General features: G+C 39.4%; 1 protein-coding gene across 1 annotated transcript; it reads left to right on the plus strand.

Moving 5' to 3' along the window:
- The first annotated feature begins 10,156 nt into the window (after window positions 1-10,156).
- RGS13 (regulator of G protein signaling 13) lies at window positions 10,157-34,069 on the plus strand. Its single transcript, XM_008268732.5, has 4 exons — window positions 10,157-10,221; window positions 14,745-14,806; window positions 32,445-32,611; window positions 33,887-34,069. Exons 1-4 carry the CDS (start codon window positions 10,157-10,159, stop codon window positions 34,067-34,069), a joined length of 477 nt encoding a protein of 158 aa, XP_008266954.1.
- The last annotated feature ends 38,020 nt before the right edge of the window (window positions 34,070-72,089 follow it).

The raw sequence follows: 72,089 nt of genomic DNA on the forward strand, positions 1-72,089 counted from the left end.
TGCATTCATTCCTCAAACATTTATCGAGTGTCTAGTACACCAGTCTCTGTGCAATGGCCACATACACGGTGGAAGCCTGTAGGAGGCTCTTTAAGGAAAAAAAGGAAGAAGCCTGGCAAATTAATCACAGTGGCTGTACTACTTTATGTTTCACCTGCCCACTCATGGAGGTACTTATTTCTCCTCAAACTACCCCTGTGCCTGCGTCACTATGGAAAATCTGCTTCCCTGAGTCACTGGCCATCACCCAGGCTCCATGAATGGGTAGGATAGGGGCATTCACCACCATTCACCATTGCCCTCAGGACAGATCTCTTTCAAGATGAATTCAACAAGATTTTCAGGAGTTATTTGCAGAAAAGCTATTTTTATCTCTGATAGAAAAAAAAAAAAAAAAAAAAAAAAAACAGGAGATGTGGCACAAGTTTGTTCTGCCATTCCATAGCAGAAAATTCATACACTTTTCACCTGGCTTATATACAGAATAGGAACAGCAAGTATATTTGGTAATCAGAAATCAGGCCTCAGCTTTGCAACTACATAATAGTGTGCCTTGTATGCTCAAGGCATTCCTCACGTAAAGAAGCAAATAATGGTTCTTTCCCTCCGTGATAACAAGGAAGGACGAAGTTCCAGTGTCTTTGATATGTCATGTATAAATGAAAATATGGAATTGATATATCTTGAAAAATCTTCTCTGTATCAGACACTTACAAATGCTGGAAAAAAAATATTCCCATTTTAATACATAATTAAGCTTGGAAAAAAGTAAGAGAAATTCTCAAGGGAAAAAACAGAGGCAAACCTTACCCAGAGTAATAAACTAGCACTAAAGCACATCTGTATTCAGCATTTTCTAACTTCATTACCTGGAATCTGAATCTTCTACAACCCAGAAAACTAGATAGAAGGCTGAGCCAATACATCTTCAGAGACTATGTGTACAGGACAAACCAGTCACCAGCAAAGATTGGTGACACAGAAATATGTTTACTTTGGCATAATAGCAGGCTTGTGCTTTCCTGAGTTTATCATTTAAACTTTCGCTACCTGTGTGGTCCAAGGAGCCCAAGCCAAGAAGATAACAGCAGCCCTTGGTGGAAGCATCTGGCCAACTGAGAGAACATGATGCAAACCTGATTCAAAGGTATGCAACATCAGGCTAGTTCTCAGAGGTTACACAGTCTCAGTGTACAGAAACCTAACAGGCCTCTCTGTCTAGATTAGACAAATGGACAGCAGTCCCTTTTTTTTTTTTTTTTCAAGGAAAAGAACAACTTGCCTAGCTTTGATAGTGTTGCCTTATATACATCAGAGAAAACAGTAAGATTCTAATTGGTGTCCTGAAATCTAGTCAGGAAAGACAGAATGATGCATGAGGTGCTCAGGAAAAAAACAGAAACTAAATAGGATCACTCTCGCTTCTCAGTTACAAGCTGGAGACCCAGAACTGAGAGCATCTCCGACTTCCCGGGGGACCAAGAAAACAGATTTAGAGCAGCTGCCAAGAGGAAGCTAAGACTATGGGCAGGTAGTGACTAAACTTTACTGAATGGCAGGAGCATGATCATAATGAAAGGCATCTTTAAAGCAAGTCATTTGAATAAATGCAGACAAAATTGGTACCTATTTAAATGCATTTTGTGCTGGCAACAGTGCCTGGTGCTCAGTTTTGTGTTTCTCACCTGTATTGCCATTATGTCTGGCATTCATAGAAATCAGAAGCCAAAGGTAGATTTTTTTTCTAGTGGACAGCAATCCAGAAGGAACAAAACCAGGAACTCTGGGCTACAGAGTCCAAAACTTGCCCTAGAAGACTTGCCGAAGGAACTAGGGAAGTGTAGCTGGAGAAGTGACTATTTTGAGTCTTCAGTTGTTCCACACTCACTGTGACGATTCCAAACAGTTCACTTTTAATAATTCTCAACAGTTTGGTAGCAAGTACTTATAGTGGTGGCCTACTTACTTGCATTCAGTCTTACCTTGTAAAAAAGGATTTTAAACCAGGCTATACATTTTCTAAAACTAGAAAAGCCAAATTATTCTGAAAAAAAAAAAAAAAAACTGTTATAATGAAGTTTTCAAGAAGCTATGGTTTCTGCTCATCTGATCACTTCAGAGGGTCTGATAATGTTAGATAAAACCTCCTATCAGCAATGCACTGCTCTCCTACAGTACTACTTTCCATATTCAACTAAACCTCTCTTTGCATAGATATGTGTATGTAAAAACAGAACATTCATATCAAGACCAGAGTTCCACAGAAGTTAATCACAGGTAAAGTCCTTGCATATCTGGAAAAAGAAAATGGTGGATGTCTTATGAAACTTTAGAATCTTGGTTTCAAAGGGATCATCACAAAGAGAAAATAAAATATAGCATTGTGGACCACGCAATGTGATGTATTTGTAAGTATGGGCTTCCGTAAAATAGTTGATAAATATGTGTTGGCTTGATGTAAGCAACTTGTGGGTGGTATTTTTTTTTTAACAACAGGACTGCTAGGAGTGTTGGCAGGGTATCTTCTAAGGAAAAGACAACTGGTAAGCCCATATTCTTTCCCTAGCCTAGGCTTTCTATACCTGAAACTTAAAATCACCTTGTAAATAAATGTTTTCTATGTTGGGCAGCAGAGAAAATATTTCAGTTTTTGAGTAAGGTATGGGCTTTCATGTTATGTGGGTCTTTTTTTTGTGTGTGGGTATGTGTGTATATATTTAAAGATATATTATAAAATCAGACATTTCAGAATTGCTTCAAAAATCGTGGATTATTAAATGATTAGTTCCATCCATTTATTATTTCTACTAATTCCTCATGTAGATTGTTGTAAGGTTTATCTGAAGTAACATTAATCTTGATTTTACGAAAATTTCTTCATCCCTTCATATTATACCTAATATATCAGTTGCTTGCTTTTGAAAGGGCACAAATTTAGCATGCTATGGCAAACAAAATCTTATCAAAATGTAAATTTCTCCATATTTTTCTACATTTTGTCTAATTTGGATATCATAAAATAATGAAACATTTAAATGTAGATATTATATATAAACAGAAAGAATTTAGTGATTGCCTATAAAAGTATGTGAATATGTTAAAAGGTCTGATTTAAGAAAAATTATTTATTTTAATATCAATTTAAGATTTTATTTAAATGTTAGAAGAAGCTTGAATCTACTTCTGGCTTAACATATATTCAATTCATTACTAACTCTCTATTTATAAGTACTCTAAGTCCATCAATGAAAAGTATTCTTTCTTTTAAATGACTATCAAGAGAAAACATCAGAGCCAAAATCATTACAAAGAAATAAACATGTTTGAAATACTCTATGTTTAAGTGGTGAAAGTGTATGCCAGTTTTTACTAAGAGGGTATTGAAAAAGATTAGCAAATTAATGTGTAATGTTAAGAAAATATAATTTCTTAAAAGCAACAGAAAGTACAAATAAGATAATATAGGAATTTTATAACAGTCTCATGAAATTCATAAAATCTAGACAAGGAGGATAATAAGTCAAAGTAGGGATAACCATATCCAGCACTTATGAATTGGAAAAATTATTCACTTAAAAGTTAAGGCAGGGTATTTATAGAAATTCTTGCCAAATATGCATTCTCTAGGAAGCACATAAAAATCATTTTTTTGGTTTTGTTATTATTTTATTCTTAGCTCAAAGGAATGTTTCCACATCTCAAACCACTAACATGAGAAAAAAAATGGAGATTGTTCATCTGAAGCTTGGCGGGTTTATCCACAACATAATGAAAGCCACAACTGATGATATTCATGAGTTTAGGTCATTCTTTCACTGGGAACTCTTTCTTTTTGCCAATATACAATTGTAGTTCTATGGACTATTTGAGGTTAGTTTTTATTTGTATCAGTAATTGAATAAACCAAAATTGTCTTTAGTTGGATTCAAGTAACAAATTTTATCAACAACATGTTTTCATCAAGTCCTTATCCCTAAAGAATTGTACTTTTTTAAAAGATCTATTTATTTTGAAAGGCAGAGTGACAGAGAAAGACAGACAGAAAGATACAACATACACAGATGTCTTTCATCTGCTGGCTAACTCCCCAGATGGCCTCAACAGCCAGGGTAGGGTCAGGCCAAAGCCAGAATCCAGGAACTCCAACTTGGTTTTCCAAATGGATGGCAGAGGCACAAGTACTTGGAGCATCTTTTGTTGCCGTCCCAGGTACATTAATAGGAAGCTGGAAAGGGAGCAGAGTAGACTGGATTTGAACCAGCACTCTGATATGGAACACCAGTATTACAAGAGGCAGCTTAATGTGCTGCACCACAATGCCATAGTTCTCAAATGTGAGATGGTGAGACGTTTCACTTTGCCACTCTATATTCTGGTATAAAAATTGGAAATGGAGTTGAATTGTTTAATCTTATCATTAAATGATTTATTTAATGATAAATTTAATAACTTATTTAATAATATCCATCCACTCCCGAATACAGGATTGCAAACATTTAATTTTAAAGCACTAGTTACTTTGGAAATTATGTCTTCAGATTACAAATGATGTTTTCTTCATTTTTTTCAGATGAAATTACAAAGGCTATCTTTTCTCTGCCATTTTAGAGATAAGAAAATTTTGATTTCATATGCTTTCCATATTCCAAAGTTATTTATAAATATTGGGTCCTTTTCTTTCTCCTTGTTTAACCCTTTTCCTACTTCATGCCTAAACCTTGCATATTCCTTTCCTATAGTTTTGCTAGTGTTATGGTTGGAAGAGATGTTAAACTCAGGAAGTCAATATGACCTTTTTAACAAAAGCTGGGCTAAATATTTGTGAATTTATCTCTGTTTCAGTATAGAAGACGGTATGGAGACACAAGGAGTATTCTGTGATGTTCCAGCAAAGTGGTGACCCATGTGATGTGAAGCCAGCAGTAACTACATAGGAAGGCAGGTATGTGGGCAGAAATTAAGGCTAAGCAATCTCAGGAGACAGGGGGCAGGGTATTGGGCACTGGGCAGTGGCCTGGAAGCAGGACGCCAGTTCCTGGGACAGTATCCAACAAGTCCTATATTTTAAAGGACTGGAAAACCAGATAATTTCAAAAACACAACTCTTATAGTCTATTTATTCTATACGCGGTACACCTTTACATACTTCCATCACTAAATATTTTGTGTAATTGTTGTTACCTTTATTATAGTATATTCTATTTGTGCCTCATTACTTAATAAATTTGTGAATGGTGACTTAGAATACTAAGCAACTACTTTTTTGGGTTTATGAAATAACATTTGAATATAGCATTTCAGGCAACTTTATACCCTTACAGGATTAGATAGATCAGGAAAGATTAATAACATTATTTTTTTTGGTTTTGTAGTTATTTTCTTTTTAAAAAAAACTTTTATTTAGTAGATGTAATTTCCAAAGTACAGTTTATGGATTATAATGGCTTTTCCTCCCCCATAACTTCCCTCCCACCCACAACCCTCCCATCTCCCACTACCTCTCCCCTTCCATTCACATCAAGATTTATTTTCAATTATCTTTATATACAGAAGATCGATTTAGTATATATTAAGTAAAGATTTCATCAGTTTGCACCCACACAGAACATAAAGTGTAAAATACTATTTCAGTACTAGTTATAGCATTAATTCACATTGGACAATACATTAAGGACAGAGATCCCACATGAGAAGTAAGTACACAGTGACTCCTGTTGTTGACTTAGCAAATTGACACTCTTGCATCAATCTCCCTAGGCTCTAGTCATCAGTTTCCAAGGCTATGGAAGCCTCTTGAGTTCGTTGACTTCCATCTTATTTAGATAAGGTCATAGTCAAAGTGGAAGTTCTCTCCTCCCTTCAGAGAAAGGTACCTCCTTCTTTGATGGCCCGTTCTTTCTACTGGGATCTTACTCAGAGATCTTTCATTTAGGTTTGTGTTTGTTTGTTTGTTTGTTTTGCCAGAGTGTCTTGGCTTTCCATGCCTGAAATACTCTCATGGGCTCTTTAGCCAGATCCAAATGCCTTAAGGGCTGATTCTGAGGCCAGAGTGCTATTTAGGACATCTGCCATTCTATGAGTCTGCTGTGTATCCCACTTCCCATGTTGGATCATTCTCTCCCTTTTTTATTCTATCAGTTAGTATTTTCAGACACTAGTCTTGTTTGTGTGATCCCTTTGACTCGCCCAGATGTGTCTGAAGCCCTGTAGCAGACTCAGCTAATTATGAAACCCAATCACTAATGTAACACATGAACAACAAAAAACATAGAAGCTGTACTGAAATTTAAAAAGAGGAAAGAATGTGTGGCAGAAAGTATTTTCTATATCTATAAAAAAGTTTGGGAAATATTTCCTTAGTGAAAGACTGCAAGAAGTTGAAGGAAGATCAGATAAACTGTAAGTTTTGGCATGTACACATTTTTCTAATCTTAACAGTTCCATTTCAGAGAAAAGACAAGTGGGAATCAGAGTTGAGTTAATATGCCACAGATCACACAGTGAGCAAGAGACTAAACTCAAAAGCCTAAGTCTGTCTGTCTTCAGAGCCCAGAACCATTTGTGTATACTCCATTAGCTTTCACAGTGCTGGGACTCCTCTGAACTCAGTGCATCTGAAAATGACCTTCTCAGTGCTTCTGACTCCCACAAGTGCTGCACCCTGAGGCTGTTCTGCTTTTGCCAAACAACTCTTTTTAAAATTAAAACTATAATAACCTATAGATAGGCCGGCGCTGCGGCTCACTAGGCTAATCCTCCACCTTGCGGTGCCGGCACACCGGGTTCTAGTCCCGGTCGGGGTGCCGGATTCTGTCCTGGTTGCCCCTCTTCCAGTCCAGCTCTCTGCTGTGGCCAGGGAGTGCAGTGGAGGATGACCCAAGTTCTTGGGCCCTGCACCCCATGGGAGGCCAGGAGAAGTACCTGGCTCCTGCCATCGGATCAGCGCGGTGCACTGGCCGCAGCGGCCATTGGAGGGTGAACCAACGGCAAAAGGAAGACCTTTCTCTCTGTCTCTCTCTCACTGTCCACTCTGCCTGTCAAAAAAAAAAAATAACCTATAGATAGACATACATCTGAGTCACACAAAATCTGCACTCCTGGTCCCAGTAGATGAAGTGAGGAGAAAGTAGGATACAAAAACTATTGCTTAAAGCAGAGAGTAGGGAGAAATCAAGTGGCAGAAGACAGGGATGACTAATTACACTGATAATGTGAGATGAAGGAAAGAAGTTCTTTGTCACCCTCCTACTTACAATCTAAGCAGAGAGCCTTTCTGATCACACAGAAGATAATACTGAAACTTCAACTCCATTAAATGTACTTCAGGACCCAACTACATACAGGATCAGTTATAGACTGCCAGTCAGTGTCATGGTTTTCTTAGTCTCAATTATTTCAGTGTTAATCACCTTCAGTCAGATTTATCTTTCTAGAAACAGGGTTTTATTTTCATCATATTGCTATGGAAAGACTTCAGTGAACTACTACTGTCGACAAAATGGAGTCCAATACCTTTAGCCTTACATTTAAAGTAATTAAAATCTAACTGCACACTCAAACATAACTCTACAGTAAGCTCTTTTCCTTTTGCTGAAGCTACTTTGAATCTACACTTTCGATCAAAAGAATCCACTCCTCTTCCACTTGGTTCCTTCCTGTGGACATGAGTACATTTAAATTCCTTCTCCTGTCTACAGCCATACCATCCTGAACGTGCCCGATCTCATCTAAATTCCTTCTCCTTGGTCATCTTCCCGTACAGGGGAGATCTACACAGAAAGTGAAATCCATCAGATCACACCTCCCGTAATTTTTTTTCTTCAGATCTACAAATGTGCTTGAATTGATGCCTATGCTTTCACCACCTCTTCCAACAACAAAAGAACAGTAACTTCTGTATTCCCATTTCTCCAAAACGGCAGCACCACATTCTGGATTCTAGCCCCTCCTTCTTTCTCAGGAACCTGATTATTCTTGCTTTCTCCTGTGTCTTCAACCTCTGTCCAGGATTATCGTTGGCTAACTTCAGAATATGTCGCCCACACTGCAGGCTTTATTGTAATGATGCCCTCTAGAAATATGCAGGCCAGAAGGGCTAAATGGCAGAGTCTTGTCTCTGTCTCTAGTGTATCTGTCAGCAGCTTTCACAAGGCAAGAAAAAGTTGAAGGATGGACAGAGGAAGAAGGAGAGGGAGGGAGTGGGGAGAGACAGATGACAAGTAGCTCTCCACAAGTAGCCTCACTTTTTCCTGGGTGCCACTTCTACTTGTTTTCTTCTCTTCCTTGTTTCTGTCCTCCCTGCCCCACTAAAACTCTCACCAAGGTCATTAATGACTTTTGGTTAAAAACTCTAACAGCACTTTTCAATCTTTGGGTCTCTTAACCTCCCTAGCTTTTTAACACTGAATTATCCACTCTGTTGTTTTTTATAAACACATTCCCACTCCTGTGATTTCCTTGATGCAAACTCCTCTTTCACAGCCTGTGTGTCCTCAATGGTTGTATCCTTCAATCTCTCCTCTGGGGCTATATTCTTTCCTTAGTTCACACTCTCTGGAACTCTCTGGAACTTTTTAGCTTCTCTGTGAATTCTGTGAAAACTTCCCCCCACCTCATCTTCCTTGCAATCAAATCACTTAACTCACTTTATTTCTCTCACCTTCCAGAACCAGTGCATAACAGTTCCGATAGTTCTTCTTCCAAAATCCCTAACATCTACCACCTTCCCTCCAACTCTATGATCACCCTCCAACAATCCCTCACCTGGACTCCTCTGGTCTCCCTGATTCCACTGTCAAGCACACTACAATCCATTACACTCACAAAACCAGTTTCAGACATCAACATGGCTATTCACAATTTTTAAATCTTCAGTGGTTTTCCAACTTCTAACCACAAAATCCAAAGCCTACATTGTTTAATATGCTTGGTTTCTAGCTATTCTAACAATTTCACCTCCCAACACTTTCTCTTTACAATGAATATTTATGAACATAATCATTGATCCAGTCTTACCTCTCTAGCCTTTTCTCTGAGTGCTCTCACTCTCGCTTGTTCCCGTACTCTCTTTGTCATGCTCCAGATTCATGTAATAACTAAACTCCTGTCCTTTCTTCCATAAGGACACGACCCATTGCCTTTTAACCTTTGCCCAAGTTGCCCTTGTTTCATTCAACACGTTCCTGCACATCTTGTTTATTCCAACTCAGACAGTGCTTTACCACATCCCTTTATGTCTGGCTAGTTTCTCCTCCTGTGTGTACTCACAGCCTCCATACTTCCTGTATCAAAGTCGCCACCTCATGTATTTTATTGTCAGTGATGATGTGAATAGGAGAGACAAGATCTATGTGGATCAATGGCAGACAGAACTTGGCACAGAAAAGCAGATGCTTTTAATGAGTCAGTAAAAGCTGATATAAAAATCATTGTTTATCCCTAATTCATTGTCTATAAGTGGAGTATATGTTTAGCAAACTATCACACATTCATTCTAATATGTGGATTGAATTATTCTTAAATTTTTAAGCTATTTTCTCACAGTCTAGAGTTTAAAAATCTTTATGAAATCTGTTTTTATGCAGAAGTGCCTGAGCTGGGTAAATTCTATCTGAATTTAAAAGTCAAGGGTACATTGCCCAAAACGCATGAACCTAGATAAGCAATTCCCCTCTCGTAATTCACCCCTAAGGAGGTTTATTTTTTATTTTGCTATTTACACATTTTATCAGGCTAATTACAAAGAGAAAAATTCCTATTCAATACATCAACAGAGCTTTCTAAAAATCAGAATTGGCCAAAAAAGCAAGCACTGGGAGTTGGTGAAATCATTGACAGTGGGTTTTAAATGAAAATATCCTTTTCAGAGGTCTGTTCATTTTTAAATCCCACTATTTGATGCATAGGAGGGTCAAATGAGTTCCAAATTCACTTACAAATTCAAGTACCTATGTTTCTATGAAATATTTATAGGAGATGGGTCATTTTATTCCCCTTTCTCTTCCCTAACCCCACCAGTGATTGCATTCTGTTAACTTCAAGAGCCCATCCTTATTTTCTCATGATGTATAATTTGTATGTTCTTTAAAAATGTAACTCTGACATAATTATTTTAAATGACTAAACTATAAAAATACATATTTTATTTTTTAGGAAAATGAATAGGAGAAATTGTTGGATTTGTAAGTTGTGCAAAGACAAATCTAAGAGGCCCCTTTCAAAGTAAGTGACATTTAAATTCTATGAGTATTTTTTCACATGATAAATAGGCATGTTGTTACTCAACTATCACCCTAAGACATTTTGTTGAGAAAACTTTGCATTTATACAAGAATAATTCCACCAGAATAATCATTTATGACACTAAAGTTCCATTTTCATTTTTATTGTAATTTACACTTGATAATCCAGCAAGTTCAATGTTTTTAGAGCATCTATCATGAATATTTTAAGTTTTATATTGCTTATGCTAAAGTGATATTTTTTGATAGAAATATTTTTACAACTTAAACCTATCATATATAAAATGCAAGAAACCTTCATCTTGAGATTGAGGAAGCAAGATTAGAAAGATAATTAACTGCTTACCAACCTCCCAAGTTTTCCATGTTTTGCCATTATTAAAAATATAGCCCTTTGAATGGGAACAATGGTCAATTAAAATGAAAAATATAATGCCTGAGAAAGGCAACAAGCTCTTCAACTGGATCTGTTAACTTCAAAGAATTCACAGATCAAAGATCCCTGTGAGGTTAACCATTAGTGCTTATCTTAGTCCATGCCAATACCTCAATTCTGGCCACAATATCCAGTATGCTAATGGCTCCTGGCATGCCTGCTCCTCCACTGAAGTACCAAATTGTCCAAACATGCTTGCAAGCTACCATGGGGTGGGGAGGAGGGGGTTGCAGTGGTGAATAAGAGAATAAGAGAATAAGCTAAAACTGCTGAGTTACACAGGCATATCCAAAAAGAGAAGGAACAGACTAATTTGGAAACAGCTTCTTTTTTTTTTTCTCCTGATGAATGCCACAGAATGTCACTGTCAGAGCTTGTTCTTACAACCTGGCCTGTATACCCACTAGAGAGGAAGAAGACAGCCAAGTAGAGAGCATAATTCACATTCATGAAAGGCTGCCAGATAATATTCATTTGATAGGCACTGTGCATTCATTATCTAAATTAACTTCTATAATTTTATGAGACACATACTATTATCTTCATTTTATAGATAACAAAATGGGAATTTAAGTTCAGTAATACCAAAACTATTAAACAAAGCACTGAGATTAGAACCTAAGACCGTCAGGCTGTACGCTTTCCTCCTCCATTGGCAATGTCATGATGGCGCAACACGTTCCTGTATCTGTTTGGTATCCACTGCCTAGCTTTCCAAAAGGAAGGAGAGGACATAAAATTGGAGAATTTGTATCAGTAAATCCAGGTATAAAAGGAATCTTAGAATAATCCTGCTATGGGTACCTGGATGGCCACGGGCTAGAATGAAACTTGTGAGATACAAAAAAAATTGTAAGAAAGTTTCATTTCACTACTTTACCCCAAACCATAATTACTCTAATCAGAATCTATCTCCACATAATCTCATGAATCTTATAGGCCAAGGAATTCTCTTACCAACAATTACCAACACTTAATTTTAAACTAACCCAACACAGTGATGGCATTTTTGCTGGTGATGTAGATTTTATTTTTTCCTATTTAAAGGACACGATCAAGGCAGAAAGGCCTGCAATGATTCTTGCCTAGCAGTTTGTATTTCATTAGATTTTAAAAAAATATGTTATTTGTTTATTTTCACTTTACTTGAAAAGCAGAGAGAGGTCTTGCAGCTGCTGGTTCACCTCCCAAATGCCAAAGCCCGAAGCTCAGAACTCAATCTGAGTCTTGGATGGCAGGGACGTAACTCCTTAGTCATAGCCTGCTCCCTCACAAGGTGCACATTAGCAGGAAGCTGGATAGGAAACAGAACTGCTAGGACTCAAATGAGGCACTTTGATATGGGATGTGGCCATCCCAATCAGAGGCTTATCTGCTGCACTGAACACCTGCACCTTCATTGGATTTAAGAGGTTATTTTAGCTTACTCTTTCTCAAGTTCCAACAAGAGGAAAGAATAATGAGTCAGATATAATTTCATGGAAATATTTTTTTGAAAGCAATCTTAACACAACATACTGTTAAGCCTCAGTACTGATGCAAACAGTCCATCCAAAGCTGGCAATATCTACCTGAATTTTCAAAAAATATAAGATATTTGATCTCTTGAAGACTACCAATATTTTTCCATGGTCCAGGTCATTTTTAACCTCTTTAACTAATCTGCTTTAATTGTGTTAAGAACCTGTTAATACTGATGGCTGCTCCTTTAGCACTAATTATTCACCCCTGCAGCTTCCACCTCTCCACTCCACAGAAGCTGTACCAAGTACAGCCACTGGACAGCTCTTCTTTGTATTTACAACAGTCTTCAATTTCTGCAGATACCAGAAAAATCAAAACTTAACCATAAACTGAATGGCAATAAACACATTAACTATTTTAAAGCAGAGAAAATTAAATTACATGTATGTGAAACTACACAGTCACCTCATGAAGCAAGCTCACCAAAATAAAGAGGAGGGCAGGGTAGAAAGTATCATTATGCTCTTAAAGCTGTATATATAAAGTACATGAAGTTTATTCCCTTTTTATAAATGAAAAAAGTTTAAAAAAAAAAAAAAGAAAGGAAGCTTCAATGCCAGCATCTTTCACAAAAATTTCTAAATGGCAAATGGCTTTATTTATACTATTTAGGCAAAATGCAACTTGACATCTATTATAACAAAACTTAGAGCCCTCAAAATGCCAAAAAAATTATTGCAAGTAACAGCTCAAGAAAAGAACAGGTATATAATTTTAATCCAAGAGCAAATGTAGGGGCCAACGTTGTGGCATACTGGGTAAAGCCTCAGCCTGTGACGTCGGCATCCCATATTGGTGCTAGTTCAAGTACCAGCTGCTCCACTTCTGATACAGTTCCCTGCTAATGGCCCAGATGGCCCAAGTTTTTGGGCCCCTGCAGACCTGAAAGAATCTCCTGGCTCCTGGCTTTGGCCTGGCCCAGCCCTGTCCATCTGAGAAGTGAACCAGCAGATGAAAGACTCTCTCTCTGTCTCTCCCTCTGTCTCTGTAACTCTGTATTTCAAATAAATAAATAAACTTTAAAAAAAGAAGAGTAAATGTAAATAGGTTTTGTGGATAAACTCTAAAGCTCTAATAGATTGTTGGTTGCAGAAGCACAGAATGCAAATATACATCGTTGGTTATTTGTACCAAGAATCTTAAAAACATGCACCCTTTTTACTCCCTTCAATTCTACTTCTACTAACTTCTTAATGAATGACCCTAACAATATGACCACCTGGACTATATTTGGCTTTTAAAGGTAAAACAATTAGAAATATTCAGAGAAGAAAATAGGCTAGTGATTAAGACACCACTTGGGATGCCTGCATCCCACATTGGAACGCCTGAGTTTTAGTCCAGCTCCTCGCCCAATTCCAGCTTCCTGCTAATATGCAACCAGGGAGAAATCAGGTAATGAATGGCTCAATTACTTGGGTCTCTGTCACCCATGTGAGAGACATGAATTGAGCTCCCAGCTCCTGATTTTGGCCTGGCCAACTCCAGCTTTTGCAGGTATTTGAGGAGTGAACCAGTGGAAACAGGATTGATCTCTCTCTCTTCCTCCCCCATCCCCCCTTCTCCCTCCCCTCCCCCTCTCCCTCTCCCTCTCTCTGTTTGAAATGATCAAAATGCTTTTTGAGAATAACTGCATAAACTATGTAATGCCCCCTTGTAGAATATGCCATAGTCACTAAAATGATATGACTATCAATGATTGTAACTATGAATTATAACACGATGTGGTTAAGACAATTGTGATGGCATATACATCACTTATTAAAAGAGTACACACACATATGAAGTATGCACACACATACATAGAACCTGATTATTTCTTGGTTAAAAAAAGACACCAATACACACATAACAAAAAAATTTTTAAAGTTATCAAAATACTAATACTAGTAATTTGGAAATAGGAGTTATTGGGGTTACAGCTCTTTATCTTTTTATTTTTTTATTTATTTATCTATTTTTTGACAGGCAGAGTGGACAGTGAGAGAGAGAGAGCCAGAGAGAAAGGTCTTCCTTTGCCATTGGTTCACCCTCCAATGGCCGCCACGGCCGGTGTGCTGCGGCCAGCGCACCACGCTGATCCGAAGACAGGAGCCAGGTACTTATCCTGGTCTCCCATATGGGTGCAGGGCCCAAGGACTTGGGCCATCCTCCACTGTACTCCCGGGCCACAGCAGAGAGCTGGCCTGGAAGAGGGGCAACCGGGACAGAATCTGGTGCCCCGACCGGGACTAGAACCCGGTGTGCCAGCGCTGCAAGGCGGAGGATTAGCCTATTGAGCCGTGGCGCCGGCCTACAGCTCTTTATCTTTTTAAAATTTATTTTATCATAATTTCAAGTATATACTACTTTTTTAATTTTTTAAAATTTAGATAGTAAAAGTAAAAATTTAAGAGATCATAGGAAGGTAAACTTCCATTCCAAACCACACAAAAATGGAGCATAATTCTATTTTGGTGCTGTTTTTCAGATAATATAGTTCAGTTCAGCAAACCTTGAGAATATTTTAGCCTTATCAGCACTTTTTGTTTCTTTTTTTAAAGCCTTACTTTGGAGGAAGTGTTACAATGGGCCCAGTCTTTTGAAAATTTGATGGCTACAAAATGTGAGTATTATGCACACATCACTTCTGAATACCCAGCCAGTTTTCTTCTTAGGAGAAATGTATGCCTTTTCTCCTCACAGCCTTCTAAATGACAACTGACATAGCTAAAAAAAGAAAACCTGAAAATAGTTTATCGTGTCAACCACTATTATTTTCTTTGGTGTTAATTAAAACAAGATTAGTCACTGTGACTATTTATTCTTCACAAGTATATGTGTAAAATCCCTTGGAAAATATGCTTAAATAGTAACACACTCAGAAATATACTGCCTTACCATGACCTTCCAAAGTTAGTACTTAAGAAAATTAAAAATCTGCTGTTATTAGTGCCTTTAAAAGCAAGAATAAATTTAAGTTTTTATGTTCTAAAAGACTTCCTCAAAGTTTGTTTCTAACCTTATCAGTGTCTGATTAATAAGACTCTAGATGGGTTCTGGATAGTTGTATGTAAGTATCAAGAGCTAGATGGTATAAATGAAATAACAATGGATGTGAGGCAAATAAAATCACAGGTGCCAGGCAGGAACCATGAAGAATAATGTGCATTCTGGTGAACAGACAACTGTGCTGGTGTGGAAGATATGGAAAATGATGAAAACAGAAGATATCAAAAAAAATATAGTATGTACTTAGAGAAATTAATTTGTTGAACTTGGCTTTTATTTTTTAAATGAAATTAGTCACTCTCAATTTTTTTTTTAATTTTTGCCTATTGACCTACCTTTTTGCATATAGACCTATCTTTTTATTTTAAGATCCCTTTTTTGGCTCTTTGCAAATCTTTAACCTTTTTAAAGGTAGTGACTGTGGAGGAGAGTTAGCTGTGCTACTTAGATGTTTCAATAGGGGGTGCTGGTTACTCCAGACAAGATACCTCCTATTCCTCTGGAGTTTGGCCATGCTCCAGGGGCAAAATATACTCTCCCTCACTCAAGGGACCCTCTTTATGGACACAGCTAGCTCTGCCTAGCCCAGAGAGCAATGATGGTAGGTGTGGAGCCCTGGTTCAATTCTCCTCCAGAGACACCTGAATCAGTCATTCTGGAACTTACTTTATGGTCCCTCCCCTAGTGCTAGGATCTATATACCTCCAGGCTTGGGTTACCACTTGAGCTCCCACTTTTTGTAGATGTTTCCCATGAGCAGTTGTGGCTATAGCTTTTTGGATGTAATCATAAACTATTTCTCTCACTTTTTAGGTATTCCACACTGTTTGTGATCCAGTTTGCAGCATAATTGTGAATTTTTAAAAATCTATCTTTTAAGTCAATTTGAGGACATTGAAATGGGAGTAAGAGACAAATATATATGCTTAGTGGGTTATAATAATTTATCCTCTGCTAATAGTTTGATTTTTAGTCTCAACCTTCTATAATCCATGTTTTGCAAATTTGCCAAATTAATCTCTGTCTTGGAGTTTCTTATACTTCATCTATAAAGTAAGAATAATATCAACTACCTGTTCAGCATTATTGTGCATGTTAGAGATAAAACACCCTGCTCAATGTCTTACACAGATTAGGCACACAGTATTTGGTAGTTACTTTTATTAATAATAAACTATATGTCTCTGAATATCATCCATTTTTCTCTGTTCCATATGAAAAAGCTAAAATTTTGGTATTCAAAACTCCCTAACATAACACATTTTTTTATTTAATGAATGCATTTTTACATAGAAACAACTTTAGGAATACAGTGGTTCTTTTCCCCAAGCCCTCCACCCTGCTCCCATCCCACCTCCCATTCCCTCTCCCATCTCCTTCTTCATTATGGATCATTTTTAGTATGACTTTATATACAAAGGACCAACTCTATGCTAATCATAGACTTAAACAATTTGCCCCCATGCCCACACACAACATATAGAGAACAGTTTGGGGAGAGAATTTGCAGTTGATTCTCATATTGCAATTCAATAGGGACAGAGGTCCTACCTGGGGAGCAGGTGCACAGTGACTACTGTTGCTTTAACAATTAACACTCCTTTTTTGTGACATCAGTGATCATCCGAGGCTGCCAGGGCTATGGAGGCCTTTTGTGACCATAGACTCCGTCAGTATTTGGACACGGCCATAAGCAAAGAGGATGTTCTCCTCTCCCTTCAGAGAAGAGTGTCTCCTTTTATGACCCTTCCTTTCCTCTGAGGTCTCACAGAGATCTTCTGATAACAGATTTTTTAAATTTATCTCTCACTATGTTCCTTCACTTAACAGACCTTGCACCAATGTGACCGTCATTATTTTAACTTTTATTTAATAAATACAAATTTCGAAAGTACAACTTTTGGACTATAGCAGCTTTTCCCCCCATAACTTCCCTCCCACCCGCAACCATCCCATCTCCCACTCTCTGTCCCATCCCATTCTTCATCAAAATTCATTTTCAATTATCTTTATATACAGAAGATCAACTTGGTATATACTAAGTAAAGATTTCAACAGTCTGCACCCACACAGATATCAATGAGACCATCATTCTGTTTTCCATATGTCCATCCATGCCTCTCCTGCCCCCAGACTTCTGTCCAAAGACCTTTCCATTTCCTCTATATACTCTGCTTATCTTTGATAGTAAAATTAAAGTTCTATCTCTTCCATGAAACCTCTTGTAAATATTTTTCTAATATTTTGCCCCTAATTGTAGCTGATTTGCATATTAGGGTTTTTCCACATATGCATTCTCAACCGTGTAAACTCCTTCAGATCACATATTGCCTATCATCTACATTTCATCCTTCAGAGAGACTAAAAACATGTTTTGTATCTAATGGATATGAAATAAGTGTTCATTGAATAAATACAAGGCAAATATTAGTAAGAAAAGTTCAAAACAGCTGTATCGTGTAAGCTTCTGTAATTATTTGTCAAAGATCTTAAGTAAGTTCCCATCTAGCTAGAATCATCAATTTACAGATCTAGTGTCAGGAAAAGAAGCAAAGTCTACAGAAAAGATTAAGACAGAAAGACAAAGCACTGTTTATAAAGGCAGTAAAAACCTTGCCATAAACTGAATTATTATGAAATTCATGTGAAAATTCAACAATCACATAATAAAATAGTGCTAAAATAAATCATTATGTGATGCACTCAGCAAGAAAGATAAAACTAAGAATGCAAATTAAACATGCCAGAAAATAAAAGTGTTTACATCAACCAAGGACAACAATAAAATACATCCTCACACAGATTAAAACATTGTTTCTAAGATCATGTAGTTCAAAAATTTACACGGGGGAAAAAATACGTTAGGCTGTTCAATAAATGAACAGAAACTGGTTTAAGAGATATTCATTGGAGAGAAATCAATTAATGCCACAGTCAGCAAAATACCATTACATCCAATGTCTTAATCAGAAAAAGGGGATCCCAAAGAGCCAGAACCTCTGGAACGGAACACAGAAAACTTCAGACGTTAGTTAGAACTCAGGAATGAATGTTAGTACCCTAGACACATTCTAGGTGCTATCTGATGACACACTCTTGACTAACACTTTTTTAAATACTGAAGATTTTTTAAAAAGACAAAAACAATTGTGCCTTTGATCAGTGTTCATTCAATAGACCTGTATTAAGCACTTATGTGTAATGTGCTTAGAAAGAAAAATCCTATTTGGCACAAAAAGTAACAGAAAAAAAAAGAAAGAAGGACTGTTTAAAAACTGAAAATCCCCTAGAAGTAAATAAGGAAGCCTGCCATTCATGGCACATTGGAGCAAAGTAGAAAACAATAATTAAAGCAAATTCTAGTAACTCTCAAAATGAAATTCCAATGGCAAAACAAACACATACACTTAAAAAATAATGGCCTTCACTGTGCACTTACTCCTCATGTAGGATCTCTGTCCTTAATGTGCTGTACATTGAGATTTAATGCTATAACTAGTACTCAAACAGTATTTTTCACTTTATGTTTCTGTGTGGGAGCAAACTGTTGAAATCTTTACTTAATGTATGCTAAACTGATCTTCTGTATATAAAGAGAATTGAAAATGAATCTTGATGTGAATGGAAGGGGAGAGGGAGTGGGAAAGGGGAGGGTTGCGGGTGGGAGGGACGTTATGGGGGGAAGCCATTGTAATCCATAAGGTGTACTTTGGAAATTTATATTCACTAAATAAAAGTTAAAAAAATAATAATGGCCTTTAACGAAAAATTTTATCGAATGCCACATAAGGGGATGACAGGCAGTAGTTTAAAGATAGGAAACTAATTTAGAAGTAAGCTCAGTGGAGATAAATAGGTGTATCTTTGAATGAAGAAATGTAGTATATAGTATTCCTCAGTGAAAATAATATCATTTAAAACAAACAAACAAACAAACCCTCTGAGGCCAGTGCTGTGGCTGAGCTGGTAAAGCAGCTGCCTGCAGTGCCAGCAAACCACATGGATGCTGGTTCAGGTCCCAGCTGCTCCACTTCCAATCCAGCTCTCTGCTTATGGCCTGAGAAGGCAGTGGAAGATAGCCCAAGTACTTTAGGCCCCTGCACTGGTGTGGGAGGCCCAGAGAAAGCTCCAGGCTCCTAGCTTCAGACTGGACCAGCTCTGGCCGTTGTGACCATTTGCGGAGTGAACCAGTGGATCGAAGACCCTCTCTCTCTCCCTCCCTCCCTCCCTCTTTCTCTCCCTCTCTCTCTCTGTAACTCTCCCTTTCAAATAAATAAATAAATCTTAAAATAAAAACCTCCACAGTGAATAAACAGAAAATATACAGCAAAATTTCCAAGCCTAGAGATGACACAAAGTTCTTCAAGTTACAAAGCACCAAGTTTTCAAGAAATAACTAAATTACTTCCAGGCAGAAATAAAATAGTGATTTTTTTAACATATCAAGAAAAATTTGTCAGAGCTATTCCTCATCTTCCTATGGAAATATACGAGAATCATCTAAGATTTTAAATTGAATAATGAACCAAAATACAGCATTGCAATCAACACTGTCATCAGAAATGTCTGGCATCACCAAGATGTACACTGAAAACAAAACCGATGGGTATTTCTGATGATTAACCCTGAAGAGAGATAATAGAATTCTCTAGGTAGAACTAGAAAAGATACAAAAGTGCACGTGAAATGACAAGGGGCCAAGAATCACCTAAAACTCAAGGAATCTGAAAGCAGAAAAGGTCAAGAAATAAAAGAAATCAAAAGCTGTAATGCCAGAAGCTAATGGAGGCTCATACCTAGATTTAGTAACTTAATCTCAGTCAATGAAGATAAGGATTTCCCATTGATATTTGAATAAATTATATTCTGTGGAAATGAAAAGATGTTTAATCAAACCACTACTCACTCTGTTACAGGATCCATTCATTTTATCAAGTATTTGCAGGTGGCCCCAGAACTGAGAAACAGGGGTAGAAGAAGCAAACAAGGCTACATGTGCTCCCATAAAGGAAGGACACAGATGAATAAATGGATAATTCCACAAACCAGTTACATGCTTTAAAAAAATTGAACAAGTGTTTTGACAAAGAAAGTCAGACACAGACTCTGCTTGGGGAGTAAACCAGCAGATGGGAGATACCTTTCTCTCTGTTCTGCCTTTCAAATAAATATTCAATAATAACAATAAAAGATCTCCCAATTCTCTTCCAAAGAATACAAAAAAATGCTGTGAAAAACCCACGTTATCTTTTAATTTGAAGAAGCTTAGAGATTAGTTAGAAAAAAGTGGCTATAAACCAGGTAGGACTAGAACTCAGTAAAAGAGATAAAGCTGGATGCCACTAGCATACAGATACTAATAAAGGCCACAGTGTGGCGAGAACAGGTATATGGTGCAATGGTTAAACCACCTCGGATGCCTACATCCCATATTGGAGTGCCTGTATTCTAGTCAGAGTTCCACTCCTGATTACAGTTTCCTGCTAATGTACAACCTGGGAGTCAGCAGGTGATGGTTAAAGTATACGAGTCCCTTCACCCACGTGGAAGACCTGTATTAAGTTCTTGCCTCCTGGCTTTAGCCCAGCACAGCCATGACTATTGTGGGCAGTTGGGAAGTGAACCAGTGGATGGAAGATCCTTCTCTCCGTCTCTCTTTCAAATATGTTCATGTGTGTGTGTGCGCGCACGCACACACACACACATATATATAGACATAGACAAAATTTTAAAAAGTGATGAGGCTAGAGAACACTCAGGAAACCCTGCAAGACTTTGGTGAAGGCAAAGAGTTCTTGGAAAAGACCCCACAGGCACAATCAAAGCCAAAATTAACAAATCAGATTACATCAAATTGAGAAGTTTCTGTATGGAAAAAGAAACAGGAAAGTGAAGAGGCAACCAACAGAATGGGAGAAATTCTTTGCAAACTATGCAAATGATAAAGGATTAATAACCAGAATCTACAGAGATCAAGGATCTCCACAACAACAAAGCAAACAACCCAGTTAAGAGATGGGCCAAGTACTTAAACAGGCATTCTTCAAAAGAGGAAATCCAAATGGCCAAAAAACACATGAAAAAATGTTCAGGATCACTAGCTGTCAGGGAAATGCAAATCAAAACCACAATGAGATTTCACTTCACCCTAGTTAGAATGGCTTTCATATAGAAATCAACAACAAATGCTGGCAAGGATGTGAGGAAAAAGGTACCCTAATCCACTGTTGGTGGGAATGTAACTGGTAATGCCACTTTGAAACACAGTATGGAGAGACCTCAGAAATCTGAATATAGACCTACCATATGACCCAGCCATCCCACTCCAAAGAAGTTACCCAAGGGAAATGATATCAGTAAACAAAAGAGTTACCTGCACCTCCATGTTTATTGCAGCTCAATTCACAATAGCTAAGACATGGAATCAACATAAATTGTCATCAACCAAAGACTGGATAAAGAAATTATGGGATTGTACACTACGGAGTACTACACAGTAGTAAAAAAAAATGAAATCTGGTCATCTGCAACAAAATGGATGAATCTAGAAAACATTATACTTAGTGAAATAAGCCAGGCTCAAAGGGACTGATACTATACGTTCTCCCTGATCTGTGAAAACTAATGGAGCACCTAAAACAAAATCTATGGAAGTGAAACTAACACTTTGAGAAGGGATAATGTGAGCTTCCCTTGTCTTGACTCAAGGAACAGTTTCATTTTCTTTGTTTTTTTTTTTTTTTTTGTCTTTTTTTTCTTCATATTATTTGTTGAACTCTTTACTTAACATATAATTAATTATATGTGTATGAAGTCAATTGAAAATAGATCTCAGTAAAAAATAAGAGAGGAGGAAGTTAGTAATTGTAAAGCTGTATAGTTCTGCATACATTCTTACAGACTTACTTTAAAAAAAAAATGATTTATTTATTTATTTATTTAAAAGAGTTACAAAGAGAGGTAGAGACAGAGAGAGAAAGATCTTCCATCTGCTGGTTCATTCCCCAGATGGTCGCAATGGCCGGAGCTGAGCCGATCCGAAGCCAGGAGCCAGGAGTTTCTTCAGGGTCTCACACGTGGGCACAGAGGCCCAAGAACTTGGGCCATCTTCTACTGCTTTTCCAGGCCATAGCAGAGAGCTGGAACAGGAGAGGAGCAGCCAGGACTAGAACCGGCACCCATATGGGATGCTGGCACTTCAGGCCAGGGCTTTAACCCACTGTGCCACAGCACCGGCACCCCTACAGACTTACTTTTAAGGGTACAGTTAAAAAACTTGTCATGGGACTCCAAATCCCATTAAACTTGTTGGTAAAAATGCCATCTTAACTGTTAACGTGATCATATTAAGTGTTAAAGTTAACATATAGATAGGATTGTTAAAGAGATCATATAAATAGGATCAAGTGCCTGGTAATAACAGAATTAAAAAGGAGAGAATGTTTATCATGGGAAGCAGTCCACACAGCAGAATCATAGAATGACAATCACTTTAAGTAACACTTTGGCCTCAGAATCAGCCCTTAAGACTTTCTGGTCTGGCTGAAAAGACTGTGAGAACATTTCAGGCATGGAAAGCCAAGACACTCTGGCAAAAAAATGTTCTACCTGAAGGATCTCTGTGAGTGAGACCCCAGTGGAAAGAAGTGGCCATCTAAGAAGGATTTAGTTTTCTCTGAAGGAAGGAAAGAACTTCCATTTTGCTTATGGCCTTGTCTAAATATTGACAAGCATTTGTGGATTCAAAGGCTTTCATAGCCTAGGCAGCTCATGTCAAGAGCCTCGGGTGGTCACTGACATCATACATAAGAATATTAATTGTAGAGTTAACAACAGGAGTCACTGTGCACTAACTCCCCATGAGGGACCTCTGTCCTCAATGAGTTGTAGTAAGAGTTAACTATAAAACCAGTTCTCAGTGTGGGTGTGTGCACACGCACAGATGTGCACAAATTGTTGAAATCTTCACTTAGTATAGAGTTGGTCTTCTGTGTACAAAGTTAATTGAAAATGAATCATAATGGAGAATAGGATTGGCAAGGGGAGAGGGAGGAGGAGGAGAGGGGTAGGAGTGTGGGTGGGAGGGCTGATATGGTGGGAAGAATCACTGTGTTCCTAAAACTGTACTTAAGAAATTTGTATTCCTAAAAAATAAATTAGAAAGAGTCATGAGGCTGAGATCACTCAGAAGGAGAGAGCAGAGATCCAGAGAGGAGGCTTAGGTGTGTACTAATATTTCCAAATCCAGGGAAGACTTGTGATCAGTGAAGGAGATGGAAAGGGAGCATCAGGGGCCCAGCATTGTGGCATAGCAGGTAAAGCCACCACCTGAGATGCTGGCATCCCATAAAGGCAATAGCTATTGTCCTAGATGCTCCACTTTGAAGCCAACTTCCTGACAATGGCCTAGGAAAGCAGTGGAAGATGGCCCAATTGGTTAGGCCCCTGTCACCCATGTGGGAGATCGAGAAGAAGTTCTGGGCCTGGCTTCAGCCTGGCCCAGCCTGCCCAATGTGGCCATTTGGACAGTGAACCAGTGGATGGAACAGAAAGGGAGCATTGGGTAAGTAATTTTCATAGAAGTCAAAAGAGAGTATTCAGGAAGGGCGCTCTTTTTTTAAAATTTTTTAAGATTTTTATTTATTTATTTGAGAAGTAGTTACAGACAGTGAGAGGGAGAGACAGAGAAAGGTCCTCCCTCCACTGGTGCACTCCCCAAATGACCGAAATGGCCAGAGCTTCACAGATCCAAAGCCAGGAGCCAGGTGGTTCTTCCCAATCTCCCATGCAGGTGCAGGAGCCCAAGCACTTGGGACATCATCTACTGCTTTCTCAGGCCACAGCAGAGAGCTGGATTGGAAGAGGAGCAGCTGGGACTCAAACCAGCGCCCACATGGGATGCTGGCACTGCAGGCAGGGGTTAACCTACTGTGCCACGACATCGGCCCCCAAGGAAGGGAGCTCTTAAGTTTATCAGACACTGCAGAGAAGTCAAGCAAGATGAGCAAAGAACACCAACCACTGGACATGGCACAATGTGGAAGTCAGTAATGCATGGATGTAAGCAGTTCCTGGCATTATGGAGATGAGTAGGCATAGACAAGACAAATAATATAGGGAATATCTCACATTGGTTTTTATGTGGTGATCAGCAAAGAAAAGAACAGAGACTAGAAGGCAACTATTATGTAACCATCATAGCTGTTATTGGTTTTATTTAGAAAGTACAGCAACATATCTGCATGCTAATGGCAACCACTAGTGAGGAAGAAAGAGAGTGATGACACAGAAGAGAGTAGAGATAATTGTAAGAACAAAAGAGAAATGCAAAGCAACACAGAAGGCAAAAGTAGTGGGAAGTGAGAAACAAAGTATAGGCAGCCCATTGAGGAATAAATACACCACCCTCCAGGAGGGAAGTTAGAACAGACAAGTACAGATAGAGTTAGGTTGCTGGATTTGGTGGAAAGAAGGCAGATAATCTCCATCTGAGTAAGTCTGTGTTCTCAGTAAGGTCCCAAAAAAAGTGGAACTCTGTGTTAAAAAGGGAAAAGGCATAAAATAGTTTCTGGAGATTTCAAAAGCCATGATATTAAAGAAAGGTCATTAGAAAAGTGGGCAATGTTGAGCGCTCATTTAAAATGTTCAGTAATAATTTCCTGTAAGAAACCATCATTGTGCATTTTCCCTGGCTTACTCAAATGGCTCCAGCACAGATGTAGAGCAGACACATAGTTAAGCCATTACGGGTAGTCAACTGCCCAATTTGTATCAATCTTTAAACTTGGCTGAAATCAATCCTTAAATCCTTTTTAGATTATCACAATTGAAATCACACAGCCTTGGGAATGCTGGGATAAACACCATAGGCTTACCAACTTGCTAAAGGCAATGCAGACTGCTCCGTATTCAGGAACCATTTACCCTAGTTGGTGCCTCTTCATCTGCATCACGGCACAAAGCAGACATCAGAAGTTATGGACGGATACCGCTGCTCCCTCGCATGTCTCTGGATCCCAGAGGCAAAGCCTGTGTCTCAGCTCCCGTCGTCTTCGCAGGATTCTCTGCTGCTGCTCATTGTGGACTGGAAGGTTCCCGTACTATCCTTTATTCTAATCTCTGCTAACCTGTGCTGTTGCCATGGTTACCTCCACACTGCCTTGCCTCAGCTCTACATGTAAGACTTCTTGTTTTCTTTAACTTCTCTTGAAATTATTCACCTTGTAGGAGGTGAAAAATCCTGGCCTTTTGTAGACATCACTGTTTAGTTAGAACATTTCTTTTACTCACTCTTAGAAAACCAAAAAGTGGGGCCAGCACTGTGGCATAGTAGTTTAAGCATCCACATGTGGTGCTGTCATCCCATAAGGGTGCCGGTTTGAGTCCCGGCTGCTCCACTTCCAACCCAGCTCCCTGCTAATGACCTGGGAAAGCAGTAGAAGACAGCCCAAGTGCTTGTGCCTCCCTGCACCCTGTAGGAGACCCAGAAGAAGCTCCTGGTTCTTGGCTTCAGATAGCTCAGCACTGGCTGTTGCGGCCACTTGGAGAGTGAACCAGTAGATGGAAAAACCTCTCTGTCTCTCCCTCTGTCTGTAACTCTGCCTCTCAAGGAAATAAATAAATTTTTTAAAAAAGGAAAAGAAAACCAAAAAGTATTATCAGATATAGTCCTCACGTCTTTAGTGCTTCTTGGATGCTGCATAATTTGGGTGTCCTTCTTTAGTTTTCGAGAACTATAGCATCAATTTAAATGCAAAAATGTAACAGACCTAAAAGCCGCGATCAACAAATATCTGTTCTGTAGTTTATATTCTGTATCAGCTATGTATCAGGAAGTGTGCAGGCTCTGCATATATGATGATGAATTAGCTGCAGTCCTAATATACAAAGGATTCTCATGTGAGTGGACATACAATGAAAGTAAACAGTGGCCAGCACCGCAGCTCACTTGGCTAATCCTCCACCTGTGGCACCGGCACCCCGGGTTCTAGACCCGGTTGGGGTGCCGGATTCTGTCCTGGTTGCTCCTCTTCCAGTCCAGCTCTCTGCTGTGGCCCGGGAGTGCAGTGGAGGATGGCCCAAGTGCTTGGGCCCAACACCCTCAGGGAGACCAGGAAGAAGCACCTGGCTCCTGGCTTCAGATTGGCACAGCGCTGGCCATAGCGGTCATTTGGGGAGTGAATCACCGGAAGGAAGACCTTTCTCTCTGTCTCTCTCACTGTCTAACTCTGCCTGTCAAAAAATAAGTAAACAGTAAATATAACGCACTTGACATATATATGTTTATATATGCCTATACATATAAATGTATATGTATATGTATATATCTACATACATATGTATAATATATACTTATATATGTATATATATATATTTTATATATATATATATAGAGAGAGAGAGAGAGAGAGAGAGAGAGAACTGTAATGTTTTTGAAGCCTCACTTATTTGAGAGGCACACCAGAAAGTCTGGCTTAGTCCCCACCTTTCAGTGGGGAACACTGAAAGGGCATAAAATAGGAAGTCACAGACAGGCTTCTGTCTTAGATCTTCCTCTAAAACTGTAAAAGAGCAGTGAAGTTGGAAAGTATAATCAGAGAGATGAACTCAAGTTGTTTTCAGAGTATACGGTTTCTAAATATACCTAAAAATCATAACCAAAAATATTTAAAAGTACAAAAAATAGTACAATAAATATAACAGAAATAGTGTCCATATATAAACAGATCTGGAAAAGGCAAAAAAAAAAAAACCACTAATACAAAGGGAAAATGGAAAAAAGATTTGAAATTCATGGAAAGAAATGAAATGATCAGTTAAAAAAGGAAATGATGTTTAAGCATTAATATGTTAACACACACATTCAAACAATTACAAGTCACTGGCTTCACTTCATTGGAACTGAAAAAGGAGGAGTGAGTAGACAGTGACATTGTTGTTAGGAATGAAAAACAATAAAATCTTGCTGGAAGCAATTTTACAATATGTCTCAAGAGTCTCAAAAAATATTACATCTTCATTTCAGGAATTTCACTCCTTTAAATGATTCTAAGAAAAGAAAGATGGAAGAATTTATACATCAAAGTGCTCAATATAGGATAATTTACAACCCAAGAAACAGGAAACAATCTAAATGTTCACTAATACTATGGAGCTAAATATACAATCAGCCCTCTAAATAAACAGTTTCTGTATCCATGGGTTCAGTAAACCATGGATGGAAAATATTGCATCTACAGTAAATATGTACAGACTTTGTTTCTTATCATAATTCCTAAAGAATGCAGTATAACACCTATTTACATAGCATTTATACTGAATTGGGTTGTATGTGTATTCTAGAAATGTGTTAGTATAATAGAGGAGATGTGTGTAGGTTAAAGGCAAACACTATACCATTTTATATAATGGACTTGAGCAACCTTAGATTTTGATTTCCATACATGGCCTGCATCCAGTGCTCTGTAAATACTAAGAGACAACTATATACAGCCTAGCCCTTCAATAAACTATTATACAGTCATTAAAAAATAAAAATCAAGGTGGGCATTTGTCTAGCAGTTAAGACACTGGCTAAGATGCCTGCATCCCATACCAGAGAGCCTGGGTTAGAGCTCTGGCTCTGTTATCAATTCCAGCTCACTGCTAATATGCAGCCTAAAAGACAGGGGTAATAGCTCGAGTAGTTGGATTTCTGCCTCCTGTGTGAGAGTCCCAGATTGACTTCCAGGCTCCTAACTTTAGCCAAGCCCAGCCCCAGCCATTGGGAGTATTCGGGAAGTGAACCAGGAAATGAGCGCTTTCGCTCTCTCTCGCTCTCTTGCTCTCTCCCTCCCTTTCTCCTCCTTCTCACTCTCCCCCCTCACCATGTGTATGTGTGTATGTTTGTGTCTTACTCTCTGTTCTCTCAGTTTATCTGCTTCTCAAAGAAAAATTTTAAGTAAAAAAGGAGAAAGTGTTAACTATATGATATTAAGCATGAAAGAGTGATACTGATACAAAATTGCTTTCATACTACAATGCCAATAAGGTAATTTGGGTGTCATTCTGTAAATGTGTGAATCAATGAATGGTAGCTAGACAGGCTATTATACATGAACAAAATATTGACAGAATAAAAAGAAATATATCAAATATTTTATCAATGGTTGTTACTTTTTGTTAAATGTTTTCTGCTTTAAAAACAGCATATACCACTTTAAGCTATGTTTATAACAACGCTAATAAAGGAAAGTTATGAAAAAATCAGAAATGATTAATATCATGGAAGCCAAACCAGAGAATTTAATAAAACGGAAGGCTTAGTATAAAACTTCATACAGATCCTGGTAGAATTATGGAACTCATTATCCCTAGTGATACAGACTGGAAATAAAAGGGATTAAAATTAATTTAGACACACTCCTAAAGAATACTGCAACATTGCTCACCTTTATTGTATGAATGGTTTAAGACATGCTTCCTTGCATAGAGCACAGTCCTAGAAGAGATGGGCCATGGCTCTAACTCAGGCAAGAGAAATCCCACATTTCCCTTCTGCATCAAGAATGTTGCCATGTGTCATCTCGTGTGTCATAGAAATGCTGATTTCAGTGCTAAGTTTTAAAAGAGCAAGCAAGGCAGCCCCAAATGTACTACCCTCATTCTTCCAGGAAGAAGCACACATGACATAAACCTGTTTCTTCTATTTCTCCCAATTTCAATGTATCTCATCACTTACTCACTTCTCCAGTAAAGTCTCATTCTCTTGAGTATAACATTCAGGAATGAGTCATTTAAAACTTCATAATGAACAACACTGGGTTACACTTCCTGATTTGGAAAAGGCTTTTCCATATTGTAATAAACTTGTATGAGTCAATAGAAATTCTAAATTGAACATTCCAGTTCTGACTTTAATAATTATACTATGATTCCTGGAATACTTTATAACAATGCATTTTGGGTAACTTGCAGCAAGCTCAGAATAAAATTAGCCTAATGTAGACAAAATTCTGTAAATACCAAGTCTACTTCCTCTATACATCAGAATCATAGCTGAAATTTCAGACAGGTTCAAGCAGTCCAGGTCAGATTTTGGTAGGATATGATACAGTAATTAATGGCATTAAAATCCCAATGATTTACATAAGAAAGGTTCCTTTCTCAAGCAGAATATATTACAACTGAAGTTAGCTCCAGTTCTGGTCAATGTCTTCATTCTGGCCTTCAGGCTAAAGGAATAGCTCTTTTCTAGAATGTACTTTGTAATGTTGGGAGTGTGCAGAACCACATAAGGATTCTTAAACCTTCTTCTTGGACCAGTACATGGCACTTTCGTATGTGTTTCATTAGTTAATACATGTCCAATTGCCAATGGTGAAATAAATGGGACATGGAAGTATAAGCCGCCAATAAGGAGAGGAGGGAGGAGCTAGCATTTTGGCACAGCAAGTCAAGCCACCACCTATGATGCTAGCATCCCATATGAGTGCCGATTCATATCCCAGATGTTCCATTTCTGATCCCAGTTCCCTGCTAATGGTCTGGGAAAGTAGCAGAAGATGGCCCAAGTACTTGGGCTCCTTCCGCTCATGTGAGAGATGAAGCTCAGATGAAGCTCCAAGCTGCTGGCTTCAATCTGGCTCAGCCTTGGTCATTGGAGCCATTCAATGAACCAGCAAATGGAAGTGTCTTTCTCCCTCTCCCTCCTCCCTCCTCCCTCTCTCTCTGTAACTCTTTCAAATAAATAAATAAATCTGTTTGAAAAATTCTTTTTGAGAAAATCCTGTGCTTTGGGGGGTGATGGGTATGTTTATGACAATGACTAGGGTAACAGTCTCATGAATGGTCTCCGAATTCCTCAAGTCAAATACATGAAATTATGTATGCTTTTTATACAACTTATTTATTTATTTGAAATGCACAGTGATAGAGAGAGTGGGAAAAAAGATCTTCCACTTCACATCCACAATAGACTAGGCTGCTCCAGCCTGAAGCCAGGAATCCCAAACTCCATCCAGATCTCCCACATGAGTGGCCGGGGCCTAAATATTTGGGCCACCTTTGGCTGCTTTCCCAGGCAGGTTAGCAGGCAGCTGGATCAGAAGCAGAAAAGCCAGGACTCAGGGGCCGGTGCCATGGCTCACTTGGTTAATCCTCCGCCTGCGGCACCAGCATCCCATATGGGCACCAGGTTCTAGTCCCGGTTGCTCCTCTTCCAGTCCAGCTCTCTGCTATGGCCCAGGAAGGCAGTGGAGGATGGCCCAAGTGCTTGGGCGCCTGAACCCACGTGGGAGACCAGGAGGAAGCACCTAGCTCCTGGTTTCGGATCGTCCTAGCTCCGGTCGTGGCGGCCATTTGGGGGGTGAACCAACGGAAGGAAGACCTTTCTCTCTGTCTCTCTCTCTCTCTCACTGTGTAAATCTGTCAAATAACAAAAAAAGAAAAGCCAGGACTCAAACTTGTACTCTAATTTGGCATGCTGGTAATGCAAGCACTGGCCTAACCCACTGGACCACACCACTGGCCCCTATGCAAACAGCTTTTATTTTTAAAAAATCTATTTTAAGTCTATCTTTAAGTGGTCACATATTCAGCATGCCTACTCACAGATTTCTGTTTACATCAATTGAAAGTCACATTGTCATTTTATCATTTAGCAATTCAGCTTCTCAGATGTGACAAAAGACACCCCAGTCACCAAAAAATGTTACTATTGGGGCTGGCACTGTGGCGTAGTAGGCTGACACATGTAGTGTCAGCATCCCATACCGGCACCACTTAGTGTCCCGGCTGCTACTCTTCCAACCAAGCACTCTGCTATGGCCTGAGAAAGCAGCAGAAGATGGCCCAAGTCCTTGGGCCCCTGTACCCATGTATGAGACCCAGAAGAAGCTCCTGGCTCCTGGCTTCAGATCAGCCTAGGTCCAGTCATCGCTGCCATTTGGGGAGTGAACTAGTGGATGGAAGAACTTTTCTGTCTCTCCCTCTCTGTATGTAACCCTACCTTTCAGATAAATAACTCTTTACAAATGAAAATGTTTACTATCCATCTCAAAGTATTCATCTTGAACTGGAGGAATACTTGGCCCTCTAAGGATTCTGATTCATGTGCTAGATTTGTGGGAGATCACCTAGCCCTCTACTTCAAATGCTGGCACCTACAAAATAGTATCTCAGACAGAAAAGCTCATTTCACTCTCTTTATCTACACATTCTAGAAAGTCATATGAAGAGCAGAGCCAGACTTAACCACCTCTGGCATCAAGAGTCATTTGATGGTCATGCTGAGCATACCACTGCCCTGTATAAAATTCTGAAATAGCTTCCAGCATCCTAAATGAACTGCATGCCTTGCCTAGCTCCTTACTTCTGGTTGGAACCATAAACCATGAATATAAAGCTCAAGTTTTCATCTACCCATATTTTCCTGCTCTGATTGGACACTGAGAAACACCTGATAATAGCATCACTCCTGGGACTGGCGCCATGGCGCAGTAGGTTAATCCTCCGCCTGTGGCGCCAGCATCCCATGTGGGCGCCGGTTCTAGTTCTGGCTGCTCCTCTTCCAATCCAGCTCTCTGCTATGGCCTGGGAAAGTAGTGGAAGATGGCCCAAGTCCTTGGGCCCCTGAACCCTCATGGGAGACCCAGAAGAAGCTCCTGGCTCCTGGCTCCTGGCTTCGGATCAGCGCAGCTCCGGTCGTTGCAACCATTTGGGGAGTGAACCAACAGAGGGAAGACCTTTCTCTCTGTCTCTCCCTCACTGTCTGTAATTCTACCTCTCAAATAAATAAATAAAATCTTAAAAAAAAAAAAAAAGAGCATTACTCCTATATGACTTGGGTAGTTTCTTCCAATCTTGATCTGCCTATTTAGATTCTAAACCCTGATCTTATCCTCCATTTCAATGTGAGCTCTTCTATTTTCCATGCAGTTTATAATCAGAGCTCTGTCTACCTGTCCAGCTGAAGTTCCTTCTCTGTCCTGGGACATTTCCTGTCCTATCTGCCCTACACCCATCCACAGGTGAACATTTTTCTTTGAGTTTCAAAATATAGATGACCTTACACATGACTGACACTGTCAAAACATGCTTCAGATCCATGGATCTAAGTGTGTGATAGGCACATATACACCTAAAAAATATTTGCTTGTTAATAATTTGGGAGCTTTTGTTTGGACTTTTGTTTTTAATTGCATTAAATACTGCTTAGATTTTTTTGATTATTTTGACCCAAGAAAATAAACTCTTACCTCTACTACTTCTAGATGGTCCAGTAGTCTATTCAGCATACCTAAAAATGGAGCACAGTGATGAGAACATTGAATTCTGGATGGCATGTGAAACGTACAAGAAAATAAACTCACGAGTAAGAAGGATTTCTAGGACAAAGAAGCTCTACAGGATTTACATCCAACCAGACTCACCCAGAGAGGTAACCACTCAACAATGATAGGAAAGGAAAATCTGTATATCACTGGGGGGTGGGCACTAACATCTGTCAATCATCCTACATGGCAGGTGTTGTACACCAAGTCTCTCCTAAAATGATGTAAATTCAGCATTGCCAAACTTACTTGATAGACAGAAACCTAAGAATCTGAGAAGTTAACTAATTTGCCCAGTGTCACACTACATGAAGTGGTAACATGAAGATTCAATGTTAGGCCATCTAGCTCCAAAGTCTCTCTCCATTAACTTTCCATAATTCCCAAACATTAAAAAGAAAAAAAAGAAGTCTTTGTAAGAAAAACCAGCCTTACCAGCAAAGAGTTACAAATACCATAAATAGGCTGTGGGCATCCCCCACAGTGTGGGCAGTGTATGCCACCACAGCTGTGCCACCAAACCATAATTCATTTGGATTGAAACAAGCAGGCCCAGAAGACACTCACATCGGTATTACTGCAGGTCACATCCAGTCACCTGAAGAAAACAAAGTCCCAAGAGAAAGAGACACTGAGACTGCTCTTGGTGGGCAGAGAATGAGCAATGAAAATTGCTGTTCACAGCTCCGGCCATTGCGGCCAATCAGGGAGGGAACCAGCAGATGGAAGACCTCCCTCTCTCTGCCTCTACTTCTCTCTCTGTGTAACTCTGACTTTCAAATAAATAAATAAATCTTAAAAAAAAAAAAGGAGAAATAAAGAAAACTGCCATTACGAGGATAAGTAGAACAGCTTATGCAATTTCTATTACTCAGGACAGCTCTACATTTTTTATTAATTCCCCAAAAGTCTTGTCTGAAAATTACTTGGTTTACTGAAATGACCACATCTCCCCTCTATTCTCCACTGCTACTATCTTCCCATTTTAGGACATATTCAGTTAAACCAACACTTATGACTATTAAGGAAGCTATTTTTAAAAGCACTAACTTCCGTATTCCTTTGAAAGAAACCTCCATCTCCTAAATTCCTTGCCTGGAGACTGCCGCTGACAAACCACCTGCATCCTCCAACTAAGCAACGGCTTCTGAGACCTCCCTGGTCTTGGACCTTATGGTTTTTTCATCCCTTTGGGATATGGCGATAGACATTTACACTTAAAAAGCCAGAGGTTTATCTCTCATTTTAAGATACAAAAATCTGCAAACAAAATTATTTTATTCCTCTGAAAAGAAAGAGGGAGAAATAAATAAAACCTTTCATAATATATGCCTATCCTCAATTATGTTTACTTACGCTCTGCCTGTAATTTCACCTTTCAGATCAACATTGACAGTTCAACTAGAGAAACTATCATCAGGAACATTCAAGAACCCACTCAGACATGTTTTGAAGAGGCTCAAAAAATAGTGTATATGCATATGGTAATGGATTCCTATCCCAGATTTCTAAAGTCAGAAATGTACCAGGAACTTTTGAAAACTACTCAATCCAATAATTCTTGACTACCACTAAAAAAAGTTTAAACTGAAGATAGCACACTGAAAGCAATGACACTGATCTTTTAAGTTAGAAAAACATAAACTAGAAATAAAATCAGAATGAAACAGAAATCAAACTATCAGTTGAATTCTTATTCTTGAAGAAAAACAAGTCCCAAAGGAACGGACTCCAGAAGCATTACAACACACTTACGGCATCATCTACACAGCTCAGAGAATACATAAGAAAAAGGAAGATTTTTCTTCATGATATCAACATGAACAAATTAATGGATTGTTTTCTTGTTAATCAAATTTTGGTGTCATAGTACAGATTAGTTCTTTAAAAATCATAGCTTTGTGAACTGTCTCTGACTTGAATGGATTCTACAGATAGAGTACTCTAAAGTACTCTTAAGTAGACAAATTAGTCGAAAAACTTGGTACATTACATACAATTACATCAAGAGCAATATCAGAAAGAGATATTCTTGAGAGATATTTTTCTGTCAAAATTTTTTACCACTGGGACCAGCGCTATGGTGCAGCAGGTTAATGCCCTGGCCTGAAGTACCGGCATCCCATATGGGTGTCAGTTCAAGTCCCAGCTGCTCCACTTCCAATCAAGCTCTCTGCTATGGCCTGAGAAAGCAGTAGAAGATGGCCCAAATCCTTGGGCCCTGCACCCATGTGGGAGACCCAGAAAAAGCTGCTGGCTCCTGGCTTCAGATCGGCGCAGTGGGGAGTGAACCAGCCGACAGAAGACCTCTCTGTCTCTACCTCTCTCTGTAATTCTGACTTTCAAATAAATAAATAAATCTTTAAAAAAATGTATTACCACTATATTTGTAATAAATTTACATCTCATGTATCTGCTACATGTGAAAAATTCATGATGATTCTACAGTATTAAAATGTATTAATTTCTTTATTTTTACACTAACATTGTTATAAGGGAAAAAAATCTGGTTCCTAACTTTTTGGAATTTTTCCCCACAATGTGGACTCATCATGATCCTAGAAACCAGGTGCTTGGTACAGTGGTTAGGACATTGCTTTGGGGGCCAGCGCCGTGGCTCACTTGGCTAATCCTCTGCCTGTGGCACCAGCATCCCATATGGGCACCAAGTTCTAGTCCCAGTTGCTCCTCTTCCAGTCCAGCTCTCTGCTGCAGCCCAGGAAAGCAGTGGAGGATGGCCCAAGTGCTTGGGCTCCTGCACCCACACGGGAGACTGGGAGGAAGCACAAGGCTCCTGGCTTCAGATCAGTGCAGTTCCCATTTGGGGGTGAACCAATGGAAGGAAGACCTTTCTCTTTCTCTCTCACTGTCTATAACTCTGTCAAACTAAAAAAAAAAAAAAAAAAAAAAAAAGACACTGCTTTGGATGCCTACATCCCATGTCAAGCTGGGTCTGCTTCCCAGCTCTGCTTCCCGTTCTGGCTTCCTGCTAATGGACAACCTGGAAGGCTGTAGATGATGGCTCAAGTAGTTGGATACCTGACACCCACTTGGGAGACTAGGCTTGAGAATTAAAAATTTTTTTTCAAAAAATTTTCCAGTACAAATTTCTAGATGTCTTAAGTTGGCAACATAGTGATAATATATAATATTTTACTTTCCAGAAGAGTTTACATGGAAAATGTAAGCAATTAAACATATACCAGATCTTCTGTGTATGAAGTTAATCAAAAATGGATATTGTGGAGATTAGGACTGGGAATGGGAGAGGGAGGAAAAAGAGGGGTGAGAGAGTGGGTGGGAGGGCAAGTATGGTGGACAGAATCACTATATTCCTAGAGTTGTACTTATGAAATGCATGAAGTCTGTATTCCTTAAGTAAAAGATTTCTTTGGGAGAAAATAAATTTTAAAAAAATATACCAGCAATAACATTACATTTTATATTATCCATCATTTTAAAACAGCATTAAACAAATCCAGACTTAACATGTAGATTCAGAAGCTCAACATAATATTTACAAGTATAAAAGTCAATCCAGGTGTCAGCGCGTAGCATAGTGGGTAAAGCCGCTGCCTGCAGTGCCAGCATCCCACATGGTTGTCGGTTCAAGTCCCAGCTGTACCACTTCCAATCCAACTCTCTGCTATGGCCTGGGAACATAGCAGAAGATGGCCCAAGTTCCTGGGCCCCTGTACCCACATGGAAGACAAGGAAGAAGCTCCTGGCTCCTGGCTTCGGATCAGCGCAGCTCCAGCCATTGCGGCCAATGGGGGAGTGAACCATCGGATGGAAGACACCTCTCTCTCTCTCTCTCTCTCTCTCTCTCTGCTTCTCCTCTCTCTATATAACTCTGATTTTCAAATAAATCTTTTTTAAAAAAGAAAAGTAGCTTAAATATATTTGAACCTTCTATTAAAACAAAATTTTCCCTTTCTTCTTCGTGATGTGCTCATTCACATATATTGCATTCTTTAACCCAAGAGCCATCGCATTTTATTGGAACCTAGGAGAATAAATTTTGTCACAGGCAGACATCCTGTGGTGCACAAGGTCACAAACATTTTGTCTGCAGTACTTTTCACATCTAAGGGCGCAGATTGGGTAACACAGAGTCAATCATAAAAGGCATCGGCAATGAGAAGGGCTAGGTCACTGAACCACCCCTGCTTCCAGCTCTGAAACTATGAAGTTCAGCAAAAACAAACAAATAAGCAGAGGCATCACTGATGTAATTTTTAACAATTCCGATTCCATGCAAAGCAAAGAATGAGGAATTCTTTGTTAAGAAACTTGGGTTTCCATGAGAGTTTCTCAGGCATGGAAAGCCAAGACACTGTGGCAAAAAAACAACCTAAATGAAAGATCTCTGTGAGTGAGATCCCAGCGGAAAGAACAGGCCATCAAAGAAGGAGGTACCTTTCTCTGAAGGGAGGAGAGAACTTCCATTTCGACTATGGCCTTGTCTAAATAAGGTCAGAGTTGGCAAACTCGAGAGGCTTCCATAGCCTTGGCAGCCCATGACAAGAGCCTCAGGTGATTACTGATGTCATAAATAAGAGTGTCAATTGTTAAATCAACAGGAGTCACTGTGCACTTACTCCCCATGTAGGATCTCTGTCCTTGATGTGTTGTACTATGTGAATTAACGGTAAAACTACTACTCAAACAGTACTCTATACTTTGTGTGTCTGTGTGGGTGCAAACTGTTGAAATCTTTACTTAGTACATACTAAGTACATATCTTCTGTATATAAAGATAATTGAAAATGAATCTTAATGAAGAATGGGATGGGAGAGAGAGTAGGAGTTGGGATGGGAGAGGGAATAGGAGATGGAATGGTTTACAAGTGGGAGGGTGGTTATAGGGGGAAAAACTGCTATAATCCAAAAGATGTACTTTTGAAATTCATATTTATTAAATAAAAGGTTTTCTAAAAAAAAAAAAAACAAACTTGGGTTTCTTTTCCAAGTTTAGCTGTGTAAATACATTCAGTTGTGAGTAAAGTATAGAAAGTTATACAAATCATTTATTATCTTTCCTCCTCAGCTTCCTTATCTTTAAAATGAGGTAATACAATACACACCCTAGTTCCTCTGCAGCATGAAAATTCTAATTATCTTCATTAGTTTAATGTTACTAAGTTCTTTAACTTCTGATTTTTGTACATTTAATAGTATCACATACATTCACAACTGAACTCTGCTACAAATGTACTCCTCTAACTTCATGCATGCCACCCCATACGCCTGCCCCAGGGTTTCCCATATCAATCACTGCTAAAATTTGTGTTCCAACTTCAAGAAAAGCACTCCTGGATTGTGGAAAACAGCAAAGAAATCTCTTAAAATATTAAAAATAGAATTCCTGTATAACCCAGCACTCTCCTTTATGGAGATATGAAGCCAGGCAAACATCTTTCTGCTGATGAGTGGATAAAGGAAATGTGACATTGTGTGTGTGTGTGTGTGTGTGTGTATACGCACTCAAATATACACAATGGAATACAAGATGGGTATCCCTTATCTGAAATGCTTGGAACCAGAAGTGTTTCAGATTTCAGATTTTATGTGGGGGTGGGGTGGTAGATTTTGCAATATTTGCATAATAATTATATAATAAGACATCTTAGGGATGGAATCTAAATGTAAACAATAAATTCATTTGTTTGACATGTACTTTATATACATAGCCTGGATATATTCTACATATTTTTAGTGTGCCAGCATTTTGGATGCAACTTATCATAGGAAGTCAGACTCAGAATCTCCCAGTGGTTATCAAAAAGTTTTAGATGGGGCCGGCGCTGTGGCGCAGCAGCACAGTAGATTAATGCCCTGGTCTGAAGCACCAGCATCTCATATGGGCGCCAGTTCCAGACCCAGCTGCTCCACTTCCGATCCAGCTCTCTGCTATGGCCTTAGAGAGCAGTGGAGGATGGCCCAAGTCGTTGGGCCCCTGCACCTGTGTGGGAGTCCAGAAGAGGCTCCTGGCTCCTGGCTTTGGATTGGCGCAGCTCCAGCCATTGTGGCCAATTGGGGAGTGAACCATCGGATGGAAGACCTCTCTCTATATATATCTCTGCCTCTCCTCTCTCTGTGTAACTCTTTCAAATAAATAAATAAATCTTTATTTATTTTAGATTTTAGAGCATTTTGGATTTTAAATTTTCAAATTAAGGATTCCTTAAAATATAAGGAAACTCTGTCATTTGTATCTAATATATGGAGATGAAAGGCATTATACTGAGCCAAATAAGGTAGAAAAAGAAAAATACTACATGATGTCATTCATGTGCACAATCTAAAATAACCAAGTCCACAGAAACAGAGAATAGATTGTGGTTGCCAGGAGGTAGGGAGAAAGGGGGAGGCTTAGTCAAAGGGTACAAAATTTCAAATGAATAAGTTCTGGAGATGTCACATACAGAATGGTGGTAACAGTTAATAATATAGGCTTCTGTTGTATACTTGAAATTTACTAGTAGAACAGCTCTTAAATATTGTCACACACACACACACAAGCACACAAACATGCACATAAAAATGGCAACTATATGTGTGTGTGATAGATATATGACAGATAAGTTAATCAACTTGATTGTGGTCATTATTTTACAATGTAAACATACATTAAAACATCAAATTGTAAACCTTAAATATATGTTTTAAATATTAATGACATCTTAATAAAGCTGTTTTTAAAAGCTGATGGATTTGGAAATTTATATTCATTAAATAAAAGATAAAAAAAAAGCTGATGGATTGACTTTTCTATCAAGTTATAAGAGAAATTTCAGGAAATAAAATAGTTATTTTCTTCACAGTATATACTACATCTAAGTGTTTGGTGGTGATATGTATAAAATATTAGAAATTACATGATTTACATTGGATGGAAGAAATCAGTACATTGCTAAGATCCTTACTTAGTATTGCTTATTGCTGTGAAGGTAACAAAACAAATTTTAGGGGGCTGGAGTTATATATTACCTACATAGAGACAAAGTATGAACAAAAAAACCCCAGATGAGTGAGTGAATTAGTAAATAAATGAATCAGACAATTCAGTCACCAATGAGAAATGAATATATCAAGTGGCAGGTATCCTTTACACCTTCACTTAGCACATTTTTGACATTGTATTTGTTTTATTTTTAGCACTCTGAGCTTCATAAGTTAAAAAAATAGACCTACAGGCCCTGCAACCATGCCTTGCTCCAGTGTCAGATGCACCACTCGTTTGCCCATTTCTAGGGGCTACCTGTTTCTGGTGGTCCTGAGGGCTTGCGGGCCAGGACAGCCAGGAAGAGTGGGAGGTGGGTGGGGGGCATGTCTGCCTTGCTAAGTGTCCAGAATCAGGAGACGGGGGAGACACAAGGATGGGCCCGGGAGTACTGAAGTCCAAAGAGGAACAAGAAGTCTAGAAAAAAGAATCTCAATGTGGAAAGTGCCAATCAGAAAAATGAGGTGAAATATGAAACAGAACAAGATGCTAATAAAAGGAAGCCCCGAACCCTCCCTCTGGAAACTGACGAATACTTCACGCTTAGAAGAACTTGCTGGCGCTTCTGCACTACAGAGCCTGCCCTGCACTATGGATGGGGCATGACACATAGCCTTGGAGAGCCACAGGCAGGGATGAGAGAAGAAAATATAAAAATATCTGGGGAGGAGTTGAGACTGATGATGCAGAATCTCACAGAAAAACAGCCGAGTCACAGCCTGTGGGCAGTTAGCACTGATGCCCCTCCACAAGACTATCACGAGTTCTGCCTGGTACCCTGAATCCTGATGTTTTCATAGGGAGGCCCCTACACGTCTGTATTCATGTCAATCTATGTATTGTTTAAAACCTTCTGATGTGACATGTTTCTCATGCTTCTCCTATTACCAGCTTCTAAATGAATATTGTGGTTTTGACCCATTGTGTAAGTTTCTGTCAGCTGGGGAGTTTTACATAATGTATAGGAAGATGTTCATAATGTATTGTGAAGTTGTTAATAAAGCAGTTTTATACATTTATGTAGTAAAGCAAAATTGATAAACCAAAAAAGTTAATAAAGTTACTGAAAGCTAATAAAGCAAAAAAAGGACTTCTGAGATTAAAACCTGAATAAATTTGATGTTTCTATTTATATATATATATATATATTAAAATTCTGGAAACATGTGATAGTATTATAAGCCTTCATTGTGTGCATAAAAATAAAATCTTATCTTCTTCAAACAAAGAGCAGTAAGGACATGTACAAATAGGATTCCAGCATTCTGGCATAAACACCTCCCTATTTATAATTCATCATTCTCACTAGAGTTTCATCAACTGCACAGACCTTTTTGCCAAGTTTTGAAGAACCACTATAAATAAGAGATACATGACACTTTCTTCAAAAAAACATAAGAGGTTATAATTTGAGGGAAATAATAATATCCCACAATCCATATCTAGAATCTGAAATTCCTACCACTGGTCATAGTTGAAAAGTACTTATCTAAATTCACACTGCAAGTGAAGAGTGAATCAATAGTGCTAGCACTTTAACTGTTGCCTAGCAGAAAACAAAATTTAGGAAAACAGGATGCAAGAATATAAGGTGGCACAGGAAAATATCTAGATTGGAAGAACAAGCACATTAGGATGACCAGAAGTCACTAGGTACTAAACAGGCCTTGGGTAAATAGGCGAACAAATGGAAAGGTATTATTTATCAATATCTTCCTTTGTTGTACTCAGAAAACCAAAATAGAGGGTACTTAGATTTAAAATCAGGTATTCTGAATTGATAATTATACATGTGAGTTTAAAAAAAGTAATATCCCTATAAAAATAAAACAGCAAGAATTAAATTCCTCAATAATATTTATAGACGCATTTTTAATAAAAGTTTACCCAGCTCCTACTGAGTACAGATATTATACATAAAAACATCAGTTAGGTGAGGTTGCTGTTCTCAAGGTCATGTGAGCTAATAATTAAAACACAACATAATAAGGGCCAAGGCAGACATGTGTAAAAACTGCCACAGAACCACAGAAGAAGCATCCACCTCTATCCAGTGGAATCTGGAACAATTCCAAGAGATGAAGTTGGAGAAAATTCTTTAAGAATAATTAAGAGAACACTTGGAGAAAAGGGGAAGACAGTGTGTGTTGGAACAAGGGCAGGAGAATGCAGAATCTGGCAATTAGGAAGATTTAGAAGATGTTGAAGGGTCTGCGATCAGACAGCTCTAAGTTCAAATCCTGGCTTCAACATTCAGCAGCTGCAAGAACTTCAGAAAACTGCTTTTTCTCACTGAACTTCCTTTTTGTCTTCATCTGTAAAATCATACCAGTGCATTAGCATCTGCCCATTAGGCTACTGTATAGATGAAGGACACACAAAGTCCTGATACTTTGTTCAATAAAATTTAGCAATGTTATTACTACCATAAAAGCCCAAGTAAGAGACCACAATAGTCTGAACTAATCAAATGAGGACAAGAAAAATATTTCCAAGGGAGAAGCTGTGAACCAATCAGATATGGACCATAAGGGTGAGTCAAAATTATGGGCAGAACACCTTCAAAAATCAATGAAGTCTTCAAAGTTCATGAAGAAACTGAAATATACTGTTTTACTTGACCCTCAAAGCAATCTGGCTAAGACTGCGTTTTGAACCCTGATGCATACAGAAGTTACGTACTGAAACTCAATAAGCAGGACTGACTCTTGATTCCACATGGGCCATTGATTCAATGGTGAGATTCAAGCACACAAACAAAAACTGTTTGCACAGGTGATGCATGAATTAAGAGAGTTGGTAAATGTGGATATCCAGACCACAGTGCCTGGCAGATAACTGTGATACTAAAAAAACAGTTATTAGAAGAGACCATGGGCCAGCGCCACGGCTCACTAGGCTAATCCTCCGCCTTGCGGCGCCGGCACACCGGGTTCTAGTCCCGGTCGGGGCGCCAGATCCTGTCCCGGTTGCCCCTCCTCCAGGCCAGCCCTCTGCTATGGCCCGGGAGTACAGTGGAGGATGCCCAAGTGCTTGGGCCCTGCACCCGCATGGGAGACCAGGAGAAGCCCCTGGCTCCTGGCTTCGGATCAGCGTGAAGCGCCAGCCGCGGCGGCCATTGCGGGGTGAACCAACAGCAAAAAGGAAGATCTTTCTCTCTGTCTCTCTCTCTCACTGTCCACTCTGCCTGTCAAAAAATAAATAAATAAACAAACAAACAAACAAACAAATAAAAGAGAATATATGAGTCTGGCATTGTACCATAGCAGGTAAAGCTGCTATCTGCAACGCTGGCATCCCATATGGGCTCCGGTTCCTGTCCTGGCTGCTCCGCTTCAGATCCAGCTCCCTGCTATGGCCTGGGAAAGGCAGCAGAAGACGGCACAAGTGCTTGGGCCCCTGCCACCCATGTGGGAGACATGAAGTTCCAAGCTCCTAGCTTCAGCCTGGCTCAGCCCTAGCTATTGCAGCCACTTGGGGAGTGAACCAGTGGGTGGAAATCAATCTCCTCCTCTCCCTCACCCTTCATCCCTCTCCCTCTCCCTTTCTCTGTCTTTTCCTCTTTCTCTCTGTACTTCTTTTAAGTAAATAAATAAATCTTAAAAACAAAATAAAAGAGAACACATGGTTTTAGAAAGTGAGAATCAAAATGGATGAGAGCAGCAGCTCAGTTCCAAGAGAAAAACAAAAATGACAGGATTTCAAAAAGTACACAGAAAATTGAAGAAAAAGTCTATTTTGTTGCCAAAAATGTCGAAATACATGCATAATTTTTCATAACATGCATTTCCTATGAACTTTTTTTAAGATTTACTTATTTGAAGGGCAGAGTTATAGAGAGACAGGGAATGAAACAGAGAGAGATCTGCTGGTTCACTCCCAAAATGGCCACAACTACCAGGGCTGGTCCACACTAAAACCAGGAGCCTGGAACTTCCTCTGGTCTTCCATGTGCCAGTGCTTGAGCCATCTTCCACTGCTTCCCCAGGTGCGTTAGTGGGGAGCTGGCTCAGGTCTCCAACCAGCACTCATATGGGATGCTGGCATGGCAAGTTGCAGCTTAACCTGCTTTACCACAATGCCAGCCCCTTCCTGTGAACTTTGTAAAGAACCCCCCATATTTAAGAGAAACAAGGAATACAGAAGGGAGTAGTAACCCCAGATTCAAACAGTAATTCACAGACTTCACTCTATTAAGCTCAAATGCATCCATCACGGCATCAACATTTCATTAACTATCTAACACATGTGTGATACTGGGCTTGCTGCAGATAAGATGCAGGAGGTAGGACAAACTTAACTTCCAATGTGCTTAACATCAGAAGGGAGGAAAGATTTAAGTTAATAAATAAGCACAGTGTGTATGGTAAATAAGCAATGCTTCTAACAATAAACGCTCTTCATTAGAGAGTTTCCAATCCTAATAAGGAACTTTTCAGTACAGTGAAGAAATTAACTAGGTGTATAAACATATTTAGTTTCAAACTTATACTTTAAAAGGAATAGTATACGAAAAGAGGCTGGAAAATCCACTGGACAATTTGACTTCTTGACAGAATTACAATTCATCTTGCTGTCTCTAATTAATAATGAATTTCGCCTTATTATTAGACACTTAGATGTGTTTCTGTGGCAGTACTTGTAACTGAGTTCTTTCTCACTAGAGTCTGGCAGTGAGAATAATAATAAAAGACAGTTAAGGTAAATACAGTCTATTTTACACTAACAACACCCCAGTGTCTCAGTGATTCATACCCAAGTCACACCCCTGCAACAAAATCTAAAATCAGAGTGTGTGTGCTACCACAGTTTTTATGTCTCAGTTTGGCAGTTTGTATGCAAAGCTGCACAAATGAATGCTATTATTAACTTAAAGCCTCAGTAAAACGTGTCATAAATGGTTGTTTTTTAAAGAAGAGAAAATAAAGTAAGACTCTGAAACTCTGATTCCAGGAAAAGAAACTTGGAAGTTTCTATGTGCCAAGCACTACAAATGCTCATTTTGCTTTTCTTATTTCATTTGTAACTCAGTAAATATGTACAGAAGTTATCAGTAACCACATTTTAACTTTGAGAAAACTGAGGTCCAGAAATTTAAAATTTGTACACAGACACTCAATGAAGTAAGAAACCAAGTCAAGATTACATCTAAAGATGTTTCGCTCCAAATACATCCTTCCCATGAATCTAATGAGATTTTTCTTATTATAGATCAAAATTAAAACTTTTCTTCAGTCATTTGCAGAGACTCAGACACTGAGGTGACACTTAAGCAGTTAATGACTGACTTTCTTTTTTAAAAGATTTACTTATTTACTTGAAAGGCAGAATTATAGAGAGAAAGGAAGAGACAGAGACAGAGACATTATACCACAACACCAGCCAAGGCCTACTTTCACAAGATGTTACTGTAGTCACCCAAAGGCAGGGAAATCACTCTGACAACACACTGACCTGAATAAACAATCATTCAGGCCAAAAGAAGAGTTTCTAAAGTAACCAGGGTAGTTCTTGCTCACCAGACTTTCCGAAGTAGTCTCTCACCTCCTGGTCCATCATCAATATGTAAAGCATTACCATCACTCATTCTCAGAAACCCTGCAGGCTGGGTGACCCGAATCCTATTTTCAGATGACACCATTTCTCCTTGCTGAATTAGTAAACCTGAGAGTGATGGAGCCAGGAAGCAATTTAAGCTCAGGCTAGTTCTTGTTCCTCCTTGCATCACTGCCCCGTTGTAATCCTACAGCTTGCTTGATGGTTTTTTTTTTTTTTTTTTTTTTAACAGGCAGAGTGGACAGAGAGAGAGAGACAGAGAGAAAGGTCTTCCTTTGCCGTTGGTTCACCCTCCAATGGCCGCCGCGGCCAGCGCACTGCGCTGATCCGATGGCAGGAGCCAGGTGCTTCTCCTGGTCTCCCATGGGGTGCAGGGCCCAAGCACCTGGGCCATCCTCCACTGCACTCCCTGGCCACAGCAGAGAGCTGGCCTGGAAGAGGGGCAACTGGGACAGAATCCGGTGCCCCGACCGGGACTAGAACCCGGTGTGCCAGCGCTGCAAGGCGGAGGATTAGCCTAGTGAGCCGCAGCGCCGGCCTGCTTGATGGTTTTTATGTCTAGAATGAAATACACCACTTTTCTTCCCTCCCCATCTCTGCTTTCTTTCTCTCCTGTATTCTTGATCAGAATGCATGGCATCACTTATCAATTGTAATATAATCGTATGTTCACTGGTCTCTTTCATTAAACTCCATTACCTTTGCATGCTCAGAACTTATCAGAGAACCTGATTAGAACACACTTCATATATAAATACCAACAATAAGTAATGCTGCCCTGTCACCTTAGTCAGAACTGCAGAAGTCACTTCTATCTCAGCCTCCATGACAAGTTAGCCAACAAATCCTGTCTACTCTATTAAATGTCCTCATTCTGAACTGGAATACTAGAATTTTCTTCTGAAAGATGGCAACACTTCTGTAAGGTGTCTCCTCTGTAGTCTTGCCTCCCAAATTCATTCATTCTCTCTCCTTCTCTCTCTCCTTCTCTCTCTCTCTCCCTCTTTCTCTCCCTCCCTCCCCTCTTCCCTCCCTCCCCCCTCTTCTCTTTCCCTCCCTCCCTCTTTCACACACACACAAATACATAATTTATACCCCTTTTAAACACATGTACATTTTTCCACTGTGCAGTTTCCTACATATGAAAATGCTCTTTCCCCATTTATATACCCAGTTTCTATTAACAAAGCCAAGGCTTAACCACTCATTACCCCTTTAATGTGATAGTCTTCAAATATTCTTTCTGCCATACAGATTCTATAACCACTAATTTATGTATACCCAATTCCATAACTTCAAAACACAAGGGAACTTCAAAAAGTTGGTGAAAAAAAAATGAAATGGAAAGATAAGTTTAAGTTTGGGAACCCATGTCATGGTGCACTGGTTGAACCACCATGTGTGACGCTAGCATCTGATATCAGAGCATTGGTTCAAGTCTTGGCTGCTCCACTTCTGATTCAGTTTCCAGTTAGTGTTCCTGGGAAGACAGTGGAACACGGTCCAGGCACTTGGGCTTCTGCCATCCATGTGTGAGAGGCAGATGGAGTTCATGTCTACTGGCTTCATCTTGGCCCAGAACTAGCTATTGTGGCCATTTGAGGAGTGAATTAAACAATATTCTCTCTCTCCCTCCCCCCTCCCTCTCTCTCTATGTCTTTCAAGTAAATAAGTAAACTTTTCCACACAAAAAAGTGGTCTTTTTGTTTGTTTGTTTGACAGGCAGAGTGTGCAGTGAGAGAGAGAGACAGAGAGAAAGGTCTTCCTTTTGCCGTTAGTTCACCCTCCAACGGCCACCGCGGCCGGCGTGCTGCAGCTGGTGTATCATGCTGATCCGAAGCCAGGAGCCAGGTGCTTCTCCTGGTCTCCCATGGGGTGCAGGGCCCAAGCACTTGGGCCATCCTCCACTGCACTCCCAGACCACAACAGAGAGCTGTCCTGGAAGAGGGGCAACCGGGACAGAATCCGGCGCCCCAACCGGGACTAGAACCCAGTGTGCCAGAGCCACAAGGCAGAGGATTAGCCTAGTGAGCCGCGGCGCTGGCCAAAAACTGGTCTTCATAGATAACAAATCTCCATTAAAGTGAGTACTTCCTCTAAGAACAGAGAGAAGACACTCTGATGCAACCTCCATAAAATAAAAAGTGGATGATAAAATCAGCTTCAGACTTCAATGAAACAATATAAATTTGTAGCAAAAAACTAAATTGCATTAACCACATTAGAAGAAAACAATGCATCAGAACTGTACAATAATGACTTTGTAAATATTAGACAATGATGTCTAAATATCAGAGCTACAGACAATCCTGAAAAACAACTAGGCAATTAAAAAGTACAACATGGTATAAAAGAATTATTGTCAACTAAATCACTATGTTGATTAAAGAGAATAAAGTGCTTTTCAAAAGCCCCATAATAGAACCTGGAATTGGTAAAATAATCAACACATGAGTCATAAATAATGAAAGTTAAGGACAAAGAAATTATAAAGTACTGTAAGTATAGTCCTATCTATCCTTGATTTGCTGCTTCTGAAAGACATAACCCTTACAAATAAAAGGAGTATGAGATGTTTAAGAAACTATGAATAGTTTGGGTGACTAATAAGACATTTCAAAATTAATATGAGGGGTCTTTTAAAAGTTCATAGAAAACTACATATCATGAAAAAACACTGCATAGATTTCTTTGCAGCAAAACAAATATCTTTTAATTGCATTTTTTTCTACAAACTTATTGAAGTATCTTCATATGTCCAAAAAGGAATTTTTAGTTTCTCCAAAATCTGTATCTCCCCAGTTTTCCTCATCTCAGAAAATATCATTCTACCAGTGATTTAAGCCCTCAAACTTTGGAGTTTTTCTGAACTCTACTTTTTTTCATGTCTCATATACAATTAATCAGTCTTATCCTCTGTTCCTTTGAAGTATATCCTGAATCTTATCCCTAATCAACTTCACAACAATGATCCGATCTCAAGCCACTGTGATATTGTACCTATATTGTTGAAATAGATTCCTATCCTACCTCCCACCTCCTACCTTCCCACTCCCAGCCCCAACATATTCTCTCTCTCTCTCTCTCTCTCTCTCACACACACACACACACACACACACACACACGAATCTAAGTATTCATTTGAAAATGCATCTGATTACATCTGTGATTACATCAGTGATTTCCATCTCAATCAAGAAAAAAAAATCCCTGGGCCCAGCACTGTGGCATAGCAGGTAAAGCCTCTACCTCCAGTGCTGTCATCCCATACGGGCGCCGGTTCAAGTCCCGGCTGCTCCACTTCCAATCCAGCTCTCTGATATGGCCTGGGAAAGCAGTAGAAGATGGCCCAAGTCCTTGGGCAAATGTACCTGCGTGTGAGACCCGGAAGAAACTCCCGCTCCTGGCTTCAGATCAGCGCAGCTCCAGCCATTGCGGCCATTTGGGGAGTGAACTAGCGGATGGAAGACCTCTCTCTCTCTCTCTGCCTCTCCTTCTCTCTGTGTAACTCCAACTTTCAAATAAATAAATAAATCATAAAAAAAGAAAAGAAATCCAAAATCCTTACCATTGTCTATCAGGCCCAGCTGTACCCACCATCACCGCCCCCTCATCTTATGTCATACACCATCTGCTGATCTAACATCACCAACAACCTACCACCATTTCCTCTACTCCAAACACCTGAGGCCTCCTTGTTCCTCTGTCAACTTATTCTCTTTCCTTCCTACCAGAAGGCATGTGCGTGTACTGGCTCATCCTCCTGCCTGGAGCACTCAGTCCATTTCTCTGCCCAAATGCCTTATGGGATACTCCCTGATAACCATATATGAAGTAACATTGCTGCCACCATTTCTTTCCCTCTTCTCTTATTATGCTTTATCCTCCCAACATATTATTTTTCTGTCAATCCCTAAGTAGATAAGAGTTCCCCCAAGAGCAAGGACTGTTTAGAAGTGGGCAAAGTGAGAAACTAAGTGTAAAAACATTCTTAGTTCTCCAAATTCCACAAAAAAATCTGGTAAAAGAACACAGATTTTAGCTAACCATGTTTATATTTTTACCTATATTCTTTCTAAGCTAATCAATTTCTTTCTTTAGAAAGAAATTAGCAGATCTTCTGTCCATTAAGCTTGAGCTTGTGTCTTTTGTCATCTAATGTTTTAGGAATATTCTGAGCATTTTCTGAAGATGATTTAAATTAAATGCAAACAGTTGTGTAGCACACAGCACATATTATCAGCTCTTTCTGCCCAATGGAAGAATGAATGATATAATTAGACATGTTAATTATTTGCTCTCCAGCAGCTGTGTCTGATTAATTTTAACTGGTACATTTGCTAATATAATGGAATACAGTAAATATTGTTATCTTTTCCAAAGCAAGGAAACTACAGTCCCTAATGATCTGCCTTATGTGCAGCTTTCTCTACAATCTGTGAAAGTGTTGGTAGACCCAAATTCATTTCTTTTCCAAGTGAATTTCCACTTGAATTTCACATTTAGAGACTCATTATATGGCCATGTCAGGTGAGATGGGTGAAGAAAAGAACTCTGTCTCAGAAAAAGTTGATACCTCCATTCTCTCTTTCTCTCTCTCTCTCTCTCTCCTCTCTCTCTCTCTCTCTCTCTCACACACACACACACACATACACACTTACTTCAGTTTCCTGTAGAGCCAAATCTAATGTAAGTATTAAGAAATCCCTTGGGCCGGTGCCGTGGCTCACTAGGCTAATCCTCCGCCTTGCGGCGCCGGCACACTGGGTTCTAGTCCCGGTCGGGGCACCAGATTCTGTCCTGGTTGCCCCTCTTCCAGGCCAGCTCTCTGCTGTGGTCTGGGAGTGCAGTGGAGGATGGCCCAAGTGCTTGGGCTCTGCACCCCATGGGAGACCAGGAGAAGCACCTGGCTCCTGCCATTGGATCAGCACGGTGCACCGGCTGCAGCACGCCTGCCGCGGTGGCCATTGGAGGGTGAACCAACGGCAAAAGAAGACCTTTCTCTCTGTCTCTCTCTCTCTCTGTCCACTCTGCCTGTAAAAAAAAAAAAAAAAAAAAATCCCACCGACTGGGAAACAGAGGTCAGACAACAGGTACTAAAATACAATCAGGTAAAAGGGATAAATTCTAGATTTCTACAGCACATTAGGTCAACCACAGTATATAACAATTTATTATATATCTTATAAAGAACTAGGAGTTTGAAGTTTCCTGACACAAGAAATGATAAATGTATAAAGAAATGGGAATTCTAATTACCTTGATTTAATCATTACAGTTGAATACATAGATCAGATTATCACACTGCACCTCATAAAAATGTACAATTGTCATTTAAAAATAAAATAAAAAAGTTCTATGTACCAGATGTACCTTTTTTCTTTCTCCTTAAGAGTACTTTTTTTTATTAAGAGTGGGAATAGGAGGGGGGAGGAAAAAGGATGGGAGTGTGCACAGGAGGGAGAATACAGTGGGAAAAATCACTATGTTCCTGAATCTGTATATATTACAGTGGGAAATATCACCATGTTCCTAAATCTGTATATATTACAGTGGGAAATATCACTATGTTCCTGAATCTGTATATATTACAGTGGGAAATATCACTATGTTCCTGAATCTGTATATATTAAACACATGAAATCTGTACACCTTAAATAATTTTTTAAAACAATATTTTTTAAATACATGTTTGTTTCTTAAACATCTGTGTGCTCTCGAGTGGTCATACTAGATCTAGTGTTAGATTTGAAATCTGCACCAAATATCAAGAGATTATATTTGTTGCTTGTTTTAAATTTTAGTATTTTTTTATTTTTTAATTGACATAAAAATTACACAGATTTATTAAATACTATGTGATGTCTCAATATATGTATACACTGTGTAATGTCCAGTAAAGGCAAATATAGATCCTCAAATATGAAACATTTCTTTATGGTGAAAATATTCAAAACCATTCATTCCAGTTCTTTTCAGAGAAATATACAGTACATTATCATTATCCAAAGTCACTCTATTGTACAACAGAACACTAGAACTTCTTATTCCTATCTATGACTTAGTATCTTTCCCAATCTTTCTCCTTCCTATACTCCCTAGCCTATAGTATGCATTATAATCATAATATACTCTTCTGTAAGTACAATTATGATTAATACAGTCTCATATTAACTTCTATGAGATCAACATTTTTAGATTCCATATATGAGTGAGATCATGTGGCACCTGTCTTTCTATTCCTGGCTTATTTCACTTAACATAATGATATCAAGCTCCTTCCATGTTGTTATAAATGACAAGATTCCATCCTTTTTATGGCTAAGTAGAGTTCCACTGTACCACACTTTCTTTATTCATCAGCTGATGCACACCTAGGTTGTTTCCATTATTTTTATTTGTTATTTATTTATTTTCATCCACTTGAAAGGCAGAGCAACAGAGACAAAGAAAGAAAGCAATCTTCTATCCACTATTTTATTCTCCAGATGCCCACAGCAGCAGAGCAGAACCAAGCCAAAGCCAGGAGCCCAGATCTCCACCTGGGTCTCCCATGTAGGTGGAAGGGATCCAATCACCAAAACCACCATCTGCTTCCTTCCAGGAAGGAAGCTGGATCAGAAGCAGAGCAGCAGAGACTCAAACCAGCACTCCAAAATCTGATAGGAGCATCTCAAGAAGCAGCTTTATCTGTTGCGCCACAACACCTGACCACACGATTTCGATCTCTTGGCTACTGTGAACCACGCTACAATAATCATGGGAGTGCAGATGTCTCTTCAACAGAATAGTATCATTTCCCTTGGAATTATATCCTATAGTGAGACTGCTGAATAATATGACAGCTCTATTTTTAGGTTTATTTTTTTGAGGAATTTCCATACTGTTTTCCACAATGGCGGTACTAATGTACATTCCCACCAACACTGTACAAAGATTCCCTTCTTAAAAAAATGATGCTGAAATTCATATGGAGGAACAGGATGCCTTGAATAGCTAAAGCAATCTTATATAATAAAAACAAAGCTGGAGGCATCACAATACCAGACTTCAAGACATACTACAGGGCAGTTATAATCAAAACAGCCTGGTATTTGTATAAAAACAGATGGATAAACCAATGGAACAGAATAGAAACATCAGAAATCAATGCAAACATCTACAACCAGCTCATATTCAACAAAGGAACTAAAACCAATCCCTGGAACATGGACATCCTCTTCAACAAATGGTGCTGGGAAAACTGGATATCCACATGTCAAAGTATGAAGCAAGACCCCTACCTTACACCATACAAAAAAATACACTCAAAATGGATTAAAGATCTAGATCTATACCACGACACCATCAAATTAATCGAGAGCATAGGGGAAACCCTTCAGGACACTGGCACAGGCAAGGAACTCCTGGAAAAGACCCCAGAGGCACAGGTGTCAAAGCCAAAATGAACAAATGGGATTACCTCATATTGAGAAGTTTCTGTACAGCAAAAGAAACAGGCAGGAAAGTGAAGAGGCAACCAACAGAATGGGATAAATTATTTTCAAACTACACAACTGATAAGGGATTAATAACCAGAATCTATAAAGTGATCAAGAAACTCCACAGTAAAAAACTAACAACCAAATTAGAAGATGGGCCAAGGACCTTAACAGGCATTTTTCAAAAAAGGAAATCCAAATGGCCAACAGACACATGAAAAAATGCTCAGATATCTTGCCATCAGGGAAATGCAAATCAAAACCACAATGAGGTTTCACTTCACCCCAGTTAGAATGGCCCTCATACAGAAATCAACAAACAACAAATGCTGGAGAGGATGTGGGGAAAAGGGCACTCTAATCCACTGTTGGTGGGAATGCAAACTGGTAAAGCCACTGTGGAAAACAGTATGGAGATACTTCAAAAATCTGAATATATACCTACCATATGACTCAGCCATCCCACTATTGGGAATTTACCAAAGGGAAATGAAATCATTAAACAAAAGAACTATCTGCACCTCCATGTTTAATGCAGCTCAATTCACAAGAGCTAAGACATGGAATCAACCTAAATTTCCATCAACTGAAGACTGGATAAAGAAATTGTAGGATATGTACACTATGGAAAACTACATGGCAGTAAAAAAGAATCAAATCTGGTCCTTTGCAACAAAATGGAGCAAGCTGCAAAACCTCATACTTAGTGAAACAACCCAGTCCCAAAGAGACAAACACCATATGTTCTCCCTGATTTGGGAGAATAACACACCTAAAAAGAAAGCTACAGAAGCGAAATTGTCATTTTTAGAATCAATGTCTCCAATAGTCCTTGACCTGATTGTTGAGGGACAGTTCACCATTGTTACTTTTTACTGTGTATATCCTTTTTGTTTTGTTTTGTTGGGCTTTTTCTGTTTTCTTTTTTGCTCTCTCATTTCTCTTCTTCATACTATATGCTGAACTCTATATAACACAGAGTTAATTATATGTAATTTAAGGAAATTGGAAAAAGATCTCAGTTAAAAATAAGAGGGGGAATAAGAGATGGAGGAGGTAGTCTTTAACTGTAAAACAGTCTAGTTCTGCATACAGTCATACAGACTTACCTCTAAGGGTACAGCCTAAGAACTAGTCATGGGGCTCCAAACCCATAAGAATCAGTGGTATAAATGCCATATTCACTGCTAAAATGTTCATATTAAATGTTAAAGACAGAGAGATCGGTCTAAGTTTAAAAGAGATGATATAAATAACAGCAAATACCCGGTAAAAATAATAGAATTAAAAAGGAAGTAAAGACCAACATGGGAAGCAGTCCACACAGCAGACTCCTAGAATGACATTTGCAGTAAATAACACTCTGACCTCAGAATCAACCCTTAAGGCTTCCTGGTTGGACTGAAAGGCCTGCAAGAACATTTCAGGTATGGAAAGCCAAGACTGTGACAAAAAAATATCCTACACGGAGGATCTCTGTGAGACCTCAGAGGAAAGAAGGAGTCATCAAAGGAGACACTCTTCTCTGAAGGGAGCAGAGAACATCCATTTTGCTTATGGCCATCTCCAAATACCAATGGAGTCTATGATCACAAAAGGCTTCCATAGCCTTGGCAGCCCATGGCAAGAGCCTCAGATGATCACTGATGTCATAAAAAAAGAGTGTTAATTGTTAAAGGAACAACAGTATTCACTGTGCACTTGCTCCCCATGTAGGACATTTATCCCTATTGAATTATGAGAATCAATTGCAAATTCTCTCCCCAAACTGTACTCTATGTTATTCGTGTGTGTGGGTGCAAATTATTTAAGTCTATGATTAGCATGGAGTTGGTCCTCTGTATATAAAGTCATACTAAAAATGAACCACAATGAAGAAGGAGATGGGAGAGGGAGAGGGAGGTGGGATGGGAGCCGGGGGGAGGTGGTAGTATGGGGGAAAGAGTCACTCTATTCCTAAAGTTGTATCTATGTAAAAATGCATTCATGGGTGCTGGCGCTGTGGCGCAGTGGGTTAACACCCTGGCCTGAAGCACCATCATCCCATATGGGCACCAGTTCTAGGGATAGAAAAAGGGGATTTATAGTATATTTGTACCATGTCTGTTATCTTGGCTGGATCCTGTAGGCAGTGGACCTAGACTTGGTGGGTGTGCCTGTTTCTCCAGCTCTCATGGGAAACATGAGTTCATGTATCTGAATGAGTATGTAATTTAGACAATGATGAAGAAAATGTAGGACGAAGGTGCTAGTGAATTCAATCTCATAGTTGTGATATTACCCACAAGGAGTAAAAATTGATCCTTGCGAGACCCGTGCTGTGGTGTAGTGGGTAAATCTGTCACTTGCAGTGCCGGCATCCCATATTGAGTACTGGTTCAAGCCCCAGCTGCTCCGCTTCCCATCCAGCTCTCTGCTATGGTCTAGGAAAGCAGTAGAAGATGATCCAAGTGTTTGGGACCCTGCATCTGTGTGGGAGACCCAGAAGAAGCTCCTGGCTCCTGGGTTTGGACTGGCTCAGCTCTAGCCATTGCGGCCATTTGGGGAGTCAACCAGTGGATGGAAGATTCTCTCTCTCTCTTCCTCTCTTTTTCTCTGCCTTTGCCTCTCTGTAACTCTGCATTTTAAATAAATAAATAAATAAATACATCTTTTAAAAAAAAAAATTGATGCTTGAGGGAGGGGAAAAAAACCTTAGTTATTACAATGATTTGTGGCCTTAATGAAGGGCCATAGTACATAATGATACATGAGTACAGTGTCTTTGTAGTAATGAAATTTCATGAGGAAAGGGCAGCTAGGGGAAAATGTAAAAGGGGCTATTTAGGGGGAAGATAAAGGAATTTTGAGCAACACCATTCTAGTCATTCTAGTGGTAAATTCTACTAAATGGACATTATTTTAAGCTCATTTTCAGGAAGGGAAACTTTTTTGGGGGCTCTAAATAATTTCTTTTTTAAAAATTTTTATATATGAATGCATTTTTTAAATATTTATTTTTTATTTATTTGAAAGATAGAGTTACAGAGAGAGGTAGAGACAGAGAGAGAGAGGTCTTCCATCCACTGGTTCACTCCCCAGATGGCTGCAACAGTGGCAGCTGCACTGATCTGAAGCCAGGAACCAGCAGCTTCTTCCGAGTCTCCCACATGGGTGCAGAGGTCCATGGACTTGGGCCATCTTCTACTGCTTTCCCAGGCCATATCAGAGAGCTGGATCGGAAGAGGAGCAGCCAGGACTAGAGCAGGTGCCCATATGGGATGATGGCGCTTTGGGCCAGGGCTTTAACCCACTTCACCACAGTACCGGCCCCCAAGCTATTACTTTTATACATAACCTGTTTTACTTGATTTGTGGTCTTCTCATAACTTTAACAGAGACTGGAATTTGTCACAATTCTTATTTCCAACAATATAAGTATGTTAGACATTTACTTACACATTAAATATAAAGACAAGCTCCTTGCTTTCAAGAAGCCCCCTTATGGCAAGAAAAACAAGCTCTAAGATATTATTACATGGATCAGATGTTTTAAAGAAATATAAGTGATGGGTGATGGGGCCGGTGCTGTGGCGTAGCGGGTAAAGCCGCTGCCTGCAGTGCCAGCATCCCATACTGGCACCAATTCGAGTCCTGGCCACTCCACTTCCCATCCAGTTCTCTACTACGGCCTGGGAAATTAGTAGAATATGGCCCAAGTCCTTGCCCTGCACCCTAGTGGGAGACCAAGAAGAAACTCCTGGCTCCTGGCTTCGTATTGGCTCAGATCCTGCCATTGAGGCCATCTGAGGAGTGAACCAGAGGATGGAAGACAGCTCACTCACTCACTCACTCCCTCCCTCTTTCTTTCTCCTTCTCTTTCCCTCTCTCTCCCTCTCTCTGCTTCTGCCTTTTAAATAAATAAGTAAATCTTTAAAAAAAGAAGTATAAGTGGCTAAAGAAATGAATATCAGCAATAACAGATAAGTACAATTATTGGACTTGAGGATAAAGGAGGAATGGACTGATTCACTTCATTTCTCTCTTGTGACTTTGAAGGTATTTACAGGTTCTGTCTCAGATACTTTAAACCCCAGAGATGAAATGCAGCTGTCACCTTTCATATAATTCTCAGGACAGGAGCCAGTATCGTGGTGTTAACAGGTTAAGCCACAGCCTGCAATGCTGACACCCCATGTGAGTGCTGGTTCAAGTCCCAGATGCTCCACTTCCAATACATCTTCCTCCTATAAGCCTCAGAAAGCAGCAGAAAGATGGCTCAAGTGCTTGGTCCCTGCATCCAGGCAGGAGACCCAGAAGAAGCTCCTGGCTCCTGGCTTCAGTCTGATTCAGCCCTGGCTACTGCAATCATTTGGGCAGTAGACCAGAAGGTAGAAGATACACCCCCAACTCTGCCTTCCGAATGAATAAAATAAATCTTTTTTAAAAAATAAAAGAATACTCAGGAAGACCCTACCTTGCCCTCCGAAGGCAAATGTAAAATCAAGGAATAGAAGCTATTAAGACTAAAATATAAATATTAGTAGTGTTAGTTAGCCCAAACTGTCTAGGATTATGTCCAGCAGAGTCCATGCTCTGATTCTGGTAAATGTTACATCACAGTAGAACTGAATATCAGCTAAATGGTTTTCTTGAATCAGATCTTTGAAGGACCTAACTGCTATAGTGTCCATGAAGGAAGACAAACACATCAGCAGTTGCAACCTAGAATTATTGAAGCAATAGATTCTAAATAAATCTACTCAAAAAAAAATCCAAACACATCCAGAAAAATAAAACATATCAACATAATGAAATTATAGCTTTGGCTCTGCCTATTCTGGCTCAGATCTGACAGATCCTCTGGAGCCAAAAACTCTTACCAAAGTCTACTCTATCCTCTTGAATCTGGCAGGTCCACAAGCACCTTTCTACTCCCCTGCATCTCCAACATGCTTAGTTTAAAAGTCACCATCAAACAAGCTCAGCAGGTAAGCTGCACTGTCCCATCTCCAATGCTCTGACCAACCTCTAACTAACATTATGACCCTAAGGAAATAACTCAAAATCTTGGTACAAGATTTTTCTCACCTATAAACCTAAGGTCATAATAGAATGTAACTTTAACTTATGTTCTGAGGTTTAAATGAGATAGTGTATGAAAAGGGGTTACCCAGAGGCACAGGCAGTCAAAGCCAAAATCAACACCAAATTGAGAAGTTTCTGTATTACAAAAGAAACAGTCAGGAAAGTAAAGAGGCAACCAACAGAATGGGAAAAATATTTGCAAATTATAAAACCAATAAAGTATTAATAACCAGAATCTACAAAGAGATCAAGAAACTCCACAACAATGAAACAAGGACACATGAAAAAATGTTCAAGATCACTAGCCATCAGAGAAATGCAAATCAAAAGCACAATGAGGTTTCACCTCACCCGGTTAGAATGGCTCACATTCAGAAATCTACAAACAACAGATGCTGGCAAGGACGTGGGGAAAAAGGGATACTAATCCACTGTTGGTGGGAATGCAAACTGGTTAAGCCACTGTGGAAGACAGTTTGGAGATTGCTCAGAAACCTGAATACAGCCCTACCACGTGACCCAGCCATCCCACTCCTTGGAATTTACCCAAAGGAAATGAAATTGCCAAATAAAAGAGCTGTCTTCAGCTCAATTCACAATAGCTAAGACCTGGAATCAACCTAAATGCCCATCAACAGTAGACTGGATAAAGAAATTATGGGATATGTACTCTATAGAATACTATACAGCAGTAAAAAAAATGAAATCTGGTCATCTGCAACAAAATGGAGGATTATGGAAAACATCATGCTGAGTGAAATAAGCCAGTCCCAAAGGGACAAATATCATATGTTCTCCCTGATCTGTGACAACAGTAAAAGTGAAATGGACACTATGAGAAACAATGTCTTGATCAGCCCTTGTCCTGTCAAGGAATAACTTACTACTTTAACTCTTTTAGTTTTTTTTTTGTTGTTGTTCTACTTAATACCATTGGTTGAACTCTTTAATTAACACACTATTATTCTTAGGTGTTTAAATTTAACTGAAAAGTGATCCCTGTTAAATATAAGAGTGGGAATAAGAGAGGGAGGAGATGTACAGTTCAGCACATGCTCAATCGGACTTACCCCTAATGGTAGAACTAGAAATGTGCCAGGGGTGTACCAATACCATTTTGCTAGTCAAAGTGATCAGTTTCAGTTCATAATTGATCATAATGATAGGATTACGAGTCAAAGGTATCACATAAACAAGGTTAGTGTCTGATAATACTAACTGATAGAATCAAAAAGAAGAGAAAGATCCAACATGGGAAGCGGGATACACAGCAGATTCATAGAATGGCAGATGTCCTAAATATCACTCTGGCCTCAGAATCAGCCCTTAAGGCATTTGTATCTGGCTGAAGAGCCCATGAGAGTATTTCAGGCATGGAAAGCCAAGACACTCTGGCAAAAAAAAAAAAAAAAAAAAAAAAAAAACCTAAATGAAAGATACCTGCGAGTGAGATCCCAGTGGAAAGAACGGGGCCATCAAAGAAGGAGGTACCTTTCTCTGAAGGGAAGAGAGAACTTCCACTTTGACTATGACCCTGCCGGAATAAGATCAAAGTCAGCAAACTCAAAAGGCTTCCATAGCCTTGGCAACTTGTGACTAGAGCCTCAGGAGATTTCTGACGCCATAAACAAGAGTGTCAATTTGTTAAGTCAACAACAGGAGTCACTGTGTACTTACTTCTCTTGTAGGATCTGTCCTTAATGTGTTGTCCAATGTGAAGTAATGCTATAACTAGTACTGAAACAGTATTTTACACTTTGTGTTTCTGTGTGGGTGCAAACTGATAAAATCTTTACTTAATATATACTAAATCAATCTTCTGTATATAAAGATAATTGAAAATGAATCTTGATGTGAATGGAATGGGAGAGGGAGTGGGAGATGGGAGGGATGCAAGTGGGAGGGAAGTTATGGGGGGGGGAAGCCATTGTAATCCATAAACTGTATTTGGAAATTTATATTTACTAAATAAAAGTTAAAAAAATTAATAACACATGGATATACACAGAAATAATACTATATATTCAAATGCAAACTGTGTATATTATATTCATTGCATTTATGACATATATTCAGTAGATTAAAATATGGATCTAAATTTCCATGCCTTTCTTACAGCAGAACTGATAAAACACTTTGGCTAGTATGTCTACAAAAATAGTCTCCATTCTACATTGATATGCTCATTCTCTCTCTCTCTCTCTCTCTCTCTCTCTCTCTCCTCTGTTTTCATTTTTAACCATCTTAATTTTCTTTAATGGAAAACCCACTGTTTGTGTGCCATCATAAACTATTGAAACATTTCCCTTTTAAGGATCAAGATTTTAACTTTCAACATCTGATTTTTCACATTTTTCTCATGTATGATATCTATCATTACATTCTAATATTTATTCAAAATAACTACCAAATATTTGCCATTACTATATTAAACATATGACATTTATATCTTTAGAAAAATTTTATTTAATAAATATAAATTTTTCTTTCTTTTTTTTTAAACTTTTATTTAATGAATATAAATTTCCAAAGTATGGCTTATGGATTACAATGGCTTCCCCCCCATACCATCCCTCCCACCCACAACCCTCCCCTTTCCCACTCCCTCTCCCCTTCCATTCACATCAAGATTCATTTTCGATTATCTTAATATACAGAAGATCAGCTTAGTATACATTAAGTATGGATTTCAACAGTTTGCTCCCACACAGAAACATAAAGTGAAAAATAATAGATGATTTTTTTTAAATGATGATGAAATCAGAGCAGACCTATTGTCATGTTTAATCCCAGTGAGAGTCAAGTTGGGAATTGATAATTTCTTTTTTTTTTTTTCAGAGGATCAGTTTAGTATGCATTAAGTAAGGATTTCAACAGTTTGCACCCCCATAGAAACACAAAGTGAAATATATTGTTTGAGTACTCGTTATAGCATTAAATCTCAATGTACAGCACATTAAGGATAGAGATCCTACATGAGGAGTAAGTGCACAGTGACTCCTGTTGTTGACTTTACCAATTGACACTCCTGTCTATGGCATCAGTAATCTCCCTATGCTCCAGTCATGAGTTTCCAAGGCTATGGAAGCCCTCTGAGTTCTCCGACTCTTATCTTGTTTAGACAAGGTCATAGTCAAAGTGGAGGTTCTCTCCTCCCTTCAGAGAAAGGTACCTCCTTCTTTGATGACCTGTTCTTTCCACTGGGATCTCACTCACAGAGATCTTTTGCCAGAGTGTCTTGGCTTTCCATGCCTGAAATACTCTCATGAGCTTTTCAGCCAGCTCCGAATGCCTTTAGGGCTGATTCTGAGGCCAGAGTGCTATTTAGGACATCTGCCATTCTATGAGTCTGCTGAGTATCTCACTTCCCATGTTGGATCTCTCTCCCCTTTATTTACTCCATTGGTTAGCGTTAGCAGGTACTAGACTTGTCTATGTGCTCCCTTTGACTCCCAGTCCCTCCACCATGACCAACTGTGAACTGAAACTGATCACCTGGAACAGTGAGATGGCATTGGTACATGCCACCTCGATGGGATTGAATTGGAATCCCCTGGTATGCTTCCAACTCCACCACTTGGGGCAAGTCAGCCTGAGCATGTCCCAAATTATACATCTCTTCCCTCTCCCATTCCCACTCCCATGTTCAACAGGGATCACATTTCAGTTAATTTTCAACACTTAAGAATAACTGTGCATCAATTACAGAACTAAACCAGTCATATTAAGTAGAACAGATAAAAAAACTACTAAGAGGGATAATGTATTAAGTTGTTCATTAACAGTCAGGGCTATGCTGATCAAGCCACCATTTCCCATAGTGTCCACCTCACTCCAACAGGTTTCCCTCTTGGTGTTCAGTCAGTCGTCACCGATCAGGGAGAACATATGGTATTTGTCCCTTTGGGACTGGCTTATTTCACTCAGCATGATGTGTTCCAGATTCCTCCATTTTGTTGCAAATGACTGGATTTCATTGTTTCTTACTGCGGTATAGTATTCTAAAGAGTACATATCCCATAATTTCTTTATCCAGTCTACCGTTGATGGGCATTTAGGTTGGTTCCAGGTCTTAGCTATTGTGAATTGAGCTGCAATAAACATTAAGCTGCAGACCGCTTTTTTGTTTGCCAATTTAAATTCCTTTGGGTAAATTCCAAGGAGTGGGATGGCTGGGTCGAACGGTAGGGTTATCTTCAGGTTTCTGAGGAATCTCCAGACTGACTTCCATAGTGGCTTGACCAGTTTGCATTCCCACCAACAGTGGGTTAGTGTCCCTTTTTCCCCACATCCTCGCCAGCATCTGTTGTTGGCAGATTTCTGCATGTGAGCCATTCTAACCGGGGTGAGGTGAAACCTCATTGTGGTTTTGATTTGCATTTCCCTGATTGCTAATGACCTTGAACATTTTTTCATGTGCCTGTTGGCCATTTGGATTTCCTCTTTTGAAAAATGTCTATTGAGGTCCTTGGCCCATCTCTTAAGTGGGTTGTTGGTTTTGTTTTTGTGGAGTTTCTTGATCTCTTTGTAGATTCTGGTTATTAACCCTTTATCTGTTGCATAGTTTGCAAATATTTTTTCCCATTCTGTCGGTTGTCTCTTCACTCTCCTGACTGTTTCTTTTGCAGTACAGAAACTTCTCAATTTGATGCAATCCCAATAGTTGATTTTGGCTTTGACTGCCTGTGCCTCCCGGGTCTTTTCCAGAAATTCTTTGCCTGTGCCAATATCTTGAAGGGTTTCTCCAATGTTCTCTAGTAACTTGATGGTGTCAGGTCGTAGATTTAGGTCTTTAATCCATGTTGAGTGGATTTTTGTGTAAGGTGTAAGGTAGGGGTCTTGCTTCATGATTCTGCACGTGGAGATCCAATTTTCCCAGCACCATTTATTGAATAGACTGTCCTTGCTCCAGGAATTAGTTTTAGATCCTTGGTCAAATATAAGTTGGCTGTAGATGTTTGGGTTGATTTCTGGTGTTTCAATTCTGTTCCATTGGTCTATCCATCTGTTTCTGTACCAGTACCATGCTGTTTTGATTACAACTGCCCTGTAGTATGTCCTGAAATCTGGTATTGTGATGCCTCCGGCTTTGTTTTTGTTATACAAGATTGCTTTAGCTATTCGAGGTCTCTTGTGCCTCCATATAAATTTCAGCACCAATTTTTCCAGATCTGAGAAGAAGGTCTTCGGTATCTTGATTGGGATTGCGTTGAATCTGTACATTGCTTTTGGGAGAATGGACATTTTGATGACATTGATTCTTCCAATCCATGAGCTTGGAAGATTTTTCCATTTCTTGGTATCCTCTTCTATTTCTTTCTTTAAGGTTTTGTAATTTTCATCGTAGAGATCTTTAACGTCTTTGGTTAAGTTTATTCCAAGGTATTTGATTGTTTTTGTAGCTATTGTGAATGGGATTGATCTTAGAAGTTCTTCCTCAGCCGTGGCATTGTCTGTGTATACAAAGGCTGTTGATTTTTGTGCATTGATTTTGTACCCTGCTACTTTGCCAAACTCTTCTATGAGTTCCAATAGTCTCTTAGTAGAGTTCTTTGGGTCCCCTAAATACAGAATCATGTCATCTGCAAAGAGGGATAGTTTGAGTTCTTCCTTCCCAATTTGTATCCCTTTAATTTCTTTTTCTTGCCTAATAGCTCTGGCTAGAACCTCCAGAACTATATTGAATAGCAGTGGTGAGAGTGGGCATCCCTGTCTGGTACCAGATCTCAGTGGAAATGCTTCCAACTTTTCCCCATTCAATAGGATGTTGGCTGTGGGTTTTTCATAGATTGCTTTGATTGTATTGAGGAATGTTCCTTCCAAACCCAGTTTGCTTAGAGTTTTCATCATGAACAGGTGTTGTATTTTATCAAATGTTTTCTCTGCATCTATTGAGATAATCATATGGTTTTTCTTCTGCAGTCTGTTAACGTGGTGTATCACATTGATTGTCTTGCGCACATTAAACCATCCCTGCATACCAGGGATAAATCCCACTTGGTCTGGGTGGATGATCTTTCTGATGTGTTGTTGCATTCTATTGGCGAGAATTTTATTGAGGATTTTTGCATCTATGTTCATCAGGGATATTGGTCTGTAATTCTCTTTCAGTGCTGCATCTTTCTCTGGCTTAGGAATTAAGGTGATGCTGGCTTCATAGAAAGAATTTGGGAGGACTCCCTCTTCTTCGATTGTTCTGAATAGTTTGAGAAGAATTGGAGTTAGTTCTTCTTTAAACGTCTGGTAGAATTCAGCAGTGAATCCATCTGGTCCTGGGCTTTTCTTTGTTGGGAGGGCCTTTATTACTGTTTCAATTTCTGTCTCAGTTATGGGTCTGTTTAGGTTTTTGATGTCTTCCTGGTTCAATTTAGGCAGGTTGCATGTGTTCAGGAATCTATCCATTTCTGATAGGTTTCCCTGTTTGCTGGCATACAAGTCCTTGTAGTAATTTCTGATGATTCTTTTTATTTCTGTGGTGTCTGTTGTTACATTTCCTTTTTCATCTCTGATTTTATTGATTTGGGTCTTTTCTCTTCTTTTTTTAGTTAGTTGGGCCAATGGGGTGTCAATTTTGTTTATTTTTTCAAAAAACCAGCTCTTCGTTTGGCTGATTTTTTGTAATGTTTTTCTTGATTCAATCCTGTTGATTTCTTCTCTGATTTTAATTATTTCTCTTCTCCTACTAGATTTGGGTCTGGTTTGCTGTAGGTTTTCTAGATCCTTGAGGTGAATTGAAAGCTCATCTATTTGGTGCCTTTCCAATTTCTTGATGTAGGCACCTATTGATATAAACTTTCCTCTTAACACTGCTTTTGCTGTGTCCCATAAGTTTTGGTATGTTGTGCTGTTATCCTCATTTACTTCCAGAAAGTTTTTGATTTCTCTTTTGATTTCTTCTATGACCCATTGTTCATTCAGGAGCATGTTGTTCAATCTCCATGTGTTTGCGTATGCTCTAGGGATTCCTGAGTTGCTAATTTCCAACTTCATTCCTTTATGGTCTGAGAAGCTGCATGGTATGATTCTAATTCTTTTGAATTTGCTGAGACTTGCTTTATGGCCTAGTATGTGGTCAATCCTAGAGAAGGTTCCATGTACTGCTGAGAAGAATGTAAAATCTTTAGCTGTAGGATTGAAAGTTCTGTATATATCTGTTAGATCCATTTGGGCTATAGTGTCGTTTAAATCTACTGTATCCTTGTTGATCTTCTGACCGGATGATCTGTCTATTTCTGAGAGTGGAGTATTGAAGTCCCCCAGTACTACTGTATTGGGGTCTAAGTCTCCCTTTAAGTCCGTTAATAAATCTTTTAGATAAACTGGTGCCCTGTAGTTAGGTGCATATACATTGATAATTGCTATATCTTCCTGTTGAATTGATCCCTTAATCATGATATAGTGACCCTCTTTGTCTCTCTTAACAGTTTTTGTGGTAAAGTTTATGTTGTCCGATATTAAGATGGCTACGCCCGCTCTTTTTTCATTTCTGTTGGCATGGTATATCTTTTTCCAGCCTTTCACTTTCAGTCTGTATGGATCTTTGTTGGAAAGATGTGTTTCTTGTAAGCAGCAAATAGATGGGTTTTGTTCCTTAACCCAATCAGCCAATCGGTGTCTTTTAACTGGACAGTTCAGGCCATTCATGTTCAATGTGACTAATGATAAGTGGTAACTTTGCCCTGCCACTTGCCAAAGATAAGTTCTAATATATGCTTTGAATTCCCTGTGATCTTTTGCTGTGAGCTTTCCTTCCTTGGTTTCCTTCCTTTACCTTCTTTCATATTGATGACCGTGTTTCTGTGTTTCTGTGTGTAACACATCTTTAAGCATCTTTTGCAGGGCTGGACGAGTGGCAACAAATTCTTTCAATTCTGTTTGCAATGAAAAGTCTTTATTTCACCTTCATTCACAAATGAGAGCTTTGCAGGATATAATATTCTGGGCTGGCAGTTTTTCTCTCTTAGTACCTGGGCTATATCTCGCCATTCCCTCCTAGCTTTTAGAGTTTCTGATGAGAAGTCAGCTGTGAGTCTGATTGGAGATCCTCTGAGAGTAATCTGACGTTTCTCTCTTGCACATTTTAGGATCTTTTCTTTATGTTTCACTGTGGAGAGTTTAATTACAACGTGTCGTGGTGAGGATCTCTTTTGGTCGTGTTTATTAGGGGTTCTGTGAGCTTCCTGTACTAGGATTTCTCTGTCCTTCTCCAAACCTGGGAAATTTTCTGCTAATATCTCACTAAAAAGGCCTTCTAATCCTTTCTCCCTCTCCATGCCTTCAGGAACTCCTAGAACCCGAATGTTGGGTTTTTTTAATAGTATCCTGAAGATTCCTGACAATATGTTTTAGATTTCTAATTTCCTCTTCTTTTCTTTGGTCTGACTGTATCCTTTCCTGTTCTCTGTCTTCTAAGTCCGATATTCTCTCTTCTGCTTCACCCATTCTGTTTGTAAGGCTCTCTATTGTGTTTTTCATTTGATCTATTGAATTCTTCACTTCAGTCACTATCACAGTTTCCTGTTGTACTAGTTGTTTTGTTTCATTTTGATTCCTCCTTAATATTTCCTTTTCACGAGAGAGATTTTCTATCTTGTCCATTAAGGATTTGTGTAGTTCAAGAATTTGTTTTTGAGAACTTCTTAATGTTCTTATCAATTTTTTGAGATCTGCTTCTTGCATTTCTTCTATGTCATCATCTTCATAATCCTGAATTGGGGTGTCTTTTTCATTTGAGGGCGTCATGGTGACTTCCTTGTTTTTATTACCTCGGTTTTTGCATTTGTTATTTGGCATATTGGAGATATTTGGTTTCTTCACTGTGGTGCTTTTTCTTGTTATACTATGACTCTAGATTAAGTGGACTATCTGTTTTTGATGGAGCCTTAGGGCTTGAGATGGGTGTAGCCTGAGAGCTCTGTTTGGTGTGCCAAAGGTGACACTCCCAGGTTAGGCGTGGTAAATCTCTCTCTCTCTCTCTCTCTTTTTTTTTTTTTTTGATTCAAAAGGGAAGTAATTCCGCACAGCTGAACGAAGTTGGAGGTAGTTAGCAGGCAAATGATATACCCACAGGAGCCAGAGATCGGAAGCTCTTTCCCAAGAACCCCACAGGGAATCTGTTCGGCCCTCAGAGTGGGCTCAAATTCTCCTTCAGCCTCCCACTGGGTTGCCAAAGTTACGGAATTGTAGCATCTCTGGAGAGTGCTCACGTGAATTCCGTGAGTTCTCTCCCCCACCGTCTCTTTTTTCACAGTCTCAGTTCAGTAGCACCACAAATTTACCAGGTCCTAATCTCCTGTTAATTCGCCCCGCCCAGAGTCAGGTTTTTCTGCTAGGCTCAGGGCCGGTGCAGACCTGAGGTCACTCTGCTTATGACGTATGTCCAAGATGGCACCTGCTCTTTGTCTTGCTCGCCCTTGAGAGGTGAGCGGAGAGAGAGAAACCCATGTCCGTACTAGTCACCCTTTTTTTTTTTTCTCTCTCTCTCTCTTCCAGTTAGCCTTGTGAACTTCCCCCCCCCGGGGGTCGTTCCCTCTAGTCTCCTCTCTCCGCTTGCCTGCCGGTGTCTCGGGCTATTGAGGTTCGGCTCACCTTGCATTCCAGCACTGGTATGTTGAGTCTGCCGCTGGTGTCCCGAACTGTGGGCTCCCACGCTCTCCACGCAGGTCCGCTGTGAGTCACGCGTTCCGGAAGAGTTTCTTCTGCTGTTTCCTCCCCTACTCTTCCTTGAACCTGCAGTATCTCCACCTTTATTAAACTATCTCTCCCCAGACTATCAGTGTGCTCCCTTCCTATTCCGCCATCTTGCCGGAATCCCTAAATATAAATTTTTCAAAAGTACCACTTTTGGATTATAGCTGTTTTCCCCCCATAACCACCATCCCATCTGCAATCCATCCCATCTCCTACTCACTCTCCCATCCCATTCTTCACTAGATTCATTTTTAATTATCTTTATATACAGAAGATCAACTTAGTATATATTATGTAAAGATTTCAACAGATTGCACCCACACAGACACACAAAGTATAAAGTACTGTTTGAAGACTAGTTTTACCACTAATTCACATAGTACACACATTAAGGACAGATCCTACATGGGGAGTAGGTGCACAGTGACTCTTGTTGATTTAACAATTGACACTCTCATTTATGATGTCAGTGATCACCCAAGGCTCTTGGTTATGAGCTTCCAAGGCTACAGAAGCCTCTTGAGTTCACAAACTCTGACCTTATTTAGACAAGGCCATAATCAAAGTGGAAGTTCTCTCCTCCCTTCAGAGAAAGGGACTTCCTTCTCTGATGGCCCGTTCTTTCTGCTGGGATCTCACTCACAGAAATCTTTCATTTAGGTCATTTTTTTTATTTGACAGGTAGAGTTATAGACAGTGAGAGAGAGAGAGACAGAGAGAAAGGTCTTCCTTCCGTTGGTTCACTCGACAAATGGCCACTACAACCGGTGCTGTGCCGATCCGAAACCAGGAGCCAGGTGGTTCTTCTTGGTTTCCCATGTGGGTGCAGGGGCCCAAGGACTTGGGCCATCCTCTGCTGCCCTCCTGGGCCACAGCAGAGAGCTGGACTGGAAGAGGAGCATCCGGGACTAGAACCCGATGCCCATGTGGGATGCCGGCGCCACAGGCAGAGGACCAAGTGAGCCACAGTGCCGGCCCCAGGTTTGTTTTTTTTGTTTGTTTGTTTGTTTTTGTTTTTTGTGTTTTTTTTTTGGTTTTTTTTTTTTTTTTTTTTTGCCACAGTGTCTTGGCTTTCCATGCCTGAGAAACTCTCATGGGCTTTTTAGCCAGATCCAAATGCCTAAAGGGCTGATTCTGAGGCCAGAGTGCTGGTTAGGGCAATTGCCATTCTATCAGTTTCTGTGTGTCCCACTTTACATGTTGGATCATTCTCTCCTTTCTAATTCTATCAATTATTATTAGCAGACACTGATCTTATTTAACTACAATTATATTTAATATCATATTTATAGAACTTTGCAAGTTTGGTTGTTTATTTCCCCCTTTGTATTTGGAGAAATAGGTTTGTGTAAATTGTGTGAATTTTTTTTTTGACAGGGAGAGTGGACAGTGAGAGAGAGAGACAGGGAGAAAGGTCTTCCTTTGCTGTTGGTTCACCCTCCAATGGCCGCTGTGGCAGGCGCACCATGCTGATCTGAAGCCAAGAGCCAGGTGCTTCTCCTGGTCTCCCATGGGGTGCAGGGCCCAAGCACTTGGGCCATCCTCCACTGCACTCCCTGGCCACAGCAGAGAGCTGGATTGGAAGAGGGGCAACCAGGACAGAATCTGGCACCCTGACCGGGACTAGAACCCGGTGTGCCGGCACCACAGGTGGAGGATTAGCCTATTGAGCTGTGGCGCTGGGCAAATTTTGTGAATTCTAGTCACACAGATGGAAAATTAACTCAGATGCAGAATTAATTCCAAGCTCTATACTTAACCACCTTGTAGTTAAGGAAAAACTGTTTCTCTAATAAGCTTTACAATTGGTCAGCAGTATGCTTTACATGCTAACCAAGACATAGTTTCTTCCTCTGGTTACATGCATCGTGAGCTCTGTGTGAATCAACTATCAGCGCTATTCAGTTATTCATGGAGGAAAGAGGACTAATGCTGTTTTCTATGGAGAAAACTTCCAGTTTAATTGTCAACATAAAAATGGATCACTCACTGAATAAATATTTCTAATATTACAGCATTAAATGTTCTCGTTACAACACTCAAAGGATACCATTAATTAAGTTCTACAATTTAGTTAAGAATGTAACATAATTTTAGTTTCATAAAATAATCAAATTACAAAGTACTTAATTTCAAGTCCAATTTGTCCCAGGTTGAAGACTAATAAAGAGCCTTAAAAATGGTACAAATAGGGGCAAGCATTTGGCCTAGTGGTTAAGATGCCTGAAACCCATATTGGAAAACCTAAGTTTGATTTTTAGTTCCTGTCTCCAGTTTTCTGCTGATGTATACCCTGGCAGGCAGCAGTGATAATTCAAGTGATTTAGTTCCTGCCACTTTATATGGGAGACCTGGGTTGAGTTGCTGTCTCCTGGCTTCATCCTGGCTCAGTCTCAGCCGTTGCAGGCATCTGAGGAGTGAGCCAGTGAATAGAGCTCGCTCTCTTGCTCATTCTCTTTCTCCCACCACTCTTTCTCTCTCCCTCCTAAATAAATTGCTTTTTAAATGCTACAAGTGGTAATTAAAACTTATAATGGAAAATATTATAACTCACACCTTAAAAACACCCCATCATATACAAAGATGGCATCTGTTACGTCTTTTCAACATGCTATACTGAGCTTCCTGAGAAAGAGGAGGAAATCAGATTTGGCTAATCTGTGTCTGTATCTCACCTGATTCCTGCTGAAAGCAATTACAGAGACTTGCAAAAATAAAATTCTAGAATATTATGAAGCTAAATGGACTACCTGGGAGCAAAGTCACAATTATCTTGACTGTTAAAACCAACCATACTATCTGGTCTACAAAGCAAGAAAGGCTAGTAGACAGCCTCCAAGCCAAAAGTAATCATTATGTAGTAATTTCTGGTTTTGTTTTATCCTAGTTAAATATAACCTTAAAGTTTAAACTAAGAAATTCATTTTGCTATGGAAATTTTGCCCATGGACCTTGAGTTGGTTATATATATATATATTAATAAAACAGTATGCTAGGCATCACACATCAGGATCTACATAATATAACTTTTCATAGACATGAAGGCACACTTTAACCAAACCCCAAAGACTTAGCTAGGGATGAATACATCTATTATTTATAGTTAAATACTTCCTCTACCTGGAAAGGCTGTTTCTAGAAGGCATTTTAGAACACGAAGTACTAATACTTTTTTTAACTTTAATTTAATGAATATAAATTTCCAAAGTATGGCTTATGGATTACAATGGCTTCCCCCCATAACGTCCCTCCCACCCGCAACCCTCCCCTTTCCCACTCCCCTCCCCTTCCATTTACATCAAGATTCATTTTCAATTCTCTTTATATACAGAAGATCAGTTTAGCATACATTAAGTAAAGATTTCAACAGTTTGCTCCCACACAGAAACATAAAGTGAAAAATAATAGATGATTTTTTAAATGATGATTAAATCAGATCAGACCTATTGTCATGTTTAATCCCAGTGAGAGTCAAGTTGGGAATTGATAATTTCTTTTTTTTTTTTTACAGAAGATCAGTTTAGTATACATTAAGTAGAGATTTCAACAGTTTGCACCCACATAGAAACACAAAGTGAAATATATTGTTTGAGTACTCGTTATAGCATTAAGTGTCAATGTACAGCACATTAAGGACAGAGATCCTACATGAGGAGTAAGTGCACAGTGACTCCTGTTGTTGCTTTACAAATTGACACTCCTGTCTATGGCATCAGTAATCTCCCTACGCTCAAGTCATGAGTTTCCAAGGCTATGAAAGCCCCTTGAGTTCTCTGACTCTTATCTTGTTTAGACAAGGTCATAGTCCAAGTGGAGGTTCTCTCCTCCCTTCAGAGAAAGGTACCTCCTTCTTCGAGACCTGTTCTTTCCACTGGGATCTCACTCACAGAGATCTTTCATTTAGTTGTTGTTGTTGTTTTTTTGTTTTTTTTTTTGTTTTTTTTTTTTTTTTTTTTTTTTTTTTGCCAGAGTGTCTTGGCTTTCCATGCCTGAAATACTCTCATGGGCTTTTCAGCCAGATCCGAATGCCTTTAGGGCTGATTCTGAGGCCAGAGTGCTGTTTAGGACATCCGCCATTCTATGAGTCTGCTGAGTATCTCGTTTCCCATGTTGGATCACTCTCCCCTTTATTTATTCTATTGGTTAGTATTAGCAGGTACTAGACTTGTTTATGTGCTCCCTTTGACTCTTAGTCCTTTCATTATGATCAATTGTGAACTGAAATTGATCACTTGGACTAGTGAGATGGCATTGGTACATGCCACCTTCATGGGATTGAATTGCAATCCCCTGGTATGTTTCTAACTCTACTATTTGGGGCAAGTCAGCTTGAGCATGTCCCAAATTGTACATCTCTTCCATCTCTTATTCCCATTCTTATGTTTAACAAGGATCACATTTCAGTTAAATATCAACACTTAAGAATAACTGTGTATTAATTACAGAATTAAACCAGTCATATTAAGTAGAACAGACAAAAAAACTACTAAGAGGGATAATGAATTAAGTTGTTCATTAACAGGGCTATGCTGATCAAGCCACCGTTTCCCATAGTGTCCACCTCACTCCAACAGGTTTCCCTCTTGGTGTTCAGTCAGTCGTCACCGATCAGGGAGAACATATGGTATTTGTCCCTTTGGGACTGGCTTATTTCACTCAGCATGATGTGTTCTAGATTCCTCCATTTTGTTGCAAATGACTGGATTTCGTTGTTTCTTACTGCGGTATAGTATTCTAAAGAGTACATATCCCATAATTTCTTTATCCAGTCTATCGTTGATGGGC

The sequence above is a fragment of the Oryctolagus cuniculus genome, chromosome 13, assembly GCF_051225735.1.
Source record: "Oryctolagus cuniculus isolate XC-2025 breed Fujian yellow rabbit chromosome 13, ASM5122573v1, whole genome shotgun sequence".
In the NCBI taxonomy this organism is placed as follows: Eukaryota; Metazoa; Chordata; class Mammalia; order Lagomorpha; family Leporidae; genus Oryctolagus; species Oryctolagus cuniculus.

What these genes read in the sequence shown, in the direction of transcription:
- RGS13 (XM_008268732.5), top strand. Translation starts at nt 10,157, where the DNA reads ATGAATAGGAGAAATTGTTGGATTTGTAAGTTGTGCAAAGACAAATCT. An exon ending in TCTAAGAGGCCCCTTTCAAA is followed by an intron (nt 10,222 to 14,744) that starts GTAAGTGACATT and finishes CTTTTTTTAAAG; the next exon opens with CCTTACTTTGGAGGAAGTGT. An exon ending in AAATTTGATGGCTACAAAAT is followed by an intron (nt 14,807 to 32,444) that starts GTGAGTATTATG and finishes TACTACTTCTAG; the next exon opens with ATGGTCCAGTAGTCTATTCA.